The sequence below is a fragment of the Thamnophis elegans genome, chromosome 5 (genome assembly GCF_009769535.1).
Source record: "Thamnophis elegans isolate rThaEle1 chromosome 5, rThaEle1.pri, whole genome shotgun sequence".
In the NCBI taxonomy this organism is placed as follows: Eukaryota; Metazoa; Chordata; class Lepidosauria; order Squamata; family Colubridae; genus Thamnophis; species Thamnophis elegans.
This window is the reverse complement of record NC_045545.1, coordinates 41,332,660-41,404,748: the sequence shown is the minus strand read 5'-3', so window position 1 is coordinate 41,404,748 and position 72,089 is coordinate 41,332,660. Positions and strand designations below refer to the sequence as shown.

The window sequence follows — 72,089 nt, the reverse complement described above, 5'->3', positions numbered from 1 at the left end:
CTGTAAACTGCTTAGAGGGCTGTAAAGCGGTAAAGAAATCTAAGTGCTATTGCTATTAGAGTAGTACTTCTCAACTTTAAGATTATCAACAACTCCCAGAATCCTCCAGCCTGCCAAAGGATTTCAAAAATATCAATTTATATTCCAAAACTAAAAAATATGCTAAAGAATACTCAAATTACCTAACAATCCCACGTGTAAAGTAAGGCTCAAGTTTGTATTTTGGCTTCAGTAGCATTTAGAACTGCCAGATAGCTACAGCTCTTAAAAATGTGGATGAACTGGGCCAAGTAGCTTTTTATTGAAAAATGTGTATGATCAGGAAGGTTAGAATAGCTATATTGTTCAGAATAGTCCAAGGGTTTACATAAATTTCAATGTTTGCTGCTGAATTAGTTTTAAGATAACAAGGCTTGAGGGATTTCATCAGTTTAACTCAAAAATATTTTTGTAATCTTTAACTCAAAAAGACAATTTTTTGTAATCTTTCACTGTTAATAAAAAATATTTAGGCGTTTTACTTCCACCCATCAAAGTGGTATCAGCATATAATTGCTGATGTTTTTCCCACAATAATTCTCATCTTTTTCATATAAATTAAATTAGGTAATTCTCTATCAATGTTGAAGGCACAGTAATAACTCCTTGCTACCAGGCCCTAAACTTAGTTTTGCTAATTCAGTCAACAGTGTTTGTATTCTTGCATGGATAAATTGGTGCCCATACATGATAACCATCCTCTTTTGTTAGGTATTTATTAAGGGTGCCCAAAATATTGTTTAGAAACATGTTTAGTTCAAAACTTTACTGATCATCCCTTTCCAAATACATTTGAGTTTAAGCTAGGAACCAGCTGTTTCAAACTTGGAAGATTTCCAAGACACTCATAATAATTCATTTATATTCAAAACAACAGTTTCAGCACCAGAACTATTTGAAGCGAAATGTTTTACGTACCAATACATACTAAGGTACATACTAAGGTAAACAGATACTATAATCTTTCAGTGGATTTGTACCTTAAGATCTGAGAAGCCCAATTTTCTAGAATCCATCCTTTTTTGAAAAGAACATTTAATGAGTTTAGTATTAGTGTAGGAGTATTTTTATTGTTGAACAGAGAACCATCACAGCTATGTTTTAAATTCCACAGGAATATACATTCAAGACTGATTTTTCATCTCTGTTTATCAGAGAAAAGTGCAAAATAACATTCAAGAATGTTTCTCATAGAATAAAGTTTAGCTACATTCTATGAAGAGAAAAATTTCTCAAATTACAATGAAAAGTTTACTTTCCATAGCAGTCCTAGCCAGAAAAAATGTTCTTAAGTGTAAAACATCTGCACTATAGGTGTACTTTTCTGAAGTAGCTCAGTTCCAAAACTGATGTACTAGATCTAATAGGTGCATGTCCTTTATGTACATATAGTGTAATTACCAAAATATTTTGCAATGATTTATAACCGCTGGACCACTGAAGTCTAACCCAAACATGTAAGAGCATAAATATGCTTAATCCCTGCATTACACCATTATATTCTAGCTGAACTTTTCTTTGCTTGATAAAGTAAATGTAAAGCCAGGAAACTCTCAATCAGAAATCCATTACATCAGTATACTTTACAATTTTATAGTCTGAAATTGAGTTTCATGTCAGTTCAAGGTAGAAGGTTCAAATAGATAACATGCCTCAATATATCTATTTGACAGTATTAATAAAATGCCATCATTATCTTAGTAAATCTTCTAAATTCTTATATTCTCATCAAATGCTACTTTCTTATGTATCTCAACTCTACCTCAGTCTTACTTTACTTTGGTAGAAGCAAGAAGCTAAAAATGTATCATGTATTAGTTAAAAATGTTTACCAATACGGCTAGTGATGAAAAATATTTCATGTATTTTTTAACTCCAGGCAAGAATGAACAAATTGCATCTGCATGCAAATTAGACACAGAAAAGCATATTGTGTGCACTCATTTAGAGGTTTACAAATCTATGGGGAGGGGCAATGATGGGTCCAGTGTAAAACAAACTATCTGCAGGTATTTCTCTTCAAAAGCTTGTCATCTGGTCATGATACAATATAGAAGAGGTTTCTTGAAGGAAGTTTATCTTTCTCTTAATTCTTGCTAGCTAGGCACTTTGTTAAAATTACATTTCAGTTTTTATACCGTTACTAGTAAGATTGTATTGTCTCACATTTAATACCTAAAGGAGTTTTAAAGCCATTAATTTTGCTCTATCTACAATCCAAGAAGCTATGTTTCTGTTTGGAACAGGATTCAATATGTTCATATTATTGAATGGCTTTTCTGCTTTGACATTTTATGAATCACTTTTATTGAGTGCATAATAGTAATCTTTCAAAAGGGACTATGGGTAAATTTTCTGACCCCACCTGGATTTTCCTTTATGATTTCTTAAACTGAGTTTTTGTCCTAATCTTGATACTTTGTATCTATGAAATTTCAAAACTACAATTTTAAAATAAACAGAAGCTTCACATTCTAGACTAGACAATTTTAAAAACATACTTACCTTACACCTTTTCCATATACTTTTCATTTCCCATCTATTTATTCTGGTTTGAGACTTTTTGGAAGATTTATTCCATTTTAATCTTGAAAAATGTACTGTACCAAAACAATAACTACCACGCTGATTGCATATAAAACAGATCACCAAATTTTGAAGGCAGAACACTAACTTAATAAACTTTAAGATTTAATTTTATATATCTTAAAATGACAATGTTAATGTTTGAGTACAATCTTTATTGAATACAAAAAGTTGCCAAAGAGTGAAAAAATACATTATATACAAAACCCGCAATCCTTGGGAGACATGTTCAATATTAAAAGAACTATCATACAGTATTTTGAACAGTTTCAACTTGTGGTCTTCCCCCTGTCTAAAAAGAAAAAAAAGTTTAATATATTTCTTTTACAACGCTAATTAATTCATGCATCGTTAAAGTATTTGGTACAGTTTGTAAGACTAACATGGACAATTTGATAGAAGCTATTAATATCTAACAGTGATTAATAAGCCTGTTTTAGTATCTTGCTGTACAAAAAATATAGATGTTTGCATAATAGCACTTATATAAGCTCACTATCTAACCCCTGTATAAACTGCATGCAATTATCCAGAAATATTAATTGCTATACTTTTATTGGGAAGCACGAAGCCTGGCATGGAGAAGGAATCAAGTGCAGTTAGCTTGGATTCATTGCAGAACTGCAAAAGGGCTAGGACCCCTAAATTTCTTGAAGTTTTATGTAATTGTTTCCAAGGATAGGCTGCCAGACTGAGATTCCTTAAAGGCAGAACACAGTAGTTAGCCTAAACAGGGTGTTGGCAACATGTGGCTCTTTTGTCCCCCCTGTTGTGGCTCCCTGCTGGCTGGCTCCACCCACCCCTCGCCCTCTCCTCCCAGTCACTCCTCCCGTGGCCTGAGAAGGTAAAGGCGACAGTAGGGATGGATTTCAGAGCGGGAGGGAAGCACCCCTGTACTTGCCTCTCATCTCAAGGGCGCTTCTTGGTGCTGTGTGCACCTCGGCCGCTCAGGGAGACGCGTGACTTGATCTCCACCCCGAGACAGTGGCCCGGCCTGGCTGCGGCAAATTCTCCACATCGTAATGGGCAACAGGAGGAGGGGACGCCATCTCCCCCATTGTGAAGCACGCAAAATTTAAGTGTGCTATGCAAGGCACTGCGAGAGCAGCGAGCAGGCCACGGAGGTGGTGAGAGCAGTGGTATCAGTGGATGGTTGGCTGCAGCTGACATTGCTGCTCTTGTCACCTCCATGGCCTGCTCCCTGCTCTCGTAGCGCCTTCCACAGCACTTAAATTTAGTGCACTTCACAATGGGGGAGAAAGCGCCCCCTCCTCCTGTTGCCCATTATGACGGAGAATCGTCTGTCGCCAGGCCGGGCCAGTGTCTCAGGGCAGAGATCAAGTTGTGCGTCTGCCCCATAGATTTTGTTTAGATTTGATACATCAATATGTGTTTTAGCATGGATATATTTATATGTTTGGGAGAAAACCAGCTGGCAATGAAACATAGGCAAGGAAAAAATGCCTGGGAAAATTGTTTTTCATTATTTCAATTTATATGACTCCTGACTGAACAGCCCACCTCCTTTTCCATTTTCTCTGCAGCCTCATTTCCATTGGGAGCTGTATCACCACCACCATTCACAGCTGGTTCTGATTTAGATTTCTTAGCTTCATTGTCTCCCTGTTGAGTTTCTTCCTCTGGTTTCCTCTGAAGACAAAATTGTTTAGTATTCATCAAGTAGAACTCTAAATGTGAATCTTAAGAATATTTAGTATCATAATGTATATGCTATTAAATAGCAACTGCTAACTGCTTTAAATTAAGCAAGATTATAAACAACATGCAATATCTATTTGGTCTTCAACTGTTTAAAAATAAAAAAGATTAATTATCTTCAAGTTACTTAGTCTGTGTATTACTCTAAAGATTAAATTTAGGACTAGAATTCTAACATTAGACCAGCAGTTCAAAAAAAGGAGATAACTATTATTTAATGAGAATAATCAAATAATTAATTTTAAAGACAATATTGATACATTGCCAAGCAACTTGTGGAGTAATCCTAACATGCAATAGAAGAAAATATATATAGCTCAGGTTTAACTGTAGTGTCCTTGTTAATGTACAAGAAATAAAATAAAACATCTTCAAGCAAACAACCAAGTTTAAAGACTCAACAATACAAAGATAGCTAAACAGATTATTTCAGATTGAATAATGCTAGTGAATAGTTCTCCATTTCCATTTAAAATAAGGGAATCCAATTCAGCCTGGATGTTTGGCTGTGAAGTTCAGTTTCTACAGATATGTCAATATTTGTATTCTGAAGGACTACCATGAATGCTTCTACAGGACCTTAACACAGCGAAGTTGAAGCGCCTGCAGAACCCACAATCAAACTTTGAAATTCAACCAGGATTAATAAGGTGGGTGCTGTGCACCACAATACCATCAAAGCTATCAAGAAAGCTACATGGTTCCCAGACTTACTGGCTGCCAGTGGAAAAGATTTTATATAGGATATATAAAAATTGTAGAAATAATGTGATTTAACTTTTTCACTGCAGGATTAACTACAAGCCAGTAAGAATTGTGTTTATTTAATAGAATACACACCTTTTTCCTAACAAGATGGGAGATGTCTGTAGCTCCATCAGTCTTGTGTCCAACTGGAATCTATTACAGAAACAGTAGAGGTTTCTATGAAATATTAATTATAATGGCATAAAGCTACTTGTTATTGCTAGTGTCACTTACTGTTGAAGTAGCACTACTTTCAGACCCTTGTGAAAAGCTGGAAGATCCGCCAACCTGGAAAGAAATAAACCCTTTTAAGATACTATTAGAAAGGCTCTAGCTATTGAAAGTCCAGAAAATAAACAGATCAGGGCAAAAAGGCATTTTCTGAAATCAACTTCTTGACTTATTGAACACTTATTGAAATATTGCCAAGGTCATTTAAAAGCTTAATCTTTAAATTCTCAGATTTAGCAAACTAAACTTGTATTCAGTGACAATTATAAAAAGGATCTAGAGAAACAGTTATCTCCTATTGCATTCAAATGTCAAAATCAATGGTATGTCACTGTAATATTAAAGATGCTCTGCTAAATTTTAGGTTTCAGGCTTACTAACCACTTTTCATTGTAAAGTACATGCTGCAGGCACAGATTTATTTGCCCTGATACAAACATTTTGAAATCTGTTTATTTCAACAGAATCAATGGTGGAACTCACTAGAGTTGCTTTCAGAGCCAGTTCAGTCACTCTTGCACTGTTTTGAGACTCTTTTGAATCCTCTATTTTTTCTTTGATTTCAGGAAGCAGGCCCTTGAGTTCCTCTATTTCTTTTTCATCCTCAGCTGGCCCCTCTCCCTTTGCTTTTAGTCGCTCAGTCAGCATAACTGAAAAAGATGTCAACATAGAAGCCATTAGTATTTTTTGTAGAAACATTTAACATTTAATTTGGCCATATCATCACTTGGTACAGAATAAAAAAACACAACTCTCTCCCCACAAACAAAATCAGAGAGCAGTAACTATTCAATTTTCTGTGAACAACCCACTGACTCTTTTAAAATATTTTTTAAATGAAAACTCAAATTTTAAACCAAAGGCAGGAATAAAATTTAGGTCTTTTAGCAGATTTTTTAAATCATTTGTAAAAAGAAGCAAACCTCAACTATTTCAATTATCACAACAAAACCAGAAAGAGCTTGCTTCACCTTTCATAGATCACTTTTGTTAAGCTGAGATTAATACCTTATATTTATTGTAGGTAGTCCTCTATATAATTGGTCACTTAGTTATGACAGACCCCCTCCACCCACCAGGACTTACAACTCAGTTTCAAAGACCCTATCTCTATGGTCACATGACCACATTTTGGTCAGCAACAAGCCTGCATTTATAGCTGTTTGCAGCACTCCGTCACCAAGTAACCACAATTTATTATTGCTTTCCAAGAAGCTTATGCTTACTTCCAGTTTCTGGCAAAAGCTGGCCTATGGTGAAGGATATGTTCCAACCATCACACTTTTTGACAGTAATTGCCAGCCTCAATTGCTGTTTTAAATCAAGGACTACATGTAATTTGTCTGGGCAATTCATAAGAAGGTAAAACCTAATCTAATGGAACAACCCACTAAGGCAGGAGTCCGCAATCCCTTGATTGATACCAGTTCATGGCCTGTTAGGAACAGGGTCGCACAGCTGGAGGTGAGCGGTGGACAAGTGAACCCTATTGTAAATTGCACATGCATAGGATCTAGTTGCACACACACACACACACACACACACCAAGTTAAAAAAATGTTTTCCTTGAAACTGGTTCCTGGTGCAAAAAGGTTGGGTGCCACTGCACTATTGAACTGCTACAAACAAAATTCAAGCCCAGACTCACTATCTGTACCAGAATGGTAATAAAACGAAGGCAATAAAATAAAGGCATTATGAAAGCAGGGGGAGGAAGAGCAAGATCTTGAATCTTAGGTGGCAAAGTGTTCCTATTTATGTATACATTAAAGTTACACCAAGGAGATACTTTATTAGCCTCAATTCATAAAGGGTGGGGATGCTCAGCAACCCTTTTCAGGATGAGCACACACAATGGATTAAGTCTTAATGTAAGAAATAATCATCACAGCAACCAAAACCCAAAACAGATATTGTTAAAGATGCAAGTTGTACATTGCATTTTGGACTGAATGTAGTTTGAGTCTTTGGGGCTTTGGACAAAACCCCAAATATAAACTAAATACATAGCAATAGCAGCATAAGTTGTTATTGGCTTGCAGCTAGCCCACCAACTGAAGCTGGGCAAAACTTGTCTCCTGGCCACAGGTTCCACCTGCTTTTCACTTAGAGACTAGGAAGTCTCGTAAGACATGGACTTTGTTCCCTCAGGGAAAGAGTGGCCCTACCCCAGACCAAACTCTTACTGATATTTAAACTTGTTGTGGTCTATCCAGTTCCTTACAGATAACTCTTCAACAAGTCAACAACTCAACAGTGGCTATATGCAACTATGTAACATCATACTGATACTTCATCCCAGATTAATGGCTTTCTTCCAAAATTTCACCAGCCATTGAATAGTAGAGGATGACAGCAAGTCCAGTGTCACCCAAACTGAAATAACTGTTCCCCTCCCCAGACAGATATGAGCCACTCAAAAAGGAGCACAATACTTTCACAGTGCTTCACAATTTCCTACCCTTCAAGTTCCTACTCATATCATACACCAGAACAAGATGCTTGTGTCTTCCACATAGGTGGATTGAAACTGATCTAGACAATTCCTTCCTTCCAGAATCTTCTTGTAGCTGAACCCACATCTCTAAATCTTCCTCCCGCCCCCAAAACAAGAAATTATGGAAGTTGTCCAAGAAAGCTAATGGCAAATTGCAACCAATGTTAATTTGAAACTTGTAACAAACGGGGAACAGTAATGGAGGAACATAATTAGAAGTATGTAGAACTTCTGCTTTGATTTACCCAGTCTTTTGTCAATTACTTCCATTGATTTACTGAACTGCAGCACTGCTTCCTCATACTGATTGTTGTAGTGATACGCCAACCCAAGGTGGTAGTGAGTCTCTGCAAGTAAACGGTCATAGGCTTCTAAATACTTCTGCTGAAGAGCCAAGCAGGAATGAAACTCCTCTATAGCTTGCATGTAGTTTTCTGCAGAAAACACCAGAAAATGATAAACATTCTCCCAAAAGCATACAAACTCAATTCCAAATGCAATATAGAAAAATATTCACATTTGCTTAGGAAAATAATTACCGTATTTTTCAGAGTAAAAGACACACCAGAGTATAAGATGCACCAAGATTTTGAAGAGGCAAATTTAAAAAAAAAGTTTTTGCACTCTGCAGACCTCCCAAAAATGGCTGGTTCTTTGTGAAAACGGGCCCATTTTTGTTTAAAAAAGAGGCATGAATAGCCTTTAGGCTTGTAGAGTGCTCCTGGGGGAGGGAGGAAACAAGCAAAAAAACTGCCACTTTTTTTTTCAAAAATATGACATGACATATGACACTTATAGAGTGCTCCTGGGGGGGGGCAAAATTGAGCAAAAATCAGTCCGTTTTTCACTCATTTCTGCCCTCCACAACCCCCAGGAACACTCTGAAAGCCTCCTGAAAGCTACGCACAGCCATTTTGGTGAAGGTGGCAGGTTTCTGGAGGCAAAAAATGCTGGATTCAATGTATAAACGCACCCAGATTTTTACCCTCTTTTTTGAGGGAAAAAGGTGTATCTTATACTCCAAAAAATATGCTATAACATATATTGAAGACAAGTTGACTCAGTTCAAGAATACAATTATAGTTTTGCAAACCAGGAAAATAATAACAAAGCAATATGCATTCTCCATGTTATCCTTTTGTCCCTTCTTCAGCCATCATACAGGTAGTCCTCAACTTAAAACCATTTATTTAGTGATGATTCAAAGTTACAACAGCGCTGAAAAAATACATCTTACAATTGATCCTCATACTTACAATCACTGCTGTGTCCCCATGATCACAGGATCAAAATTTGGGCAATTGGAAACCGTCATGTATTTATGAAAATTGCAGTGTCCCATCGCCATTTGCTATCTTCCCACCTGGCTTCCAACAAGCAAGTCAAAGGAGGAAACTGGATGCACGTAACTATATGAGTCACCTAACAACTACGGCAAAAAAAGGTCATAAAATCAGATTGGTCATGTGACAGCTCATTTTATGACTGTCACAACTTGTGTATGCAGTGGGGAGACTCCATAATGGTTGTAAGTTGAAGACTACCTGTATCAGTTTAATTAGGAATTAAGTGCTAGAACAATGAAAAAATGCCAGCTATTAAAATGTAATTTGGGAATCAAAGAGCTCTATATTAATTGCAATAAAAAATGAAACAATACAACTGTCAATTCAGAATATACATAAAACAAACTTGTCAAAACACAGTATATGACATACTTCATTTATGCTATTTAAATTTTGTATAATTTTAATGTAAAATATGACTAAAAAGTTGATAAGACAATGCATAACAGACATGCTCTCATGTACAGTCACAACATGCAAAACCCATTAAAAATAGCATGTCTGGACAACTTTAAGTCAATTACCAGATTCAATGCTAACTTCTCCTAGTTTTAGATGAGCCTGAGCAGCATGGAGCTGTGCTTCTTTAGTGTCCTGCCTAGATCAAAAAAGCAAATCAGAAAATACACTGTAAAAACATTCATCAGTAGTATGGTTAAGGGTATTATTTTATTAGAACTCCTAAGACATACCTTTTATATATTACTTTTGCCAATTCCAACATATCCCAAGCCAGCTCTAAGTTTCCAACTTCATCTTCTTCACTCTCCTGAAGCAATATGATGCATTAGTCAGACAGTACCAATTTCCTGTGCCTTAATTGCAATCAAAAATATTGACTCTGGCAATACACACTCATTAAGAGACAATTTCACAGTTTTAGAACAATTATCTTTTTTTACAGAACCAGAAAATACTTAAGATTTACCTCAGAGAAGCACCTATCTTTTTATCTAAAGACAGTCCTCTATATATGACCACAATTGAGCAGGTTTATGTTGCTGAGAAATTTGATAAGTGGGTTTTGCTCCTTTTACGATTTTTTGCCACCTTTGTTAAGTTAATTACTGCAATTGTTAAAATAACATGGTTGTTAAGTGAATTTGGCTTTCCCACTGACTTTGCTTCTCAGGTTGCAAAAGGTGATCACATGTTCTCAGGATACTGCAAACTGTACGTTCTCAGGATACTGCAAACTGTACTATACCTATAACTAATAGGACATACATTTTCTCCTGCATAATACTAATAGCTTTTAACAGATCTGAATACTGATTTATACTTCACCTTTTCTTCAGCTGTAGAATAATTTTCTTTCTCCTCTTCAGTTTTATCTTCCTCTGACCCTTCTGTCTCTGTAAGAGGAGTTTCCTGTTTATATACACTACTGGCATGCTATTTACTTGGCTCTTTATTTTATTCTTGCAGCATCATGATTTAACAGTCTTCCTAAACTCATCTGCATGCTATTCAGTTTTATAATTGTAAAGACATTCATGAAACATTCATGCTTATTTTTAAAAATATCTGCAGATTAAAGATTTAATTTGAAGAATACTTCCATTCTTTTAACTTAAGTTAACTCATTTCTATCTATATAAGATTTTCCAATGCATAAACTCAAAACAAAATTAACTTTTAGACTAGTTCAGTGCATTGGTCAGTTTCTCTAGTGAGAATTATTTACAATGGATCCCATTTCAAAGGGATTAAGGTGGGATAGTTCAGTTACTCAGCAATTTTTGAGAAAATATGCTGTTTACAGAGCAAGTAAATAGTATGTTTCTGCATCTTACTGTTTCTTTCATTTTAATGTATAATACAATCTACTTTATAAAAAACATTTAGTAGGTGAAATCTGAAGTTTCTGCAAGAAACTTCTGAAATATGTTTACTGACATGTCCCTTTTTTATACAATTATATTTTGCAAATAGCTGCAATTATTAAGACATTTAACTGCTTAAAAACTGAACAGATAAATTTCCAAAAATCATGTTATGACAGAAAACAAAGCATGAGAATTATGAATTTGCTAGTTGCACTATTATATTTCTAGATATGGTAGCAGGTTGTTATTTTTTTTAGCATAAATCTATAACCTCGACGTCTTAAGGTAATGATACTCTGGTCAATCCTACTGCTTTGATATATGACAGGAGGAAAGCTATGCTTTGAGTTAGTCTTGCAATGTCAGAGCATGCAGTGAACATCCATTCAGCATTCTCTAGTGGCACTGCTTTTCAGATTTACTGCTTAGACTAACAATAGCCCCAAATCAGCCAATAGTTTTGCTATGTCCATCAGTTAATCAGTTTGGAAAAAAAAAAGAGGGAGGGGAGTAATTATACTATTTTGTGCTCTTTTATATTTCTCCCTAGCTATACCCTTTCCTCTCACTTGAGGCAAAGAGAATTCTGAATGGATTAGTTTAACTTGGGTTAGCATTCTAACAAAAAAGCACCCACAAGTATTTTCTATCCCTGTTACCTTCTCCCTCTCCCATCTCGTGATCCTTTTCTTCTTCCTTTTCTACCTTAGCAGCAGCTTCAGCTTTTTCTTCAATTTCTATTTCACATGACTGTTCAACAACCCCTGGAGAAGTAATTTCATTTGTAGATGTAGGTAACACTTCCCCTGAAGCCACAGGTTCATTCAATTTTTCTTTCTCTTTCAAATCCACGTTTTCTTGTCCAGCAACCAAGTCCGTTTCTTGAATAATAGCCACAGTTGTCTGTTCTGCCTTTTCTGCCTTCCATTCTACTTTATCAACAGCAGACACCAATTCTTTTTCTTCTAATGTCTCTTGTGAAGTTTTTGCTGATGTCTCTACTATTGAATTTTCTAGATTTGCATTTGTGTGCTTTTCAGCAGTCAAAACTACAAGCTTTTCTGCCTTCTGATCCATCTTTTCTAAAGCTAGCTTTTCTTCTGCAGTCACTTCCTTCTGTACAGGGTCTCCACTAGCTGCTTCTGCAGCTTCTTCTATTAGTTTTTCTTCCCTTGGAGCCTTATCTACAACCAATACTTTCTTAAGTACAATGTCTTCATGGGTTTCTTCCGCTGCTAGTTTTTCTCCTCCAGTTGTCTCTTCTGGCTTTTCTTCTGCAGCAGCACTAACTTCTAATGAATCTTCCATGGTTTGTTCACTGACCTGTTTTTCTTGCATATCTTCTACTTGCTTGCTTGATTTTTCTTTTTCTCCAAGATTGTCAGCTATATTCACAGCTGCCTTTTCTTCTCTAACTTCCTCCACTTCTGCATCTTTATTTTTCACTTGCACTCTAGTTTCTACCAGAGATTCTTCTGAAGTTTTTCCGGATTCGTTTTCCCCCATGGCATTATATACCTGATCTCTTAAATCCTCCCTTGCTTCTTCTACATGAAGAAGGAAGATGAAGCACAAAGAAATCTTCGAATTTAGTGATAAGCATTAATGATCTTCACATTCCATCCTATTTCCCACTAACACCTTGCTGCCAAAATACCAAATACTTATTTTTAATTTAAGAACAAGCACCTCTTGTAATATTTATGATTTGCAAGCAGTTGAGCTTAAGCAATGAGTTGTGTACTAGCAAGAGTTAACAGCCAAGCAAGAGATGCCAAGCTTCTTTTAATTGAGACACCAAACATTGCAGAGGAAGCCACTATAAATTGAGGGGCTTAAACAACTTTGACAGGCAACTATTCACTCTCTGAAGTGAATTTCCATTTATGGCTACAACAGAATTTATATATCAAAGCTTATATAATAAGACTGCACCATACATGAGTTGGTTGCAAGCCAAATCTGGTTTAGTCTCAAAATTTTCCTTTAAGGTATACTTCCAATCGTTTCTAAAACAAGTATATAAATCATGGTTTTCATAAAGAAAAAAACAGTAGCTACCCTCTCCCATGAAGAGCAAGTGGCAGTATTTTAATTTAACAGAAGCACTGATTTTGCAATTTTTTCTAAGTATTGGAATTTTTACTTAAGTGATCTTACTAAATCACTGTAACTTTAAATTTGTGTTATTTAAGGCAAACAATCTCAATTCATGCCTCATATTCATTCAGAATACATACAGCTTGGCATCTCTCTAATGCATTAAGACAGCTCTACATACCATCTATATTATCAGCGCTTTCTACCGTTGAGGCTTCCGTTTTTTCTTCTTCCTCTTCCACTTGCACTCCTTCCAAAGCATTTCCCAGCACCCCATTTTCCATTCTAGGACAAAAATGTTAATTGATGATGTGATTTACAGGCTATGTGTGAGACTATGACTATATGCTAGTGTCATTAACCAGTGTTTAATGGAAACTTTAATATTTTACACAGGTAGTTCAGTGCCATGCTATAGCATAACACATAAATGGGCCCACTTTTTCATATTGTATACTTTTACTCTGGAAAGTAAATATATGGCTCATTAAAAAGAACAGCTAGGAATGGAGGTAGCCAAGATTAATCAACCCAAACAAATAAACTAAACCATACTCTTTCCAATTGTTAATAAAAGTATATTGTTCACAAATATTTACAAAGTTCTACACTGGATTTAGGAAAAACTATTAGGTTGCGATACATCTTCAATAATAAAGTATCTATTCTAGTGTCTTAAGACTTTTTGGAAGATATGTGTAATTTAGTTTCAGAACATAGATATTCATCTTTAGTATGAATATACACATACACACACTTATGAAAATATGATTCTGGGGTCTTTCTTGGAAAATAAAGTCGCATAGAAAGAGCCTCGCACGTAGAAGAACTAGAGCACATGTGAACAGTAGCAATAAGTAGAATTGTATGAATTACTGACTGGTTAAAGTTTAAATTAATATATTGAGGTTCAATTAGCAAGTGATATGACATATCAACTTACCTTGCCAACTCCAGAAGTGATTTTCCATAAAAAAAGAAAGCCTCAGCACACTCATTTGCTGTTTCCCCATACTTCTTGCCCCTAAAGAAAAATTAGACAAACTCATTTTTTTGATAATTACTTTAACTTAAATTGTATTAAGGGATAATACAATATTTCAAATTAACTAATTAATATATAATCTCAAACTATAGGAAACTGATTTACAACAGTTCATTCAGTGACTGTTCAAACAGTGACCTAAAAAGAGTCACGTTTTTCACTTGATAGATGCAGCATACCCATGGTCATGTGATCAAAATCCAGACGTTTGACAACTGGCATGTATTTATAATAGCTGCAGTGTCTCAGGGTCATGTGATCATCTTTTGACCAGCCAAGTCAATGGGGAAGCCAGTTTCATTTAACAATAATATTACTAACTTAACAACTGCCATGATTCACGTAACTGTGGGAAGAAAAGTCTTAAAATAAGCAAAACTCACTCAACAAATATCTTACTTAGCAACATAAATTTTGGACTCAATTGTGGTCTTAAGCTAAGAAGGAGCTGTTCTGAATATTAAATCATAGTGCCATGTAGGTAAAAAAAAATAAGCTAGATAGCGGAAACCTGAGTAAATTAGGTTTGTGCTAGATACAAGGATTTGTTCCTTGACTGTGTAACACATTAGTCTTGACTATATAAATCTTTTTTTATACCTGGACTGAATTGGAATGTGAAAACCATAAATCTGTAGCTCAACAGACAAAATCCATTCTGTTTATTTGCCATGTTAGCTTCTTAATGAATCTTAAAACTAAGTAGAACATATCAAAGTGAGTGAAAACAAAGACTAAAATCTTCAATTAAAAATATATCTAGGAAATTATAGCTGAGTAAACATCTTTTACCCTACCATTATATATAATCTCAAATCTTCAACATGCTACTCCCGTTTAAAAGATTTTAAACTCTCTAAATACTTACAAAAGGCTAGCAGCTTCCTGAAAAGCATTAACAGCAGATGGAATATCTCCCATTACCAGATTCTTTTGTCCCAAGCCGAGTAGTCTCTTGGCTTCCCCGTCCACATCAATACTGCAAGTATGAAAATATACATTGTCTTCCCATAATAGTTTTTTCCACAGCTTTTCACATAACAATGATCAATACAACAAAATATACAAACTAGAATATAGTTAATCTTAAAAAGTTTATTATATAAAGCACAAAGCAGAATAAAAAGATTAGGTAAAGAGATATTATTCAAGAGCCATATAAGTATTTTGCCAATCCCTAGGATTCCAAGGCCTCCTTGAAGAACCAGATCTTGAGAAACCTCCAGAAAGCTGAACGGAAGGATGCTCATTAAAGGGAGGGGCACAGCACAAGAGGCCTACCACCAAGGACATGCCAAGTAAAATTTTCTAGCTGATGGGACCCCCCAACATAGGGGAAAGGTCCTTCAAATAACCCAGTCCCATGAAATTAACACCTTGGATTGGAACCAGAAATGGATTGGTAATCAATACAGCTAGCAGAGCAGAGGCATGTTCCTCTCTATTACTAATTTATACCACTTTTTATACTTACTATGCTTGGCCCAATAATACTCTATATATTTTCATACTAACCCTATCCCTGACCTTTATACCTTGTTAAAGGTTTTCACACAAAAAATTACCATATAACACCAACTACAAAATCAATAGCACCACAAATGCACAAAATACAATGTCACCTTTATCATCTTAAGTGATGAAGAGCTCAATTAGTTCATTATTTTGGCTCTCACATGGTTTTTATCCAATTATTTTCTTACCTTTCTGTTTTGTCAGTAGAAGTAGAGGGAGCAGAAGCCTCTTCTGTCATCCTGAAACTGAAATTTTAAATTAGGTAAACTAGGAACAGTTTTCAAAGTTTAGACAGAAGGCATTTGGAACAAAAACACTAAGCATTTGTTACATTTTCAAGTATTTAGACTAACACTTAAATTATTATGTGTGCTGTAAAAAACTTGCTACTTTAGATAGGTTGACTATTTTTCTTAAGTTCTCATGCAGTGGCAAATCAGTAGCTTTTTCATTGTCCAGAGAGCAATAAATGAACAGTATTTATTAAAATTGAAAACTCAATTTAGAAGCTTTAAAAAGAGTTTTTATATATTTTAATAGGAAGCATTTGTGACCTGATATATTCCAGTGACAAAAAAACCCAGCATGGACAACTACAACTTGCTACTTCTCATAGCTTTAAATCGAAACCAAAGAAAAAATATCATATGGCCCTCTGAAATATCTACACAAGCATGTGAATAATTATTGGAGAAACTTAAAAAAATATTTTGCACAATTGCCTTTGAAGCTTTAGTCTCTCAAATATATTTCCTTTTCCTGTCCTAAAAAAACCTACAGGTGATTAAGCTTCACCAACTGACAACAATCATCCAATAAATACACTCCAGACCCTTTTATACGCCCAAATGTGTGAGGAGGTATCAGACTGGCACCAATACCCATAACTCAGGTTTCCCAAACGTGTTTTAAAGCCATCTCTTCTGCAAGAGAAAGCGTCTCACTTCCCACGGAAGCGTCCACCTGAAGAGACAATGGCCCACCTTCTCGCCTCTCCTGTCAGCGCTTTCGGCGCCAAATCTCAACGGCCGCTTTCTATGGGCCAAGACGGCTGGCCACGTGATTCACTTCCTTCCACCACCACCACCACCCCCTCCCCTGCTTTGGCGCGCACCAGATTGATAGCTATTAAAAATGGCGGCATAAACTCCAGCCAGGTCACGTGGTGTCTCGTTTTTTTTTTTAAAGAACCGTCGCCTCCATCACGCCGAGGACGGCACGTACGAACCCACTCAGAAAAAAAAGGGGGGGGGGGTAATCGGTGAGGTTTCAAACAAATGAAGAAAAATTATAGGGGAAAAAAAACCAAATTAAAAACCATACAGCTGTGTACGAACATCGCACATTACTACCAGGAAAATAAACGCTCAAAGCCTCCGAAAAAGCTCCTTGGTATCGCGGCCGCTATCGCCCCCTCATTACACGAACCCACGAGTTCAACTCCCCCTTTCCTGCTTATCCAGCTCCGGAAGAAAGAAATCCTGCCTCAAGCCCCTTGTACCTTAAAAGGCGATGGTAACCAAGGACCCGCCACAGAAAATCAAAAGCGAAGAAATAACCAGCAGACAAACGCAGCTTACCGCCCCTTCCGACGCTTATATAGTAGCCCTCGAAGACACGCCCCAGTGGCGCGAAGCACGCTCTCACGGGAAAGGAACTACGTTTCCCATAATGCATTGCGGCTGCTTGCACAGGGCCTTTCGATGAGTCGGAAGGCGTCTTCAAAATAAAGGAATAGCAGTCTCTCGACGAGTGACTTCAATAGCTACCGTTCTAATAGAACTCTGTGGTTGCCTCGGCAATGCAATTGGCATTTTAGGAAAGGTAGTCCAAAAGTCGGAGTAAATAAAGCTCGCCGTCTCAGTGTGCTGGAAAATATAATCTCATAACAGAGTAGTTGTGAGTTGCACGCATTAGAACCCATTTGGAGGCATTCAAAATAATCTAGTGCGATATATTTGTCTCAAAATGTCTTGTTTCCCGGGCTTTTGCCCCGCCTTACGTTATTGTTTTGACTTGGATCAACTACTAGTTTATCCCGAAATAATCCCGAAAAAGCGTAATACGCATAAATGTTCCCAGTTGGTATGTCATTAGTGTGAAGTGGGGCTTACTTGATCCTCCTATCACAAGGGTGACCAGAAGGAGAGGACAAATCTTTAATCTTTTATGTAACTAAGTGCACTGCATACCGTTCTAGTCACTATTAAAACTTTCTGAAGAGAAGCATTGCATTTTGGGGAGGAGTAACTGGAGGTTGTTTCCACATTAATCATTCATTTAAAGGATCGTTGTTCAGGGAATTAATCTGATTGCTATGGTCTGCATAATACTTGAACCATAAATTAAACACCTTTTCAGCTTTTAGGTAGAACACAAATTAGCCCAGGGTAAAGGTAAAGGTTCCCCTCATACATATATGCTAGTCGTTCCCGACTCTAGGGGGCGGTACTCATCTCCTTTTCAAAGCCAAAGAACCAGCATTGTCCAAAGACGTCTCCATGGTCATGTGGCCGCCATGACTAAATGCTGAAGGCGCATGGAACACTGTTACCTTCCCACCAAAGGTGGTTCCTATTTTTCTACTTGCATTTTACATGATTTAGAACTGCTAGGTTGCCAAAAGCTGGGACAAGTAACAGGAGCTCACTCCGTTACACGGCACTAGGGGTTCGAACTGCGAACTGCTGACCTTTCTGATCGACAAGCTCAGCATCTTAGCTACTGAGCCACTGTGTCCCTTCTAGCCACCCATGCAGTACTGTATAATTAAGGTGACCAGATTTTAACATTGGTAAAGAGGGACACCATTGACCGGGGGGGGGGGGGGGGTTGATTAAAAAAAATATTTTTTCACTTAACAAATGTGGCAAGAAAAATTGTAAAATGGGGCAAAACTCAATAAATTTCTCACTTAACAACATAAATTTTGGGCTCAATTGTGGTCGTGCATTGAGGACTACCTGCACTTATCTTCAGTGTTACTTCATTCTGCTGTAGCATTAAATTTCATATAGAACAAGCTTGTTCTTTCAGAATTGTGGAATTGTTATATAACTGTCTACCTTTAGAAAAGTTTCTCTTGAGTTAAATTCAGCTCCTATAATTTTATTGATGTGTCGTAATTTTCTTAGCAGTAGTATGGAAATTGTCAGTTGCTTTGGGACAATTTTTAATATCCCACTATCCCCCACCTCCTCTTTCTCCCTCTTTCTCCTTTTTGTCCTTTCTCCTCCTTCCCCCCCAAAAGAGAAAGAGATGGAGAAAGAGGAGGTGGGTGTAGTGGAAAGAAGAGACAACGAAGCCAAGCGATGCAATATAGGAAAAGTTTATTGAATGCGCAGGTTCAAACATGCCAAACAAGCATAAAAAGTTTGAACCCCAAAAGGTTGTCAAAGACATACATTTATAGTGCAAATTACGTCAACATTTGTAGAGGCAGTATCTAAGCATATAAGGTAATGAGAGGAACCAAAAATGTCTATGCCAGATGGTCATCAGTTACTATTCCAAGAATATACATGGTCAGCGCCTTATAGATCATGTGTGACATATAGAGAAACAACACAGGACATATTTTTGCAAGATAACAGGAACCTCCCTGTCTGGGTCGGCTTGTTCCCAGATGCATGAAAATACTTATTGCCAATTCAGCAACTGTCAGCAATTGCTGACAGTTGCTGTAGATGTATGTCGGACAGATGTATGTCCGTATGTGGGATATTTGATGCGAAAGGGAATGTGTGCTAGAGCCCAGCAAAAGGGGGGTGAACCACCTCTAATTCTTGATTGTGGAGCACCCCATTATTGGGGCTGGACTCGTATTACCTCCCCTTCACAGTTAAAATCTGGATGGCAGGGAGCATGCATGGTCCAAATGCGCCCAATTGAGTTTGGAGTGACTATAAGAAAAAAACCTAAAAGAGTTAGAAATAAAAGGACCTTAGCTACAACAACCAAAGTTGGGTTGGAAGATTGTTTGCCTTGTATTACAAAAGCTAAAATGGGAATTCGGACTATTAATACGTTGGTGTATCATACACAGTCACCCCAGGGATGTAAGCCTACTAAAATAAATTGCCTTCATAACAAAACTATGTACAGTTTGTGTACTCTACAAGGAAAAACTGTATGTTATAATCCCAACACTCCAGTTCGCCTCAATGTGACCCTATGGACAGGCCTGCCCAAGGTGGGTAATAGGAATGATCCCACTGGAGAGGGCAGGCTGTACTTCCTTAATTACACTGTACAGTTGCAACAGGGAAAACAACCCCTGATTTTGATGTTCGATGCATGCACTGCCACTAAGAGGGGCAATGGAGTGTCTTGTGGAGATCAGACTTGGGTTGATGCTTATAAAGCTAATCATAAATACTTGTGTGAAACTACGCTTAGTTGGGACTATGGTAATCCTAATGTATGGGCACCTTGTGCAGGCACCACACAGTGTTCTGGATGGAAATGTGTTTGTGATTATACAGGAGGTGGTTATAAGGGATGTCCCTATATAACTTCCTTCCGTAGAGGTATTGGGAATATGATACAATTGGAAATATCCCGTAACACTCCATCCATAGTGACATATGGCTTTGGAATTGACGGACAAGGGATAGATCCACGAACATACCTAACTGTAAAGGTTGAGAGGATTAAAGATGGAGAAGTAAAATCCCTCGGATGGTCAGTGTACGATACCCTACGAAAATTAGAGGACCCATTACCAATAAGTACCAAGGCAAACAATTTGTTTATAGAGATGGCTGAACAGGTAGCTAAGACCTTGACTGTTAAAAATTGCTTTGTTTGTGGGGGAACTAATATGGGAGAGCAGTGGCCATGGGAAGCCATGGAGGCTGATCCAGCAGTATATAACAATCTCTCTTATGCTGGCAATATTACAACAAGAAAAGACTTTACTGGAATTGTGTGGACTTTGTCCACTAACCTGGTAGGGAGAAATTGTTTTGTTAGGAATGGATCTATTCATGTTGGAGATTTGATTTGTCTGGGATCATGGAATCCTGACTATAGTATCTGGTCCTCACCAGCTAATAGTACGCAACCCCCACGTTTTGATATGACCCATTTGAGCTACTTAAATTCTCCTTCTATAGATGATATGTGGAAAGCACCTGAAACTATGTACTGGATTTGTGGCAAGTTAGCTTATGAAACTTTGCCTAGGAATTGGTCTGGTTCGTGTATTTTAGGATGGATTAAACCCTCATTCTTTTTATTGCCCATGAAAGCCCGCCAAGTGTTAGGGGTCCCATTGTATGAGAAGGTTGGTCTCCAGACTAGAAGGAAACGGAAACTTGATACGGTCTTTTCCAATGTCCTTTGTAAGGATTGGGCAGCTTTTGAAGACAGTGATGTTTGGAGTTCGGAGAGAATTGTGTGTACATATGGCAGGGCTACGTGGGCAGAAGATGGGTCTTATGGGTATCGTACGCCCATTTATATGCTAAATAGAATTATTCGCCTTCAAGCAGTATTAGATTTAGCTGGCCAACGTATTGATAAGGCCCTTAATGTATTATCCGCTGCTACAGATAAGATAAGAACTGCAGTATATCAGAACCGCTTAGCTTTAGATTATTTGTTAGCTAAAGAAGGAGGTGTATGTGGTAAGTTTAATCTCTCTAATTGTTGCTTGCAGATAGATGAAACTGGAACTGTTGTTAAACAATTAACTGCAGAAATGCGTCAATTAACTAATAATCCTGACCAGGTGTGGCGTGGGTTCAATGTTAAGGATCTCTTTGGTTCCTGGTTTCCCAAATTGCCCGGCTTACAAGCTATTGTTGCTCTAATAGGTTTGATTGCTGCAGGATGTGTATTAATCCCTTGTATTTTACCCATTTTCGTGCGAACTATTTCTAATAGTGTATCATTACTAGTAGAGCGAAAAGCTACGGCACAGGTAATGGCGCTATGGGAATATGAAAAAATGCGTCCAGTGGAAGAACCGCCTAATGAACCTGAGTATGTGACTCTTCTGGAAGTATCAGATGAGTCACAAAGGGGGGACTAAGGTGGGCTAAAAGACCTAATTATGGCTAACAGTTCTATAGTTCATGTTTAATATTAAATACTCTGATCAAAGTTAAGTTTTGCACCATTGGATTAGAAAAACCTCGAGACTGACAGGTAATCCTGGCAACCTTGTCAAACATATCTGGGGTCTTACAAGGGTGTGGTAGGACTCCATTCCAACAACTCGGGGTAAACACAATGGGGGTTGTCCCCTCCCACTCCCTAGATCCGACATCATAAGACCTTACAATATGGGGTTTATCTTCTGGATTACTCCACAATCCCAAGTTACCTACATAAACAAAATTACATTTGATCCTTGCACTGTATAAGCATATCCCTAACATAACTGTAAAACAGGCGGGCTGTATACCTCCGTTCATCCTGGTCACACACGTCCCGACCTTTCAGATCCTGTAATGCAAGCAGAACTGTAGGGGTTAATTTAAGAGTATAGGAGGGGAGACCAGATGTGTGGCGAATCAAATAGGGCTCCAACACCTCTTCTATAAGAACTATATCACACTTAATAACACAGTAACTGTGGTGAACACAATCAATACAATGTGCACAACAACAACATCCACATCTACAAGTACAAAACCAACACATATGATTAGTAATAAAAATAATAAGAGCCAATAAGACAGTAAAAGTTTATTATACTGGTCCAATATTCTTCACCCGTGCGTAAAAAGTCAGCTTCCGGGAGTGACTTAGCAAGGGTTCTCCACCGCTGACCTCTGGAAAACCCGCCGAAGCCCTAAGAGAGGAAGCTGTGCCGGCTCTCCGTCCTCCCTTCCAGGTGCAGGATCGGCTTGAATCTCTCCTAAATTGTCTGTCCGCAACTGACCATCAGCGAATGGGACGCCAGCAAATGGCCACCAGTCAACCGCTCTCACAGTTCCGTCAATCGACTGCTGGATCGTCGGGTTGGTGTACTTCAAAATACAAATAACGCACACAATGCAGGCAAGAATCACAATACCTATAGCAATACAGCAAAGGATATAATTGGACTTCACCGACGAATCAGTTTCAGCTTCAATGGTTGGTTGCTGGGATGTATGGTCCATTGTTTGTCAGCGGCCCTCTTTACACGAGTCCAATGTATCCAGGTTTTAGATTCCGCAATCTTAACAGCAAGTGGAGATGTCATAATTATCACAAATGGTCCCTTCCACCTCCCTTCCAATTGTTCCTTTTTCCAATGCTTCACCCAGACCCGGTCTCCTGGCTTAAAAGTATGGCACTTGGTTACCAATCTGGGAGGGGTCTGTTCTAACACATAATTTCTCAACTTCTCAACCTGCTTATTTAACTCTTGCACCATTTCCATGGCCCATACTCCCCCCTTATGTCCCAAATCGGGCCATCCAGCCAAATTACGTCGTAATAACGTCGGAGGCCGACCAAACATCAACTCATACGGCGAGAGTTTATGTTGCCGCCTGGGGGCACTCCGAACTGCATACAATGCAAGGGGTAGAGCATCGGGCCACTTCAAATGTGTTTCAGCGCAAATCTTAGTAATTTTCTCTTTTAAAGTCCGATTCATCCTTTCCACCGGAGAACCAGATTGCGGGTGGAAAGAAGAATGGAATCTCCACTTTACCCCTATAGCTTGTGCAATGGCTTGATTAATGTGGTGGACAAACTCCGGGCCATTGTCCGATGAAATAAAGGAGGGGTTACCAAATCGGGGAATGATCTCTTTAAGTAAAAACTTTGCTACTTCCTGCGCCTTTTTCGTCCTAGTAGGAAAATCCTCCGGCCACCCCATATATAAATCCACAATAACTAACATAGCCCTGTAAAACCCACTCCGAGGCATATCAGTAAAGTCAATCATAACTGTGTCCATAGGGTAGTAAGCAATGGGTATAGTTCCCGGTGGGAGGGAAGGACCTTGCCTAGGGTTAACCTTAGCACAGGTTTCACATGAAGACGCCACTTTTACTGCTATCCCTGCTAACCCATCTATATAATAATCCCTCATAAGAGCGGATTCCAAAGCCGTCTTCCCCATATGAGTGGTTTCGTGAGTGGAACGAACCAATTGCCATGCCACCGACGAAGGCACATATATTCTTCCATCCGGAAGAACATACCAGCCCTTATCGATGACTGCCATCAAATCATTAACCGCCTTATCACATTCAGACAAGGAATAAGAGGGTTGGATATCTACTGGTATAACCCCTAAATCTAAAGAAACATTGATAAACAAATCTGGCAAGGGCTCATTACGCAATGCTGCAGCTCGTGCTTCAGCATCCGCTGCCCTGTTCCCTAGAACGATTCTATCATCACCTCGTTGATGACCTCTACAATGCATAACAGCCACCTTTTTCGGTTTTTGGACGGCATCTATTAATCTTTGAATCAAATAACTATGCTGTATATATTTGCCTGCTGAATCCCTAAAGCCCCTTTCCTTGTAGACAGCACCATGAGCATGCAAGGTTAAAAAAGCATATTTACTATCAGTCCACACATTCAAACTTTCACCTTCGGCCCGTTCCAATGCCCGAATAAGAGCCCACAATTCTGCCACTTGTGCACTTTTTCCTGCTCCCAACGGCCCACTTTCTCATCATCAACAATGGCATAGCCTGCAACCCTCATCCCCTGGTGGATATAACTAGATCCATCGGTATACCAATTATAATCCACCCGGGGTAAATGTATGTCAGTCAAATCGGGGCGTGTGGAATAAACAGTTTCTAACACCTGTACACAATCATGCTCCACCTCTGTCTCTGTAGGCAAAAGAGTGGCCGGACTTAAAGAGGTAGAAACCACTAAATGAACATGAGGATTCTCAATCATCATAGCTTGGTATTTGATAATTCGTTGACTACTAATCCATAAATGACCTTTCTGATCGAGAATTGCTTGAACAGAGTGTGGGGTGTGGACATTGATAGGACAGGAAAAAGTGAGTTTATTGCAATCCTGTAGCAATTCTGCAATGGCTGCCAAAGCTTTCAAACAATGCGGCCATCCTTGCGCCACAGCATCTAATTGTTTTGACAGATAGGCAACTGGTTGTTGCCATTGACCAAGTTGCTGAGTCAACACACCTAAAGCAATATTCTTCCGTGTATCCACATACAAATTAAAGGGCTTACTTAAATTGGGCAGGGCCAGAGCCGGAGCTCTTGTTAATGCCTTTTTAATTTCGACAAAAGCATGATCCTGCTCCTTTGTCCAAAGGAAGGGATCCGTATTACTTCCTCTAGTAGATGAATAAAGCGGAGCCGCCATTAGCGCAAAATTTGGAATCCAAATTCTACAAAAGCCTGCCAAACCTAAAAAGCCCCTCAATTGCCTCCTATTAGTTGGCTTTGCAAGGTCAAGAACCGCCTGCTTTCTCTCCGGGCCTAACGCTCTTTGCCCCTGCGTTATATCATAGCCTAAATAACGGACTTGCTGCTGAACTAACTGAGCCTTGTTCTTGGACACTCGATACCCACAGTCTAGCAACAGACACAACATACGTCTCGTATTTTCCCAACAAGCATCCTGTGACTGTCCAGTGACCAAAACATCATCCACATATTGCAAAACTGAATCTCCCTGTTGAAGGGGGACAAAATATTGCAAATCTTTGGCCAACGCAGTCCCAAAGAGAGTTGGGGAATTTTTAAATCCCTGTGGTAACCTGGTCCATGCATATTGTCTCCTTGTCCCAGTATAAGGATTTTCCCATTCAAAAGCAAACAATGGCTGACTAACTGGATGGATAGGTATAGTAAAGAAGGCATCCTTTAAATCAATCACCGAAAACCATGTAGCAGTAGGCGGGATGAGACTAAGAAGAGTATATGGATTAGACACGGACAGGTGAATTGTGACAGTCCTGTCATTCACCACACGCAAATCTTGCACTGGTCTAAAAGACCCGTCTGGTTTAAGGATAGGCAAGATTGGAGTATTCCATGGGGATTGAATAGGAACCAAAACTCCAGCTTCTAAGTGTTTTAAGATACATTCATAAATGGATAGGATGGCTTCCCTCCAATAAGGTCGTTGCCTAATGTGGACAGGAGTTGCTAGGGGCTTCAATTCTACAATAATGGGAGGATGATGTGCTGCAAACCCCGGAGGGTTATCTTCAGCCCATAAACCTGGTACATCAAATTGCTTCCACACGTCCAAACATTCTCCCTCAGATGTCCTAACCACCATCAACCTCCACATTTCATCAGGCCGGTGACTAACAGTGAGATATTGCTTTCCTTCATCAAAGGAAATAGTAGCTCCTAACTTACTTAACAAATCTCTTCCTAACAATGGGACAGGACATTCGGGTATGTACAGGAACTCATGTTGAATTTCGGAGCCTTTAAAAGTACAGGTGACTGGTTTCAAGACTTGACGTCCTACAACTTGTCCAGACACTCCCTGTACTTGAATTTGGTAAGGACCAGGGGTAGTAATTAAATTATTTATTACTGATCGTCCGGCCCCTGTGTCCACTAAAAAGGTAGTCTGATGACCCCCAATATCCATAGTAACCATTGGCTCAGGGGGGGGTCTGCTCCAAGCCAGGTCCCCGTCAATCAGACCAACCAGTTCCTGCCAACCCAATGCCCTCTACTCCTGCACCTACTTGAGCATTAAAACCTCTTCCTCCTTGACCCTGAGCCGGTTGCGACCCCCATCCACGACCTGGATGTCTGGGTGGCCCTCCTCAGCTCATCATCCCACGTCCAGACATCCCACGATCTATCATGCCACGACCTGTCGGGCGTCGCTCGGGCGGGCCCCTAAACACTCCACGGCCTCTAAGAGTCAACCTTTTTGGACATTCTCTCTGCCAATGACCTTCGGACCCACAATGAGCACATTGATTTGGACCCAAACCTGTCCTTCCTCCCTGTAATGCCAATGCCAACAGCTCTGTTTTCTTATGCATACGATCATCTTTATCCTTTTTCTCGACCTTATCCCTATTAACATACACTTTCCTAGCCACCTCTACCAATTCAGTCGTATTCTTTCCTAGTGCTCCCTCTAACCTCTGCAGTTTCTTACGAATATCCAATGCACTTTGTGCAATAAATCTCTCGTTCAACATCCTCACATTCTCTGGAGCCCTCGGGTCCATTTGAGTGTATAACTCATAAGCGTCAATCAACCTCTGAAGGAATGCCTCTGGACTCTCATCAGCTTCCTGCATAACCAATGAAGGTTTAGACAAATTCACAGGGGGGTTTCCTGCCTTCTTGAGAGCTGCCACTATCAAGGTTTGATACGTTTGTATCTTTGCCATATCACCCGCTACCTTAGGATCCCATCCAGGATCCCGTTCCGGTGCCTCTTCCAAAGGTTTTTGAGCCCTGTCTATGTCTGTATGATAACGTTCTCTAAAAACTTCCCGCATTCCCGCCTTACATTTTTCTCTCTCTTCCGCTGTTAGTAAAGTAGTCAACAACTGTTGTATATCTCGCCAATTGGGGTTATGGCTATGCATAATAGTTTGAAAAAGATCCGTCATTTCCGTGGGCTTAATGGACAACGGACCAAAATGCTGCCGCCAATTCAATAAATCCGTAGTTGAAAAGGGAATATATTGAAAGCAAGGGCGATATTCAAGATCTCCCTGGGCATTGACGCCCAGCTGTTGTTCTGATACTCGTAACGGAAAAAGTCCTTCTTTCTCTTCTAATAATGTACTTTCCTCTCTCTCGGCTTTTGCCCTTTCCGCCCCCAATCGTCTAGTAACTGCCCCTTCTCTTCTAAGTCCCGTAGCTCCTAAACCACCAGACGCAATCCCTTCTTCCCTATCTTTGGGCTCCTTCCTTACCATCTCTCCTACTGCCTGATAACCTCCTGCCCCTACAGCACTCTCCATATCCCTATCTCCACCGTCCGCAATAGCAGCAACCATCGCCTGGGGCTCAGGAATACCTACAGCCCCCTGCAATGGTGGAGGTGCAGACGCATAGGGAGGGGGAGGCCTTAAAAGTTCCTCCTCGTCTTGGACAAACATCTTTTTCTTGTCCGAAGACTCTTTTATCCCCGAAGCTGCTACATTTTTAACACGCCTCGACGCTAACCTCAACTTCCCTTTTTCCTTCGGTCTAGCCACACACAGGCGAACCATTTCAGCTTGACACTGTAATAATTCATCAGCTTGCCCCGCTACAGCATCTCCCCACTGATCTATATATGGAAACTGATTGGGATAGCGTTCTTCGTTTGCAGCAATTAACGAAGTCAAATCATCTATAATTTGGTTTTGGAAAGTTCCTCCCATTGGCCATCCCACCCCCATATGCGGCCACTGGTTTTGACACAAATAAATAAGTCTATCCTTGGTCAATTTAGGATAAGGGACTCTATATTCAGTATGATTAAAATAAGAATCAAATCCTTTTACCATGCAATCCAGCGGAGTGCTGGGAATGCTACTTCCTCCACCCATCCTATCACACTGTCTCCGGCCGTTAGCACTGGGGGTTCCAACAGTCACTAAACGGAACCGCGAAGACTTAACCACCCACACAACCTAACTGGACTTCGTTAGGACAGCCGTCCCGAGTCCGAGGAAGTGATCAGGTTCCTCCTTCTATCTTCAAATGAGATAGGTACAACACAATTAACAATATACTCGCCTGAGACGTCTTCTCCCCAAGGATCCTGGCCAGGAAACACCACAGCTCCTTTCCTATTACCGCAGGGTTCTTGGACTCACAATGTGTGTCTCCCTTGGTGTAGTCGGGCTGCTGTTACTGCTTCCCGGGGTAAAAGAAGACCCGTGGCGCCTGGAAGCCAAGGAGCAGCCGCCCCACACCCCAACGGGGCAAAGCGGTCCTCACCAAAATATTGCCTTAGCTTCTCTGTCCCATCTGGGGTGCCAGAAAATGTAGTGGAAAGAAGAGACAACGAAGCCAAGCGATGCAATATAGGAAAAGTTTATTGAATGCGCAGGTTCAAACATGCCAAACAAGCATAAAAAGTTTGAACCCCGAAAGGTTCTCAAAGACATACATTTATAGTGCAAATTACGTCAACATTTGTAGAGGCAGTATCTAAGCATATAAGGTAATGAGAGGAACCAAAAATGTCTATGCCAGATGGTCATCAGTTACTATTCCAAGAATATACATGGTCAGCGCCTTATAGATCATGTGTGACATATAGAGAAACAACACAGGACATATTTTTGCAAGATAACAGGAACCTCCCTGTCTGGGTCGGCTTGTTCCCAGATGCATGAAAATACTTATTGCCAATTCAGCAACTGTCAGCAATTGCTTTCTGCCAATGGTGCAAAACTTAACTTTGATCAGAGTATTTAATATTAAACATGAACTATAGAACTGTTAGCCATAATTAGGTCTTTTAGCCCACCTTATGGGGGGTGGGATCCTTGCTGCTTTCTGAGCTGCACTGAGGTGCCACGAAAAGAAAGCATTCACACATACACACCCCACACCCCAAAAAGGATCATCAAGGAGTTGTGGAAATGATGTTGAGTGAACTGCACCTCAGCTGTCAAAATCAAAAATGAACCTGCAGAGTCTTCGAGCAGAGCTTTGTCAAACTTGATCATCGGAAGCCGCAACTAACTAACTACATATTAACAATCCACTTGGAGATCTCAGGAGGAGAAACTCTTTCGGAGCGCCTAGCTTCAGCCAAAAACCCCAGATTGGGAGCAGCAAGAGCTGGGAAGTCACACTTCGCACGGCAATCCCGACAGGTTTCCTGCTGGGCAAAAGGGTGATTTTTTGCCTTCTTGATGCTAACTGGCAAGTCAACCTCTCCTCCCGGATTTCTCTCTCCCGCCCGCTCCTGCTTCGCAGCATCCTCACTTCCCTTGGCCGCCACCATCCTCCCGCAGCACGCCCTTCCTGCCGCCGCCGCCGCCCTTGGACTGAGGCTCAAAAAGCAGCAAAGCCCAGGCGAAGCAATGCTTCGGGCCCGGCCCACACAGCCAAGCAAAGGCGGTGGGATCTTAAGGTTCCCCCCTTTCTCCGGCCAAGGACTTTGGAGAATGGCAGGTCCCCGAACATGTCAAAGACGCCGGCCACACCACGTAAGTTCCCGCCCCCGCCCTCGCCTGTTCTTTTTGGAGGCCTGGCATCTTGGGCAAGTCCGGGGACCTTGCAAAGGCCTTGCGAGGTCCCCAAACATGTCAAAGACGCTGGCCGCACCGCATAAGTTCCCGCCCTCGCACCCGCACCCGTTCTTTTTGGAGGCCTCGCATATACATGTAAAACCATGTGCAATTTAGTAAGGCTTACTCCTTAATATATTAGTTCAGGACTTACAGCTTAATGACGTCGGTTTTTCCATATTGTATCTTTTCAATTTACTTCTGCATAGCGATGTTGTGAGCTATAGTGCAGAATCCCGATGCTATCGCGAGTAGGATAAGTCTTCCCTTGAATATCTAGGCTTTCTGCTTTCCGAAAGCGTCGAACTGAGTGATTAAATATTTGTCTTAACGGATTGGGATGAGTGACATTCTCGTTCCTACAGAGACGGCTATTCTTTAGACAAAGCTACAGCGCTTTTTGTCCTCCTTCGGAAGCCGTCTCTTGTGATGTTTGCGAACCAATCAAGAGTGTGGCTTTGAAAACCTGTGGCATGATCGTGCTGCGCGGGAGCAAGTGTCTCTCCCCAAATATGGATGACGTAGTATCCTAGAAAATCAGTAAGACCCGCTCGCGGCCCGTATCTGCCACGGCCTTGCAGCCTCTTTACATTGGTAAAGATAAAAGATAAAGATAATTTAAAAAAAAAAATCGGGACTTTTTAAGAACATCGTGGGACGTGGGACAAATTGTGCAAAATTGTGACTGTCCCGCCAAAATTGGGACGTCTGGTCACCTGATGTATAATGTAAAAAATGCAATCCATGAACAAATCTCATAAATAAGCAGAAACACTGTATGCATGATTTGTAAAGTATCTTTTAGACTTATATACTGCTTTGTTGTGCTTTACAGCCTTCTCTACATAGTTTATGGAGTTAGCATATTGCCCCCACAATCTGGGTCCTCATTTTACTGACCTCGGAAGGATGGAAGGCTGAGACAACCTTGAGCCAGTGAGGATAAAACCCCTGGCAGTCAGCAGAATTAACCTGCAATACTGCATCCTAACCACTGAACCATCATGCCTCTTATAAATAATAAATATGGGATACAAATAAATAAGTACATGATATGATCATTAAAACTGCTAGGTGGATTTGCACATGTTAAGTCAATAAAGTTTTTTTATTCAGTTGGCTTAGCCGATTGTAGCTCATTTAAAAAGTATGATCAAATTACAACCTAGTGCAGCATGTAAATTCAGCCTTTACCATTGCATCCGACCTATGTAGAGTAATTGGAATATAGTTATATCATGAAAGTAAACAAGATGACAAGCAGCAAGATGGATGGAGTTAGTTATATTGCTGATGGGTACACTATTGAAAGACTGGAATGATCGGTTACATAGATAGATGGACAAAGTCTATCAATGTGTTCACTAAGAGTCAACAATGACTTGTGATGGTACATAATCAAAACCATATCAATTTCCCAATACTAGCTTGAGAGTACTTTCCTAAACGAGTAGATGAAGTATTAGGACATAGATCCATTTTTCACCTCCCCCACCTCCAGAAGATACAGAGAGAGGGAAGGAGGGAGAGAAGGAGGGGAGAAGGGGGGAGACTTGTTGATTGTAAGCTTCTTGGGGCTGAGAAGAATTGCTACAAAACTAGACTCCTAAACAACTGAAAAAATGTTCTAGTAAAAAGAAAAGTCAACCAAAAGAGCAACATGCAAACAAAAGCAAATAGGAGCAAAGCAAAGTTGAATGTGTGCATTGTTTAATGGACTGTTAAATTGGCCACTCCCGCCTAGTCACATGACCTAGCCATGACCACTCAGTCATATGACCACCTAGCCACATCTATCAGCCATGGGCTTGACCCAAGTAATCCGGGGCCCAACTCACTCGGCGGGCCACATGCTCGACCTCGTATTTCTCTCGGAGCAGTGGTGTTGTGACCTTGGTCTGAGGGGTAGTGAGATCTTACCCCTGTCATGGTCGGACCACTACCTACTGAGGCTTGACTTTCGGAGACCAAACCCCCACTGTAGGGAGGAGGAACCGATCAGGTGGTTCCACCCCAGGCGACTTATGGACCCGTCGGGCTTTCAGACGGAGCTTGGGGTTATTCCTGATACTCTCACCCGCAGTCCGGCGGAGACTCTGGTTGCTGCCTGGAATTCAGCAGCGACCGAGGCTCTTAACTGGATTGCGCCTTTACGGCCGATCCGAGGCAGTGGATCCAGGAGGGCCCCTTGGTTTACTGAGGAACTCCAGGAGATGAAGCGCCGAAAGAGACGCCTAGAGCATCGATGGAGATCCAGTAAGTCCGAGTCAGACCGAGCACTTTTAACATCCAACATCAGAGTTTACATCCGGGCAATTAGGACGACAAAAAGAACATACATTGCCTCTCTGATTGCTTCCGCTGAGTCGCGCCCAGCCGCCTTGTTCAGGATAACCCTTCCCTCCTAAATAGGAGGGATACAAGCGATCCTTTGCAAGGCAAAGCTGAGGACTACATCCAATTCCTCGCGGATAAAGTTGCTCGGCTTCGGGCGGACCTGGACTCCAATTCTGCAGAACCAGCTGAGGCATCAAGGGATAATCTGGTAGGACATCACTGGATTGATTTTCAGGCTGTTACCCCTGAGGACGTGGACAAGGCCATGAGAGCTGTAAGTGCCTCCACATGTGTACTGGACCCGTGCCCCTCCTGGCTGGTTGTTAACAGCAGGGAGGTGACACGGGGCTGGATCCAAGCGGTTGTTGCCGCCTCCCTTTGGGAGGGGGTCTTTCCCCCCGCATTAAAGGCGGCAGTGGTGAGACCCCTCCTGAAGAAGCCATCTTTGGATCCAGCCGTCCTAAACAACTATCGTCCAGTCTCCAACCTCCCCTTTGTGGGGAAGGTTGTTGAGAAGGTGGTGGCCTTTCAGCTCCAGCGGTCCTTGGAGGAAACCAATTATCTAGATCCCTTCCAGTCGGGTTTCAGGCCTGGCTACAGCACGGAAACCGCTTTGGTCTCATTGATCGATGATCTCTGGAGAGCCAGGGATGGAGGTCATGCCTCCATCCTGGTACTCCTTGACCTCTCTGCAGCTTTCGATACCATCAACCATGGTATCCTTCTGCGACGACTGCGGGAGGTGGGGGTGGGAGGCACTGTCTTACGGTGGTTCTCCTCTTACCTCTCGGACAGGTCGCAGCCGGTGTTGGTCGGAGGACAGAGATCGACCCCTAGGCCCCTAACGTATGGGGTGCCGCAGGGTTCGGTCCTGTCCCCCCTCCTCTTTAATATCTACATGAAACCGCTGGGTGAGATCATTTGACGGCACGGGATAAAATACCACCAGTATGCGGATGATACACAGCTGTATCTGTCCGCCCCGTGCCAACTCAATGAAGCGATTGACGTGATGTGCCAGGGCCTCAAGGCTGTTAGGGACTGGATGGGGGTTAACAAGCTTGTACTCAATCCAGATAAGACCGAGTGGCTGCTGTGCTTCCCTCCTACTAATTGGCCAAGTGTTCCACCTCTCAGGCTGGGGGGGGTCAAACAGTACGCCCCTCAGACAGGGTCCGCAACTTGGGAGTCCTCCTGGACCCACAGCTGACTTTTGAACACCATTTGTCAGCTGTGACCAGGGGGGCATTTGCCCAGGTTCGCCTGGTGCACCAGTTGCGTCCCTACCTGAACCGGGAGGCTCTCACAACAGTCACTCGTGCCCTTGTGACCTCCAGACTGGATTACTGCAACGTGCTCTACATGGGGCAGCCCTTGAAGAGTATTCGGCGACTTCAGCTTGTCCAGAATGCAGCCGCGCGAGCGATCGTAGGTGCGCCTCGGTTCACCCACGTAACACCTATCCTCCGCGAGCTGCACTGGCTGCCTGTTGATCTCCGGGTACGCTTCAAGGTGCTAGTCATCACCTACAAAGCCCTTCATGGTATTGGACCTGGCTACTTGAGAGATCAAGTAGCCCCTCCCGAATGATGAATGCATGTTGCCTATTGTTTTTATTACATGTGTCTATGTTATTGTTTGCATTTCCCCCTCCCTGATTTTATGTGAGCCGCCCTGAGTCCCCTCAGGGAAAAGGGCGGCCTACAAATGTCAATAAAATCAACAAAATCAACAAATCAACCTACTGCCAATTACCTCCACTAGACCAATTAGATCCCACAGACTAGGCCTCCTCTGAATTCCATCAGACGGCCAGTGTCGACTGGCGACTACCCGGAGGAGAGCCTTCTCTGTGGCTGCTCCGACCCTCTGGAACGAACTCCCCGTGGAGATTCGTACCCTCACCACCCTCCAGGCCTTCCGCATAGCCCTTAAAACCTGGCTGTTCCGACAGGCCTGGGGCTAAAGACTCGCTGCCCCACTTCGAATGGTATGATTGTTGTGCTTTTAACTATGTATGGTTTTTTATGTTTTTGTTACTCTGTTTGTATTTCCCCTCCCTCTTGAGTTGTGAGCTGCCCTGAGTCCCTCCAGGGAAAAGGGCGGCATACAAATAAATTAAACCTAAACCTAAACCTATCCAGCCGATCCAGCCCCCCAACAGTCTGAGGAACTGTGAATTGGCCCTATTTAAAAAGTTTGAGGACCTCTGTATTAGGAATTCACACATGGTTACTTCTACATTTCAGGTTGCTATTAGCTAAAATTGTCATCTTGGTTTGGTTTGGTTTAGGTTTATTAGATTTATATGCCGCCCTTCTCCCAAGGACTCAGGGCAGAGTACAACACTAAAAGAAACACATAATACAAAAGTTTTTAAAAAATTAAATAAAATATCCCAAACAAACCCAATTAGAATTAACAATAACATTAAAAAAAAATTGAATTAAAATTAACAATGATCAATAATTTATTTTGTTTTGTTCAGGCCAGGCTGGCTTGCTGGAAAAGCCAACTTTTTAGGGCGCGTCGGAAGGACCGGAGGTCGGGGATTATACGAAGCTCCGTGGGCAGCTCATTCCAGAGGGAAGGCGCTCCCACAGAGAAGGCTCTCCCCCTGGGGGGCGCTAGTCGACACTGTCTGGCCGACAGCACCCTGAAGAGGCCCACTCTGTGGGATCACACTGGATGGTGGAAGGCTACCGGTGGCAGTGGTGGTCTCACAGGTATCCTGGGCCTAAGCCATGGAGTGCTTTAAAGGTCATAATTAGTACCTTGAATCGCACCCGGAAGAAAAACGGCAACCAGTGCAGGCTGCCTAAAAGGGGTGTAACATGTGAAGCATGATAACCCACGCAGCTGTATTCTGGACCAGTTGAAGCTTCCGGCTGCTCTTCAAGGGCAGCCCCATGTAGAGAGCGTTACAGTAGTCCAGGCGAGAAAGAACGAGGGCATGGAGTGACTGTGCACAGAGCATCCCGATCCAGGAAGGGACGCAACTGATGTACCAGGCGAACCTGGTAAAAGGCCCCCCTGGTCACGGCCGTCAGATGTTCTTCTAAACTAAGCCGCGTATCCAGGAGGGCACCCAGATTGCAGGCCTCTCTGAGGGGGCTAGAATTTCTCCTCCTATCATCAAAGATGGAACAAGATGCACAAATCGGGATGACGGAAACCACAGCCACTCCGTCTTGGAGGGATTGAGCTTGAGCCTGTTTCTCCCCATCCAGATCCGCACAGCCTCCAGGCATTGGGACATCACGTCGAGGGCATCGTTAAAAGTCCTCTTATAATCTCTGTACAGTATTACAGTAAGATTTAGTTGATGTAGAAAGATCGTAATAACTAAAGTGTTCAGTCTGGTATGCAACCTTTCATAAAGGCATTACATTGAAAAATATAACTTCAGAACTGTTTTTTTTTTTATATTGGCATGAGACATTTAAGAAAAAAATTGAACAGAATTCTATGCATCTGTACAAAAACATTGATCAAGTTCTTATTAATGGCTAGATTGGCTAATGGATCAATCTAGCCAATCATATTTTAGCATATGGTGTTAACCTGGCCACTACACTTAGTCAGTATCAAATATAGAACATTTGGTCAAGATAGACCATGATTCTATTAACTATGGTTAAACCTATTTTGCAAGAAACTCCATGTATGCATTAATGAGACAGCACTTTGGTTAATAGAACCATACTTTATATATAGAAAAGAACATCCCACATCTATAGTACTACACTGCTTTTAAAATCCTTGGATAGCCGCCTATATGCCTATCAAATCTTAAAATGTATCTATGACATAACCTAATTACAAGATTGTTTATAGTGAAAATGTAAACAGCCTGGAGCTTTATACTAGAAATTTTCTTTTTTTTCCCTTTTTTTTTGCTACAACAGTGGGGGGAATGTTATTACCAAACCCTGAAGCAGATTAAAGCACAAGCTCTAGCTCTAATTTTTGTATTCCTAAATTCTAATTACCGGAATATAACCTTTCACAGTGATACTTTGCAAGGATAAAAGCTACAGAACAAAAATGTTTTTTTAAAAACACCCTGAAATGTCAACTTACTTGCTTGATAGTATTGTTTTGGGAAAGTGATAATCTGTTATTGTTTCAAGTTTGGATATAAAACAGACTACTTTGATGAGTGATCTGCACTAGGAATTCTACTTTTCATAGAATCTTTGGTAACAAATGTCATTGGTCATGACAGGGACCAGGCTTAAAGGCATTATTTTAGAGTTATTTCAATGTTCCCTGAGAGATTGCACCAGAAGATAGTGATAGAGGAATTACTATTCTATATCTTGACTATTAAATTACTGTTCTATGCTGCATCCTATGTTGTTCCCTATGAAGTTAAATCTCAAATCTATATAGAATCACAATGAGATACTGTCAATGTGCTGACAACACTTAACTCTATAGTTCCCCTCCCAGAAAGCCATTAGTATTCTTGAACATCACCTAAATTCTATAATGGATGGGAGCTGGGAAGCAAGTTAACATTCAATTCAAAGGAGGCAGGGTCATTCTGGGCAGCCTGTTTTACTTTACTTATTGATTTTTATCCCATCTTTATTACAAGGAACTCAAGTGATGAACATACATAATACTCCTTTTCCTCTTATTTTCCTACAACAATAATCCTGTGAAGTGGTTTGGCTGAGAGAAAGTGACTGGCTCAAAGTTACCCAGCTAACTTTCATGCCTGAGGTAGGACTAAAACGTATAGTCTTCTGGTTTTTAGGCCAACACCTTAATCATTACACCAAACTTTTAGATGGGATTTCACTTCTTGTGAAAGAGTAGGTCTTAAGCCACTTTTTTGAATTTCAGTTATCATAAATTCCAGGGTGACAGGTGTGGTAAAGTACAAAAATAATTCAAATAGTAGAATGCATCCAGGATTAGAACTTTACTGTTATTTCACTTTTCAGTGTTCTGTGACATGTTCACCATGGCAGCTACTTTGTGACATGTAAAATCAAACATGCCCACATATCCAGAGAGTTATAGATCTCTAGTTTGGAAGATGATCCTATTATGCGATAGAAGTAATTTAGCTAAATATAAACTGAGGTGACAAATTATTTTAATTCAGCGCTAGAGGTAGCAGCAATGTCATGCATCCTGTACTCTTCTGGTCTGTGCTACCAAACGCATATTGGGATAAAGTCAGGAAACCTGTGATCACAATCTTTATATACCGTATTTTTGGCGTATAAGACGCATCTTTTTCCCTCAAAAAAGCTGAAAATCTGGGTGCGTCTTATACACTGAATACAGCATTTTTTGCCTCCCGAAATCTCGTCCCTGTCACCAAAATGGCCATGCATAGCTTTTAAAAGGCTTATAGTGTGCTCCTGGGGGCTGAGGAGAGTAGAAATGAGTGAAAAATTGCCTGTTTTTTGCTCAATTTTGTCTCCCCGGCCCCAGCCCCGAAGAGCACTCTATAAGCCTCCCAAAGGCTATTCATGCCCTTTTTTGTAAAAAAACAAAACAAAAACCTGGGCCCGTTTTTTTGAGAGGTCTGCAGAGTGCAAAATCTTTTTTTGTTTAATTTGCCTCTTCAAAATCTTGGTGTGTCTTATACTCCAGTGCGTCTTATACTCCAGTGCGTCTTATACTCCGAAAATACGGTAACTATTAGAAATTATGGCAGGAGATCCAAAATTTAAATTTAGGTATGTGTGAAGCATATACTTCTTGCATTTATTACTCTTTGCACCCTATTAGATTTCAAGAAGTATTTTGGTCCAGGAGTTTTAAAAAAGACATAGAAACATGTTAATTAAGATCTTATAAAAAATTCAGGTTGTACAATTTATATTGTTAAACAGTTATTTATCTAAAACCATTGTTAAATCTTCAGAATTGAATGCAATCCCACAGATATAAAACTTTATTTAGGTGTTTTTTTTAAAAAAAATCTAGTAATTGATGACAGCAGCAATCCTGAATGGAAATACATTTTTTATCTTGGTAGCTTTATGAATTAATATGGTTCATTGAAGGGATATAGGGGGTGTCCAGCATCCCTTGCTATCATTTTGTCCCCCACCTGCAAAAAAAAAAAAGAAAACTTTTAATTAAAAGGAAGCACGATTGTTTCTCTTATTTCAAAGTGAATATAGCACTGTCTGAAATTTGATTTTATTTAATAACAAAATCATTTTTACTTCTCTGACAAAATTGATACTTTAAATATTTACATTTGCTGTATCAGATTTATCAATGGATAGTTTTGAAAAGAACACTTTAAAAGAAATGTGTTTGAAAATATCTACCCCAATGGTAACTCTTAAGAAATGGGAAGGAGACATTGCACTTTTGCAGATGACCTTAACTAACATTTAAGATTTTGAATAGTCTTTTAGCCAAATGGACACCACGGTGATCCTTTGCCATAACCAAACAACCATGCAAATTTGATCTCCATGGGAGATTTTCTGTACATCAATTTGCCTTTCATAACTCTCAGAATCTGAATATTGGCAAGATAGAGAAGGATGATGTGTCCTGGTGCAAGATTCTTCTCATGAGAGATCGACCGTTGTCTTACCTGAACGGTCCTTCTATGTGTGCTGCGAGGGGAATCCAAGCATGGGTTAACTTTGTCTATTAGCCTAGAGACTGAGTTATGCAAATTTGTGACCACGCCTCCTCTGACTGGTTGGGTCAGTTTTGTACGAAGTCAGCCGTTTAATGATGTATAACAATAACAATGAGGGCCGTAGCCCAACAAGTATACAAACATGTCAGAACACAAGTCACAAACTAGTCAAAACAGTTATAGTCAAGTCATAGATTAGTAAAAGTCAGTCAAGTCAAAAGTCACGACAGCCCTGGCCAGCCGAAACTGCGAGCGGGTTTGGATTCCCCTCGCAGCACACATAGAAGGACCGTTCAGGTAAGACCACGGTCGTTCTCCTGTGTGCTGCTTGGGGAATCCAAGCATGGGACATGCCAAAGCAATTAAGATCCAGGGCGGGAGCTAGGCTGGCCAGGGTCCCCCGCAGGGGAAAGCACCTGTTGCAGCACACGCCGCCCAAAGGAGGCCTCACGTCAACTTTGTAATGTCTGATGAACAGCGAAGGCGTAGACCAGGTAGCCGCTCTACATATTTCTTCCACTGAAGCTTGCGTGGCCCAGGCCACGGTGGTAGCCGCACTCCTGGTAGAATGAGGAGTGATGCGCCTGGGAACCTGCCGAGATTGACTGTCATAAGCAAGAGCCATGCACGCCTTCAACCAGCGACCTATCGTATGGGAAGAAACTTTCTGCCCCATGGATGATGGCTGAAAGGACACAAAAAGCGCTTCCGATCGCCTGAAGGACGCCATGCGTTTCATGTAGCGACGAAGAACTCTGCGCACATCCAGGTGATGCCATTGGTGCTCCTGCGGATGAGAAGGGTTGGGGCAAAAGTCTGGGAGGACGAGCTCCTGAGCCCTGTGAAATAACGTGTTGATTTTCGGTAGAAAGGCTGGGTCCAAGCAGAGAACGACTCTGTTGGGGTAGAAGATACAGAGGTCCGCCCGAACTGACAGCGCCGCCAATTCGGAAACCCACATGGCTGATGTAATAGCCACCAAGAACACTGTCTTAAGAGTCAATAGACGAAGACTGATGGAAGTAATAGGTTCGAATGGAGAGTCCATAAGTGCCCTGAGCACTAAAGTCAAATCCCATGTAGGGTAGCGGTGTACGGTCGGAGGCCTGATGTTGGCCGCCCCCTTCAGGAAAGCCTTGACTTGCGAATGCTGAGACAAGGAACCTCCCTGACCGCCCCCAATCACCGTGGCAAGGGCCGTGACCTGCCTGCGAAGCGTATTGGGCGCCAAACCCTTGTTAAGTCCAGATTGCATAAAGTCCAAAACTCGGGGCACCGAATCCTGAAGGGGATCTGCCCCAGTCCGGCGGCACCATCTGCAGAAAGCCTGCCAGGTAGCCTCGTAAATCCGAGTGGTGGAGGGGCGACGGGCCGCTTGAATCGTGGCAATGACCTCGTTGGAATAATGAAGCTCGGTCAGAAGAGCCCGCTCATGTGCCACACGGCTAACTGCAACACCTGGGGGTTCGGATGTATGAGAGCCCCCTGGTTGAGCTGGATCTGCTCGTCCGGGATTCTCCACGGGCGGGAAATCGACAGGTGCACCAGGTCGGCATACCAGGGACGTCGGGACCACATCGGAGCCACTAAGAGAACTTCCGCCTGCTCCGTCAATATCTTCTGGATGACTGCCGGTATCACTGGCAGCGGCGGGAAGGCCGGCCGGCCACGGGCTGCACAGGGCATCCACCCTCTCCGCCCCGGGGGTCACATATCTGGAGTAAAAGCGAGGCAGTTGTGCGTTGTGAGGTTGTGCGAACAAGTCCACCACTGGATTGCCGAACCAGCGAGAGAGCTCATAGAAGAGGTCGGGGTGGAGTTGCCACTCCGCATGATCCACTGTGGCCCTGCTCAACCAATCTGCCTGGACGTTGGAGTCGCCAGAAATATGTTCCGCCCGGATCGACAACAGTCTGGACTCCGCCCAATGATGCAACTTCTCCGCCTCCAACATTAGGGCCCTGGAATGCGTGCCCCCTTGGCGGTTGACATGCGCTTTGGAGGCCACATTGTCCGTTAGAATCAGCACGTGATTGTGACTCACAATGTCCTGGAACTCCTGCAGGGACAGATGGATGGCTCTAGCCAATTGATGCTGTTGTTCAGCTCCCAACTCGACCAACGGCCCTGTGCCACCCGGTTCAAGGCATGGCCGCCCCATCCGAAAAGACTGGCATCTGTCGTAACTTGGATACGATCCGGCTCCTTGAATGGGCACCCCTTGAGAAGCTTGGATGATGCCCACCAATGAAGGGATCTGAGAGGTTTGGATGGCAGTCGAACTTTGAGTTGTGAATGACTGGTGTGAGACCTCTGATATGGGAGCAGGAACCATTGCAGTGGCCGTGCGTGAAATCTGGCCCAGGGAACGATGTCGATGCAGGAAATCATCTTCCCTAACAGCTGGGAGAGCAGGGCCAGGGGCACAAGCCGCTGAGCTGACACCTGGGTCGCTAGTCGTTGAATGCTCTGACGTCTTTCCAGGGATAGGAAGACTTCGCACGTGGCAGAGTTGATTACGGTCCCTAAGTGAAGCAGTGATGTAGTTGGCTGCAGGTGACTTTGGGGAAGGTTGAGGATGAAACCATGCCTCCGCAGGGTGTCTATTGTCACTTGAAGATCCCAGAGGGCCTGTTCCCGAGACGGCGACAGGACCAAGATGTCGTCTAAGTAACAATTCACTCTCACTGGAACCGAGTGAAGCGAAGCCGCCACCACCGCTAGGAGCTTGGTAAAGGTTCGCGGGGCCGAGGAGAGACCGAAGGGTAAAGCCCTGTACTGGAAATGCCGGTCTGCGAACTGAAAACGCAGAAATCTGCGATGTGCCGGGTGTATGGGCACATGGAGGTACGCTTCCTTGATGTCGACTGTTGTCATCAAGTCGCCCTGGCGGATGGATGCCAAGATGCTCTTTAAGGACTGCATTTTGAACCTTTGGTACTTGATGTACCAATTGAGTCTTTTCAGATCTAGAATGGCCCGCCATCCCCCTGAGTTCTTGGGTACCAGAAACAATATTGAGTAAAACCCCAGGCCTTCCTGCCCTTTGGGAACCTGTTCTATGGCGTTGATGGATATGAGATGATGTATTTCGGCCTCCATGAGACGCCGCTTCACGGAGCATCTGGGAACTGGACACCTGATGAACCGCCTCGGGGGGATGGAGAGAAATTCCAGGGTGAGACCCAGCCTCACCACCTGAAGGGCCCAGGCGTCGGACGTGGTCTCCGCCCACTGATGAGCGAAGGCCAGTAGACGGCTGCCCACTGGTACCTCCCCTTGGGAGTCATTGGTACCTCTGAAAGGACCGGTTACCAGACCCACGAAAGGACCCCCTATTGTGGGATTGCGTCTGATGCTGTTGACGTCCCCTATCCCTGGCCCCCGCACGGTCCTGGCCATGATCCTGTGGCTGGTGAAATGGCCTGTTGTAGTGGGGAACAAAGGGAGCCGCTGAATATCCTGAGTAACCACCTCAAAAGGACTGGCGTCTGTTATATGGCTGCTGTCTCCTGTTATTGCGACCCCAGTGGAAGGGAGCACCTTGCATTTGTCCCTGGTCTCTATGAGTATGGGATCAAGCACGGAACCAAACAATGCCCCACCCTTGAAGGGCGTGGATGCCAGGCGCCATTTGGACTTAACATCTGCCTGCCAATGGCGAAGCCACAATAGGTGCCTCGACGCCACATTGAAGACTACAGCTCGGGAAGCGAACTTGGCTGCATTAAGAGTGGCATCCGCCGAGAATTCCAGGGCAGCCATAACCTTAGTGACATCTTGGTGAAGACGCACTTCATCAGGGGCTAGCCTCTCCTGCAATTGTTTGAGCCAAAGGACAGAGGTTCTATTAAAGAACGACGCTGCAGTCGCAGCGCGCAAGGCCCAGGCCGCAGCCTGGTGAGTCTTACGAATGACAGTCTCGTCCTTGCGATCCTCTGCCTTCAGACCTTCAGATATTTCAGAGGGGATGAGAGCCGGGGAGGCCAGGGCCGCTACTGGTGGATCCACAGTCGGAAATTGCAAAATACCTTCCAAATCAGGAGTGGAAGTGTATAGTTTCCTGTCCCCATTGCTAGGTAACCGCAGTCGGTTGGTCCCATTGTTTTTGAATAAGATCCATAAAAAGTTTTGGGGAAGGAATAACCTCCTGCAGTGAGACCGGCTCAGCGAAAAGGCGCTCAGTGGTATCCAGGCCTACTGCAGAACTATCCTTAGAAGCCACCTCTCCCATGTGGGTAGTGGCCTTAGCTTTATATAATAAGGACTTGAATAACGTGGGCCTAAACAAGCTAGAGGAATTAGGCTGATCAAAAATCAAGCCCTCATCATCAGAAAAATCTCTATTGATCAACTCCCCTTCCTCCACTAATGCTGAATCCTCGCTGTAAGTAGAAGGAAGAAGCGAAGAAGGCCCAGCTGGAAGATCGGGGAGATCTACCTGAGGAGCTTGGAGACTAGGCCCACTAGGGGCACTGGCAACCACAGGGACCTGGGTTCTACGGATCAATTCAGCATCCACCCCCCCGGGAAATAGCTGCAGAAATCATCTGGTAAAGATCTGGAGAAAGGCCTTGATCATAGCCTTCCATAGGCCTTAGGCCTGCAGCAGTAGGGGTAAATGTGGCAGAAGGCCAGCATGTGGCAGCAAGTAGGCCGAGGCAGCCTGGGCCTCAGCAACAACGGGAGGGAGTTGGATCCCCAACCCCCCACCCCAGCTTCCGAAATAACAGGCAAGGGGTGATCCGGAGACCAGGCCTGATGACCTGCTGACTGTGGCATAGGGGCTGGCAAAATCCGCTGAGGCACTAGCGTGGGAGAAGAGACTCTACCCTCCCCAGAAGCCTTAGATGCGTTCTTTGATTTATCCTTTTTCTTATGACCCTTATCCGGGGGCCCTGAGGTCTCCCTGGGCCTCTGACTAGTTGCTCTAGATGTGGCCCTGCCAGGCCTTGAGCTAACCCCCGTTTGAGCAGAATGCTGGGCATCAGTAGAAGGCTCTACAATACCTCCTGAGGTGGATTGATCGGCCATTGTAACTTAGAAGTGAAAAGACTCGATTAGAACCAAAAGGCACCTTTTACTATGCAAGAACTGCAGGCCTCGTGGTCAACAAAGGAAGCAGCAGCGCGATCCTCTCACCACGGCGAACAGGCTCGAAGTGAGGGAAATGGGAGGGGCGATGACTCAGCAGCCTTCCCGGTGCGAAGGAGTATACAGCCCCAATCTCAATTGCCTAGGGCGCATGCGACAGAAACGGCCCCAAAATGGCGACCGCAATTCGAGCGCCAAATTCAAACTTGCCCTGTAAATTACAAACCGCTCTGAAACTCAGCAGCGTGGAAAATGCTAGCGGTGCGGCGAAACGCTCCCGACGCACTCAGCCATCAAGAAGCCAGATAGGCCGCGCCGCGAATGGCGGGCGAACCGACCTGATCCCGGATGAACCGCGCCGCGAACGGCGGGGATCTCAGGCAGCCGATGCAGCTGAAGGACTCCAGGTGCGGCTACAGCAACATCGGCGAAAGCCTCGTTGCGAGCCCCTTTCGGTAAGCCCAAAGGGCAATTACGGGCGTGAAAAACCTGGCGCCAAGCCCCAATCTGAATGCCTCCAAACGGCAGCTCCCAAGCCCCAAGGCAGCGGCTGCAAGATCAGTAAATACCTGCCACACAGGAAAAGGGGTGGAAGGACTGGGCGGACAGTGAACTGTCGCCTCTCCTTCACTATGCCATTCTCCCAAACATCCACTCGAAGAATCCAAGTAACAGCAAAATTTGTCTCAGAAGTCTGGAGAAAATTGGTATATGTCTCGTCTGGCTGGACTGAGTTAAAAAACTGACCCAACCAGTCACAGGAGGCATGGTCACCAATTTGCATAACTCAGTCTCTAGGCTAATGGACAAAGTTAACCCATGCTTGGATTCCCCAAGCAGCACACAGGAGAAGGAAGGCAGGCTGATCTCATTCTACCTCAGTAAGCCTCTGTTGCAAATATCTCACCAGTACTCACATTCATAAGTGTTCTATACAGATGAGTGAATGCAGGTAGTTCTCGACTTACCACAGTTCATTTAGTGATCGTTCAAAGTTACAACAGCACTGAAAATAAGTGACTTATGACCATTTTTCACATGTGTGACCTTTGCAGCATCTCCATGGTTACATGGTTTATATTCAGATGCTTGACAACTGACTCACATTTATGACGGTTGCAGTGTTGTGGCATGATGGGATTGATCACCTTTTGCAACTTTCTGATGAGTAAAGTCAATGGGGAAACCAGATTCACTTAACAACCATGTTACTAATTTAACAACAGTGATTCAGTGAACAAATGTGGCAAGAAAAGTCGTAAAATGGGAGGAAACTCACAACAAATTTCTTGGTTAGCAACATAAATTTTGAGCTCAATTGTGGTCGTAGGTTGAGGGCTACCTATGTATGCATTGGCCTTATTCATTATCCAAATTAGGCAAAGGCAAGTGCCTTAGAGTTTCCTAAATAAAAATGATAAATAATATAAATAAATATGACTAAAATGATTCCTAAGCACGCAATCAGAAGTGAAATTGCTTAGTGTTTTAGGTTGGTGATGGTCTTAGATGAAGTATTCTGTCAGTGCTTCAGAGATTTAATGGTCAAGATTCCATGTTTTTATATCAGGTCCTTAATCCACATGCTTACAGGGATAAGAACAAGAGCCGTCTTCCTTTTTTCTAGAGGGTAGAAAGGCATGGGTAACTAGTGCACTTTTCATGGACTGATTCAAAATATGTTTCTTCCATGAAATAAACATTATTTGAAAAATAAAAATGCAGCTTTTGAACTATGGGTGATTCTTAATAATGCTCATTATCCTAAGGATAAATTCTCATTACTTTTTAAAATATTGATACATATTGCTCTCTTAGGCCATTTATAAGAATCCATGAACTGATTAACATCACCAAGAATTTCCAAGAACAGATTGCTTCATCAAGTAACTTATAAAGAAAACCAGGAGGAAGATTTAAATAAACTATTGCAGTATGCAACTGAGATGACAGATGAGGTGATGAACATCATTTTGTGTAATGCAGCTGAAAGTTACTGAATGGCAAAGTAATACTATATAACAGTGTTTTTCAACCACTGTGCCGCGGCACACTAGTGTGCCGTGACATAGTGTAAGGTGTGCCGTGGGAAAAACACCCGGTTGTGGCGCCCGGCAGAAGCCTCGCTCTCCTGCGGCCGGCGGCCGTTTCAGTCGCTTCCCTTGTCCGTCTCGATTGCTGGAAGCAGTAACAAACGGCGCGTCCGCTCCGCAGCGCCCTGACAGCCACCCCAGCCGGCGGCTACCGGGCCTCACTGGAGTCAATTGCAAAACCGCGTTCAGCGCGTTGAGGACCTGAGGCATCTTGGGAAATGCAGTTCCCTATCGGAAAGAATGGAGTAGCTGCGAATTTGTAACAACATAATATAACTTGGTGCTTCGCAGGTTACAAAAATCTCGTTTGATTTGCACAGTTTTTAAAAAGTTAGATAAAGAAATTATGCTGTGAAAGCGACTGGAAAGCCCCCCCCTTCCTGTGTGCGAGAAAGGGAAGAAAGGAGGGAGGGGGGGAGGAAAAGAAGAAGGGAGGGGAGAAGAAGATGGAAGGAGAAAAGATGGATGGAAGGAGAAAGAATGGAAGGAGAAGGAGGAAGATGGAAGAAGAAAGGAAGAAAAAGAAGAAGGGAGGGAGAAAAGAGGGAAGGAGGTAGGAAGAAAAGGGGAAGAGAGGGAAAGAGCAGAAAGACAAAGAGGATGAAGTTGATAGGCAAGAGGAAGGGGGAAGGAAGGAAAAAAGAAAAAGAGGGAGAGAGGAAAGAAGAAAAGATGGAACTAGAAAGGAAAGAAGGGAGGGAGGGAGGAAAGGGGAAGACAGAGAAAGAGCAGAAAGACAGAGAAGGTGAAGGTAGATAGGCAGAAGGAAGGAAGAAGGAAGAAATAGGAAAGGAGGGAAGGAGGAAGGAACAGAAGCGAAGAGGAAGAGAGAAATGGAAAGAGCAGAAAGACAGAGAAGGTAGATAGGCAAAAGAAATGAAGATGAAAGAATGGAAGGAGGAAGGAAGAGAAAAAAGGAGGAAGGGAGTGAGTGAGGAAAGAAGAGATGATGGAAGGAGAAAGGAAGGAAGAGAGGGAAAGAGCAGAAGACGGATAAGGTGAAGGTAGATAAGCAAGAGGAATGAAGGAAGAAGTGAGGAGTCTCGAGGAGGGGGAAAACATTTAGCGACCAAAGTTACAATGGCATTGAAAAAAGTGACTGATGACCATTTTTCACACTTAGCGACCGTTGCTACCATTTTTCACACTTAGCGACCGTTGCAGCACCCAAGGTGTTCCCCGTTCTGGCAAACAAAGCTATTTTGACATTGCTCCCATTTTCCACTACATATTTATTTGATTCCTATTCAAGAGAATTACTTTATATATAGTCAATATAGGCACAGAGTTAAATTTTTTTAACATTTTCTAATGGTGGTGTGCCTCGTGATTTTTTTCATGAAAAAAGTGTGCCTTTGCACAAAAAAGGTTGAAAAACACTGCTATATAACAATACAAGAAAAAAATTAAGACATAAGCACATTCAGCCATTTACATGTTTTTTTTTAAATCAACAAGCCTAGCAGCCATGCTTGATCTTCAACCATTTGCTGGTAGAGTGTGTCTCAACCTTAGCAACTTTAAGATATGTGGACTTGAATTCCTAGAATTCCCCACTCAGCATTGGAGACTAGCATTTGTACAGCCTGCAGCCATCAAGGTGTCTGGGGAATTCTGGGAATTGAAGTCAGTCCACATATGTGAAAATTGTCAAGGTTCGGAAACACTGTGTCAGGCCTGGAAACCATATTTTCTACTGTGGGAAAATTGGAGGGGGGTTATATGGAATTTGGGAGACATATATAGTCTAAATAACATTCCTTTCTCAGAGAGTCAAGAACATTTTGCCCTGCACCTTGAGTGGAGTGACTTGGAGGGATCTCCAGTTGGGATGGTGCCTGATTAGACCATGTGATGGACATGTGGGTGCTGGGCAGGGACTTGAACTTTCACTTGGGTGGGGAAAACCTGGAAACTTTCAGATTCGGGTTTTCCCAGATGATGACCTCTCTAATAAAATGGAACTTTGAGGAAACTCTAGCCTTGGAGTCTTCTTTCCTTAGGGGTTCTACTTGAAATCCTGACACACTGTAGATGTGAACAGTCATCATAATCATCATCATCTATATTACCATTATCATTTTATCTACAGAATATTACATATCTATATCATTATCTATATTATTTACAGTATATTAATATAACCAGAGCAACAAAGGTAAGGGTTATATCTAAATGGATACTACTCTCAAATATATATTCTGAAGTTTTCTTAATATTGTTTGATAGTTTTATTTTAAAACTTGGTTTCATTCCTTTAATCCTACTTCTATCATATGGTCTTAGGTTTATCAAATTGTGAGGGTTTTCAAAAGGAACCTTGTAACTGGCAACAGGTGATTGTATAATTTTGTTCTATACCTCACAAGCCGCTAGAGGGCACACAGATTTTTACTTTGGAGAATTAAACGTGGAAACATTGTTACTGCATGTTATGGAGTTATTTGTACTTTAATCCATTTCTTAACTGCAACTTTTAATTTAAATTTAAACATGTATTTGTTGACAGAAAAGGATAGAGAAGTTGTTGAGGGGATAAATACACTCAGTGGGTGTTTTACAAATTTCAGTTTCATTTTATTTAATTATATATTTATTTATTTTGTATGAACAGAAACAACATTTACCGTGAGCATTGGTACAATATATCGCCAGTTTTTATTCAGGCTCTCAATAGAGTTCATCTCTTCAATGGTCAGGCTGAAGTCAAATACCTAAAACATATAAATACATTTACTGTTAATTCAGGCTATGATTTTCACTGTTGCTATTTTGTGAGTGGTCTTAATTGCTTAAAAAATCTGCTTGTAGAACACATGTAAATGCAAACAGGTGCAGAACATATCTAAATAATGAGAGCTATCTACTAAGAGATGTGCAATGCTTCAGTGCCAAAGCAAAAAGATGCTTTGAAGTGGGAATGGGTGTGCACACTGCACCTCCTTAAAGATGTAGCTTCTTTAAGGTGATGCAGATAGGTGTGGTATGAATGCACCCACCCACTCTGAAGCAAATTTTTGGCTGCACATCTAAAGCATTGCACATCCTAACCACCTAAAGAAAACATAGTTTTTTGTCAGCAAGCATGCCTGGCATACAGAAATAATCTTTTTCAGTGTTTCTTACACTTCGTAAAAGATCTAAGTGTGAAAAAGAAATCCTCATCTGTAAAGTTTCATTATTTTTAAATACCTTTATGATGACTTCTATTGTATAAGAAAAACTGCTTATAGAACTGTAGAGAAATAAGACATACACTTCAGAAACTTGGCAAAACTATTAATACAGGACATCTTGCAAGGAAACTGAACTGGAGACAACCTTAAAAAACTCACACTAAAAATTTCTACTAGGTGGTGCTATATACTGTACATTTGGAGTGTAGTTTACGGACAAGTTACAATTTTATCCTCAATGAGATATACAGCGGAAAACAAGTGTCAAAAAAGCAGCAATCTCTGAACTCAGAGAAGCAAATTCCTCAGTAGGTGTTCATATTAATAAAGTTTGTTTATTCCTTGCAAAACGTTCGTCACAAAAAGCAACGTCAGAACATTATATAATTTGGTGAAAACTGGTGATAGTGGACATAGATAGTAACTATTGTAATGAGCTGAGAAATTTGTGACCTTTCAAATATTGCTGTATTATAATCTCAACATCTCACACTATCGTCTATAGTGGCTGAATTCAGTGGAAATTGGAGCTCACTAACATCAGATTCATGATTCATACTATAGGAGCTTTAATTATTACAATATTTATTAATATAGCAACAAGGCTGAAGAGTTGCACGGAAGGTATTCTGTTGTATGCTTATAGCTGAATGAGTCACAATATATTCAGGCATACTGCTATAGAAGCTTTTGTAAAGATCCAAGTAAATACCATGGAGTCTGAAATTTTCTCAACATGCCTAATATGCCATAATTGTTCTGGCAAACTGGGTCACAACACAACAATGAAAGGATATAATTCATGACCGTAGAAGTTTGACTTCCACTTGGGATTTCATCATCATGAATTTTTGCAAAATCAAAGTAGCAGGTGAGCCATGTTCTACAGAATGGGCTTTCTGAGTTAGGCTACTGTTGCCCAACTTACAGCTACGTTCCTTGGTTGACAAAATGCCAAAGTGATTATTACTGATTTATTTCCCTGGATTAATGGTTCAGCTCATTTTTCCCATAACCTATAAAATTTAACTGACTAGAAAACCAGGGCCTTGAAGCTCTTAGGGACTGGATGAGGGCTAACAAGCTTGTGCTCAACCCAGATAAGACCGAGTGGCTGTTGTGTTTCCCTCCCACTAATTCGGCAAGTATTCCACCCCTCAGGCTGGGGGGTCAAATATTACGCCCCTCAGACAGGGTCCGCAACTTGGGAGTCCTCCTGGACCCACAGCTGACTTTTGAACACCATCTGTCAGCTGTGACCAGGGGGGCATTTGCCCAGGTTCGCCTGGTGCACCAGTTGCGCCCCTACCTAAACCGGGAGGCTCTCACAACAGTCACTCGTGCCCTTGTGACCTCTAGGCTGGAGTACTGCAATGTGCTCTACATGGGGCTGCCCTTGAAGAGTATTCGGCGACTTCAGCTAGTCCAGAATGCGGCCGCACGAGCGATTGTGGGTGCACCTCGCTTCACCCACATAACACCTATCCTCCGCGAGCTGCACTGGCTACCGGTCGATCTCCGGGTACGCTTCAAGGTGCTACTTGTCACCTACAAAGCCCTTCATGGTAGTGGATCTGGGTACTTGAGAGACCGCCTACTGCCAATTACCTCCACCCGACCAATTAGATCCCATAGATTAGGCCTCCTCCGAGTCCCATCTGCCGGTCAATGTCGACTGGCAACTACGCGGAGGAGAGCCTTCTCGGTGGCAGCTCCGACCCTATGGAACGATCTCCCCGTGGAGATTCGTACCCTCACCACCCTCCAGACCTTCCGCACAGCCCTTAAAATCTGGCTATCCCATCAGGCCTGGGATTAAAGACTGTAACCCACCCGAATGGTATGAATGTTGTGGTTTTAATGATGTACTGTCTTATGTGTTAATTGTTTGTTTCCCTCCCTTTTCGAGTTGTAAGCCGCCCTGAGTCCCCCCAGGGAAAAGGGCGGCATAAAAATAAATTACTCAATTACTCAAAAAAATGCAGGAGCAATTTTCTTTGGTGGGTTAAAAAAAGGACGTTTTATAGAAAAAAAAGGAAACAAACTCAGCAATAATTCTTTGGGAAGAAAAGCATTGGTGTTAATTCTGCTTCCCATCATTGTAAAAAGAGTAACTTTTCAATCATCTACACATGTAATACCGCTTCAAGTAATATGTAGAAATAACATAAAAGGATAAACAAACAAAAAATTTCAAATTAGGGTATTCAAAATTAATCTCTCTGAGCACTTCAAGAGTATGCAAATAAGATAGCATTATTTTTAACACTTTCTGGATAGCCATACATCTGTTATTTAATGATTTCTAAATAAGAGGGCTGATAGAGAAGGGATTTATGTTTATCTGAATTTTTTCTAAAGCTTTTGAAAAATATCAAACAACTTCAAAAGGAAATTGCATAACATTTGAAGTGCAGTTTATAATATGATACTACAGAGAAATGCTGGATTCTACTGGACCTATCAAGATCAAAAGGGAAAAGGTTTTCTTTAAAGTGTGGGAGACAGAAGCTTGCAAGTGAACATCAGTTAAATATATTGAATGCACAAACTAGAAACACCAGATACAGTATATTAAACCACGATAGTGTAGCAGGTAAAAAATATAATCTCATAAACAAGCTGTCAGGCCTGCAGTCATATTCCTTGGCCTGCCACACACTCTATTATTTTACTATGCTGTTTCATTAATGGGGTAATTGGGAGGGGGAATAGTAGGAGTAGAATTGTAGAATGTGTTGTTGTCAAAATAAAACATTCCTTTCTAGAAGCCTAAGGTCATTCTTTGTCTTCGCACCTCTGCACCTGACCAGAACTAGATGGGTGGAAATGCCAGCGTGGCAGTGGAAGATTGGACCATGTGAACGACTTGTGGGTGTGGGGGCAATCGTGAACTTTCACTAGGTGGAAACTCAGGAAGCTTTCAGATTCGGGTTTTCCACAGATGCACCAACATGTCTCGCTTAATAAATTGGAACTTTGAGGAAAGATCTGCCTTGAACTCTGATTTAATTTTGGATGATATTTGGAACGTTGACACAAGCCTAGAATCTGTGGTAGTAAAATTCAATAGTAAATTAGTTGATCAGCTGGAGCTTCAAACAAATCAGAATGTGCATGTCTGCCTTCATTGACACTAGTAAAATGATACCAGGACACATCAGTTGAGAATTATATTCTTCTTATAGAGGTAGTCCTCAGTTACTTACTGCATTGGGACCAGCAACTCTATCACTAAGTGACACAGTAACAAAATAAAACATCAGTGACACCTACAATATCAATTCTGGCTGCAGTTCATTATGCAAATCACTTATTAAACATAAGGTATGGGACTAAGACTTGAGAGTTCCTACTGGCTTTTCCAATGACTTTGCTTATAGGAAGCCCAGCCGGAAAGTTGCCAAATAGAGATCACATAACCATGGGATGCTGTGACTGTCATACGTGTGCACCAGTTGCCAAGCACTTAAACCATGATTATGTAATTGTAGGGACATTGAAATGGCTAATGCGAGGACCAGCTGTAAATCTTTATTTTCAGTGCCATTGTAACCTCACTTGGCTGCTGAATAAGCAATCAGTAAGCAAGGACTGCCTGTACAATGTATTTCCAAGGAAAAAAACACAGCTAAAGCTTCAGTACTGCTGACCAAAGCTGCCTACAGTAATGGCTTCGCCTGGCAAGTCAGTCAGAAGTCCCACTTACCTGAAGATTTTGGAGTATGCGTGCAGGGGTAACACTCTTGGGAATAACAACTACTTTCCGCTGAACTTGCCATCTGTCACAGAATTAAACAAGCTGTGATTTTCTCATTTAGGATAAACAAAATCCAAAGTATCTATTATGACAGGAAAATAATATTTTCTCTACAAGGCTACAAAACTTTGGACTCAAAGTTAAAAGTAAAGCCATTGTAACATAGAATATAGAATACTAATCAGGATTCTTTGAATGGAACTTCAAAGTGTGTTCCTAGAATCCAAAGTTCTTTTTAAAAAACTAAGCTGCTACCTTGCTTTTGATAATTTGATTAAAATGTTTGTAAAGCACCTTCTATTGCAATCTCCATTTTAAATTACAATGTTGTTTCAATGGAAGAATAAAAACATTAATACTGCATAATAAAAATAATACTGCATATTACAAAATATAATAATATTTAGTAACATGGCAAAAATTAGCATTATTTTTCCTCTTTCTTATTTATTTATATCCCTCCTTTATTATTTTTATAAATAACTTCAGGATGGCAAACACGTCTAACGCTGCTTCCTCCTATTTTTCCCACAACAACAACAATCCTGGGAGGATTGTCTTAACTCTGTTTCGGAGGCCCGAGATTTCTATTGTAGGACTTTGAAGGCGGGACTTCCTGACTCACTTGGAAAAGAGGAGAGACAAGCGGAAGGAGAAGGCAAGCGGCAGGCCGCGTGGCTGCAAGATGGAGGGGGTAGCCTTTCCTCCCTCGGAGAAGCAGAAAAGCGGAGAGCGAGGATTTAGACATTTTAAAATATTTGCCAAAGTTGTGGACCGAATGGGGGTTTGCGACCTCTCTCCGGTAGAAAAAGCGGATTAATTCTTATTAGAAGGGAAAGTTGGGTGAAATTACTTTGAGCTAGATCTTAAACTAATGTCTGCATAAATTTGATAGTGGTAAATATCAGACAAGCAAGGGATGAGGGTAAAATATATGCGGAATGATTTACGTTGTTTAAATCCTATTAGAAGAGAAAGCCGGTTGGGATTATCTTAAGATAGATGTAAAATGAATGCGGAATGAATTATGTTGTTTAAATTTTGTTAGAAGGGACTACCTTAAAACAGAAGGTTAACTGACTTTTGTTGAAAGTATTATTTGAATATGTGGAATGATCCATGCTATTTAATTCTTATTAGAAGGGAAAGTTGGGTGAAATTACTTTGAGCTAGATCTTAAACTAATGTCTGCATAAATCTGATAGTGGTAAATATCAGACAAGCAAGGGATGAGGGTAAAATGCATGTGGAATGATTTACGTTGTTTAAATCCTATTAGAAGAGAAAGTCGGTTGGGATTATCTTAAGATAGAATGTAAACTGATTTTTGTGTAAAGTAATACTTGATCCACGCTGCTTAAACTTTACTAAGAAGGGAAAGCTTGGTTAGATTATTTTGAATTATTGTTTGAAAATGAGGTTAAGAAAGATTATTTACGCTGTTTAAATTTTATTAGAAGGGAAAGTTTGATTATTCTTCTGTAAAGTAATATTTGAATATGTGGCATGAACCACGTTGCTTAAATTTTATCGGAAGGGATTATTTTTGGTTAGATTGTATATTGATGCCTACACAAATCTGTATAAATGTTTATCTGAATATAAGGTTTAGGAAGAGGAACGGGAGAGTCTACAGAAGGTTGGGGTAAATAACAAAGAAGTAAGAGACGAGAATAAAATATAGATAGAATGACTTATACTATTTAAGCATAGATAAAGATGGGGGGCTGAGCTCAACACAAAGAGTGGTTTCTTTTTTTTCTTTTCTCTTTTCTTTTCTTTCTTTTTTCTTGTTTTTCTTTCCTTTAATATATTATTTTTATTTTTAATCCATACGTACACAAGATACTTTAGACAGAAGGTAGTGCCAGGTGTGGGCCCTGGGAAGTCGGGAGGATTAGGGATGGGGATTTGTGGGGGGTGGGTGGGTGGGTGTTAATATAGTCTCAATAAGAACAAGAATGTACTTATATACGGTTGTTTTTTTGTTGTTGTTGTTGTTGTTGTTTTCTTTTTTTCTTTTCTCTCTCTTTTCTTTCTTTATATTTTTTTTTTCTTTCTCCTTGGTTTATTTTACTTTTTATCAGATTAAACAACACTCGAATAAAGGCATACACCAAGGAGGGAGGTAGAGGGAAAGAAGAGGGAGGAGTAAGGAAGGAGTAAGGGGAATGCAAGGAGGGCGTGTGGGGAGTAAGGGGAGAAGGAAGGTTTGAGGGGAAAGGGAAGTAGGAGGGGAGTGTTAGAGGGAGAAAGGAAAGTTGGAGGGGGTAGATGGGGTGTATGGAGGATGGAAGTGTTAGGTGGGGTTGTGAATGATGAGTAGTGTTTTCTTTTTATTTTGTTTTATTTCATTTTTTTTCTTTTCTTATAGCAAATACCCTGTATATAAGTGATTGCAAAATGGATGTGAAAATGAATAAAATATATTTAAAAAAAAAAAAACAATCCTGGGAGGTGAGTTGGATTTAGAGTGTGTGTGTGGTGTCCAAGGTCATCTACCTGGCTTTTCATGTCTAAGGTGAGATTAGAATTCACAGTCTCCTGGTTTCTAGGCTACCTTTAAGCTTAACCTTTAAACCAACTTCATTTCTCACTTAGGGAAGTTTTGATTCTAAAAAACTTTGCATTATAAAGGTCTCAGGTTCAATCCCTGACATCTCTTTATTTGTGCTTGTTTGAAAACTGGAATGCCTCTGCAACTCTTCAGAATGGCCTAGAGGTAGGCAGACCCATGGCCTGACTTGGTATTGGAATTATATTTCTACACTGTCCTTTCATCAAGAAGATACTAAATTCACTTAATCACCACAATCACTGCAATATTTCAGCACTTACATAACCAAAAGTCAAGTGTTTATAAAATCAGTAGTAGTTGAAATCCTTTTGCCATCACATCATCACATTGTAACACCAATTTGTACAGTACAGTGTTTAGCTAAATGTATTAATAAGGAATATAAAGAGTTTTAGGCTCTAACTCTGTGATGGCGAACCTGTGGCAAGCATGCCAGAGGTGGCACGCAGAGCCCCAGGTCAGATCTCCATGGCGTTTCTTTCATCAGCTTCTGTTTCCTGCAAACAATGAAACAGAAGCTCACAAAAGAAAAAGATCTTACCTCTTGCCACGCTGCTGGTGTTTGGATGCCTACCTCCCACTAGCCAGCTGGTCTTCAGGTCTCTGCTGCGCATGTTGGCGCATGCACGTGTTGTCACATGAACACACACCTTTCAGTTTGAGCATGCATGCATGTGCAGTTTGGGCACACGGTGTCTAAAAAGTTAGCCATCTCTGGTCGACCTCTCTGCTCTTTCAAATCTTTAATGTTGATCTCTCAAAAGGCTAATTTATTAATACCTGAGAAGAATCTGAGCAGGAGATTTGTTGTATTTTTCTGCCAGTTTCTTTATTCCAGGTTCTTCCAGCAATACTGGCTCATCTGGGTGCTTCCACATCCGGTCAGGTGAACCAAGAGGACTGTAAGCAGTTACCACCAGCCCTCGCTGATGGCAATGAGCTATTAGTTCTCTCTGGGCTAGGTAAGGATGACATTCCACCTATCAAAAGCAATGTACAACAGTGAGCAGGCTGGTGGCAAAAAAACTAGTTTCACTTTGCTGAAAGAGTAGATTTTAGAGTAACAAGTTCCAATCATTGAAAATTTAGGGGGAATTAAGTCCACCATGATCTAAGGGTTGGTGGCAAACATGCAGCTAACACACTGTATTGAACTAGAGTCTATACTCTATATTTTTGTCTAGCTTAGATGACTATATAAACAGAAACAAGATCATTAAAGCGTTTCCAACCTATATCTTCTTTTGAAGAAAATTCTCCTAATTTTAATGTTAGAAAATGTAATTGCAAAGTGTACAGAAGGCTGAGATAGAAATAGTGTGTGGCTTGTAAGTTGGCTACATTAGCTAGAAGCAAAATAACTTCACCAACTCCATTATCTTCACTTTGCTGATTACATTTCCCCCCTCCAGTACCATATCCTGGTCCATAAGAGTAAAGCTTCAGAATAATACAAGCTATGAAACAAAAGGGATCACAGGAAAAAAAACATGAAGATCACTCTTCCTATACCTTCATTCACTGCAGTTGGACATCTCTGACCGTATTAATACCCAGTCAGCTTGGCCAATGGCCAAGGAACAAAGGAGCACCATTCGGCAAGATCTTAAAGTTCACAAATCCCCTATTCCTGTTTTACTGGATTTTAAATTGCTTCTGTAAAACTAAATGGTTCCATTGTTAACAAAAACACACCTTTGGCTCTCCAGCGACTCATATGGAAACAAAGGAGCTAATATGAGCGATGGGATTCTTTCTTCTACATATGCTATTGTCTCTGCCTCTACATTTTTAACACAAAGGTACATACTCAAATTACTTTGCAGGAGAGGGAAAAGGTGTCCCTTCGCCATATCTTGGAAATGATACAATAACATTAAAAACAAGGAACACTTTTTAATGCTTTCTCCCTCTTTCAGACTGGTTTTAACTTAAAACCATAGTGAGAAGGATATATGATGAAGGAGGGAGAAAGAAAAAAAACCTGGCAAGCAGGAATTGGGAAACTAGCAAAGCAGGATAAGGAATAGGGTGGGGACGGAAGAAGTAGGGTAAATGCTAGCTGCCTTGGTCACTAATCCTGCAAGCTACGGGCAGGAGTGAGGCCTTGACCAAGTGAGAATCACAGAGCGGGTACACAATGTAGCTGTGAATGAAAGAACACTAATAAGTAACATTAGATATGTCTGGTTGCTGCCAACAACAGGAACAGATAGAGAAAATGATGCACTGTGTAAATGATGCTAATTTAGCTAATTTGCCAGTCCATTTTCCTGGAGGGAAATTAAGGCTGAGGTCTTCCCAACCTGTTAATTTCCTGTAATATAGAGCTGGCTCTGGAGTGGTCCAATCTTCTTGATAGGATACAAGAGAATAGAAACTCGCAGGAAGGAAAACACTGAGATAGAGCATGGCAGAAGACTATGCTTTACTGTGAATTGAAGATGATGTGAGAAAGCGCAGAACGTGAAAGGAGAAGGGATTGCTAACAACAATGGAGAAAGGAGAACGGGGACTAGAGAATTGGAGATAGTGGCCTGAAATTTTTGATGGATTATGGAATGTTGCAAAAAGGACAGAGACAGAGTGATGTTAACTGGCAGATTTATGTTGGTGGAAAAGATGGATAAGGTTCGCTTGATGAAAGAAAGGCCAGTGCTAAATAGCAACTTTCTGCATCATCAAGGCTCCACGGAAAAAGAAGTGGTTTCTTCACTGCCATTTCTGGAGGAACTAAAATAGCTGAGAGATTGTATGCTGAAAGAATAGAAAACTTCACTGCATGTATGGGAAATCTGGACTGGCACTGGGACATGGCAAGAGAAGATGGAATGGAGAACCAGCTTCCAAAGGAGGAAAAGGAAGCTTACAGCACGAGGGAGCACTCTTTTTCCTAAAGAACAGCCAGGAAAAGTAGAGTGAAAAAAAACTTAAGGGTGGAATTGGAATGAAAGGTTACATTGATTTCAATGGGGGAAGGGGATGAGTGGGAGAAGGAGTAGTGGGAGAAGGGGAGGGATAGCTGGAGGGTGCCCATGGCCCATTCTGCTAAGGTAGCTATATTCTAGATGGCAGAATGATTCTTCAGAAATACAAACAGGGTGGTAACTGTATTGAAAGGCTGAGGATGCCCTGTAATGGGAGGAGAGACAGGAGGGGACAGAATGGGAAAGGATCAAAATACTGATGGGCAAAGGGGGCATAGGGCACAGTGAAGACAGGCTGTTACAGAGAAAAGTAAATTGGATATTTGATACCAATCCCCATTTCTGTCCCCCAGCCCCAATTAAGAGCCTGGATTCTGAACTGGAAGAACTTGGCCTCCAGTTGATTCTTTTCAATGCCAGTTTTATTTGGAGTAATAGCATGTCCCTGCATGGCCTTGGGATGGAGGAGGCAGCAGACCTGTATGGACATGTACCTTTAAAACTGGATTAGGTGAGAAGAAAGGATTGCTTCTGTCTAAGATCTGCCTGGTCAGGTTTCAGGAGCTATGCCAACTTTGATACCAAGGCTGGGAAGAGGAGAGGCAATAACATTCAATGAGAGTGTGATGTAAACAGATGCACTTTTATACTAATCACTACATCTAAAGTCCTGTATATGAAACTGGGTATCAAGGACAAGCAGGGGAACCGTTAATGTAGTATCATCTCTTCTGGCCAACACACTCCCTTCCAGAAACACTTAAGACTGCCCACCTGATGGTGGACTCTCTCAGACATTTCAACCTATTGGAAGTATGTTATAGGACAACTTAGAAGTTTAGGGCTGCATGTTTGTTTTGTTTATGTTTTATGACCACCATGAAACCATGGTTTGCCCCAAGTTACCACAATCCCTACTCAGACTGGAGCCACACATTAGATTGGCTTTTTACCTCAGATCAACTCGAAGACATTAATACCAATCTTTTATAATGGTCAGATCACTTTCTGATATCCTTGATATTCAATGGCCACTAACTACTCTCTAGGGAGGAAAGAAGCATTAAAGGATTTGCCTGAGATCACTTATGAGTCTGCTTGGATTCATGGGACAACATGGGGAGTTTCTCATCAGTCTACTCAGGAGTGTTTAATTGAGATTCTTATTTGAATTCAGAAGCGCAGAACTGAGGAAAATACTTGACAGAATGCCTGAACATCCTCTCCCTGTGCATTGATTGGGGGGGGGGGGGAGAGTCCTCTTTGGTTTAGAGAGATGCTTCAGAAGGTAGTACGGGAGATACCTGCAGCAATGGCAGTGAAAAATAAAAAGGCAGGTGACTGAACATAAGATGCAGAAAGGGTGATAAAGCTTCAATATTTGTCCAGTTAGTCTATTGGCAGAATGCCATCCAGCATTCTGTGATGCTGGATGGCATTCTCCATTTAATGTGAGCTCAATCATTGTTGGATCCTCCAGTAGGCCACTATGACCACTTTACTAGATATTTTGCAGACAAAATCATTCTTATCTGTTCAGATTAAATAGCAATAGCACTTATACACTCCTTCATACAGCCCTCTCTAAGCGGTTTACAGAGTCAGCTTATTGCCCGCAACAATCTGGGTCCTCATTTTACCAACCTTGGAAGGATGGAAGGCTGGTAAAATTTGATCTATCAAACTGCTGGCAGCCTGTGATCAGCAGAACTAGCCTGCACTATTGCATTCTAACCACTGCGTCACCGCAGCTCTTTATGAATGCTTATAAAGTCTTGTAACATCTTGCAAGGTCATCTGGGACTTTTTCAAGCCTATAAACAGCTGAGGACAGGAACACAGGCCTCTCTTGGATGAACTTCATCACCTGTATTTAGATCTACACTCCTCCTGGCTAGTACATGTGACCGGAGAGGGGACAACAGGTTGGCTATAGGAGTGGTGAATGAATCCTTGAGAGGGGTGGTGGTGCTGGCAGCTTTGAAAGAGGAAAGTGTGGTGCACCCCCTCCTTAAGAAGCTACTTCTTGACCCAAGTCTCTCAAAAAAACCCACAACTTGTTTCTTTCACACTGCATTTCCTTTAATCATAATCTTAAGAATCAATCACATTATCTTTTCCTTCTTCTATCTTACCTGTAGAAGTGCCGGCTTGACAGAAGCTATGCTGAGAACATCGTCAATCTGTCGACTATTGAAATTTGAAAGTCCAACAGCTTTCACCAAGCCTTTTTCCACCAATTTTTCCATAGCCTTCCATGTATCTTTGTAGTCAATATAATCATAACGCATTGTACCATCGGGATTCTTGGGGAAGAGATTATTTCCTCGCCTATTATAAAAAAAAATAGATGACAAATCTATTGGAAACACCATTAAGAACAAATACACTTTTAAAATAATTACTTAACTATTTATTAGTTACATTTTTATAGCATTATGATCAGTGGTGGGTTCCTACCTGTTCGGCCGAACCGGTAGTGGTTTGGCGGCCTTAGTCGCTGAAACCGGCAATGACCCAGGCCTGCCACACCCCCGAACCAGTTCTCCAGACGGCACCATAGGCGCTGCCATCTTGTTTTTTGCTTCTGCACAGAGCAATTTTTATTGTACTGTGTAGGTTTCAGAAATCCATCACAGCAGTGGTGTCCAAAATGTCTGTCTACCTTACACAGCATTTATTTGGCTTTTATACAGTTTTAACAAGCAAAGCAAAAGCAGGGGTAGCAACAGCATCTTATTGGTGCATTTTACTTGTCAATATCTAAGTCCATCCCAACCAGAGTTGAATCTCACATAAACTCCCTGGTATGGCCTATCTCTGCTAGGTGAGCTCATAGTTTAAAAAGTAAAAAGCCACTGAGATCATGGCAGTTTGCTGCGCATGTCCTCTATTCCTACAGTACTGCACATGCGCGCACACGGCGCAACCATGAGTGAACCAGCAGTAGTGACTGCTAGAACCCACCTGATTATGAACTATACAAATTAATAGTAACCCTCCAGAATGAATGCACAAAACAAAATACCTCCAGGAGTCATATTTAATTTTTCTTAGAGTACTTTCAGCATTATGCTGAACAAGTAACAGAACATCAACATTGTGATAGGAGTTGGATCATATGTAACTTTCACAATGTTCTTTCACCTCCAGCCACATTTTTTAAGAAGAAGTACATTTCAGCCTCTATCCCTCTCTGTTCTCCTACCCTGTGCCCCAGGTTTAAATAAATAACAAATTGAGGTTTAATCTCTTAATTTTCTCTTATTAAAACGCACTCGAAGGCATGTGGCCAGTGCATAAGGTAAAGGTCCAGGTAATCCAGATTTAGATCTTGCAGGGTCTTCCTTAAAGCTGGCTCCACATCTTCTGGGTGGTGTTTGGTGTTCCATAGCTTTGATGTAACAAACAGCTCTTCCCTTTTAACAGCCTTTAAAAAGAACAACAGTGAATCATTATTATTTCAAGTATTTCTGAATACAAGTGAAGACATGTCACCAAAGAAGAGCACCAACTTACATATTGCTCAATTCAATATCACTGTATTAATATTTAAAGTTCTATTTCTGGCTGAGGAGAAGAGAATGAATGGATGAATCTGTTCTGGCCTAGACTTTCCAAGAGCATGAAGCAAACTCCTGGCCCTGACAAAAACCCCTTTTATTAATTTACTGTGAATTCTGCTCATTCACATCCAACTAAGTCTTTCAAGGGGGGATTTACAGTCACAGACCTTATCTGGCTTGGAGAGCTAACAGGCCGATATCTGCAAAACTTGGCAAGCAGTCTCGGAGAGTCACAAACCAATTAAGGAAACTAATTGTCTCCTGCAAACTCCACTCCCCTTTGCTCCTCTTTTATTTCCTCTGGGAGGGGCTATTTACCATCCACCTGTGGCCTTACTCCCAAGTCGACCGGTTCTTTAGCTGTTCCCTTCATCTGGCAACTCTGCGCATGTGCACACTGGGAACAGGCTTCATCTGTTCCTCTGCCTCACTGATGTCTGACTCTGAAGCAGCTGATAACTGGCATACGGCTCTGGCCGCCTCTCTGCCTCCGACACAGACCCCTCATCAGAGACTTCCCCAGACTCCAGAACTGGCCATGTTCCTCCCCAACCTCCTCACTGTCTGATTCTGCTGCCAGCTCCACTGGCCGCTGGCGGGCCACAACAGAATCTGTATAGAATGGGAGACTCTTCACTCCAAAGTACAAATAAGTTCTAAAATTCTTATGAGATTATTTAGATCTCTTAAGGCATCGAAACAAAACCATTTCTATGAAAAGGTGCTGTGTTTCAAGGTTTTAACATACCATCATGCCGCATTTAACATAATAATGTTCACTTTATGCCAAACATAACAAGCAAACTTTCATTCTGTCTAAATTATGTTTTGTATATGTTCTCCTTCCTTCTAATTCATACATTCACTTCCAGAGTTTTTTGTAGGAGAAACATGATCATATTGACAATTAGATGCTATCCTGACAATACCTCTTCTTTTTTACATATTAAAAGTTCATCTTTTCATTTTAAGTCCTTTAAGTTCCTTATCTAGTCATAACCTACTTTAGTGTTCCTTCCTCCAAGTTGAATTCATCTTCTGATGATTTGAAGAGTATGTCCATGTTTTCAGGCTGCCAATACTCAAATGGTTTGCCCCTGCCTTCTAAGATGTTTTTTCTGGCTCAAGCTACAACCCAGCTTTTCCCCACACATCTCCCCTTCAAGCCGGAACCATGTTCAACACTGCTTAATTTCCAAGCTCAGAAAAGCTACCATCTGCTAAAACTCTTTATCGCTCCATCCTGATTTTAAATATTTTCTTCCTCACTCTGACTCATGCTTACTCAAAACAAGCACATATAAAACTGTTCCCATTGTGCAATGATTTTTATATTTCCATTATTAAGAACTAGTCATTGGGGCATGAGACACGTTTTACATCTAATCAAGCTTTTTTATGGCAGATGGCACAACATAACATTTTACAAGCTTTTATATGCACTAGAAATTAAACATTTAAAAAAATGAAACAAAATGAAAGGTAATAAGAAAAATACTCCTCTTATTTTGCAAGTGTTTGGCTATTTAATTTAAAAAATATTTTGATGAGAATTCACATGTTTAGGGAAATTGTGGACACTGCAGGACCATTGGGCATTATTTAATTTTGTGCACTGATTTTGTCAGAAACATGCAACATACCAATATGACAAATATATAAATACATTTTGCCACCTTCTCATTTGTATGCTACATGCATTTTATCTACGGAGATATCAAAATATAATACTTTGTAGAAAATTGTGGGTATCTTGTGGTTTGTTGGTACCATAAAAAAGAATACAGGTAGTCTTTGACTTATGACTGCAGTTGGGACCAGAATTTCAATTGCTAAACAATCCAGTTTGCATTACTTAGCAACAGCAATACCTGTACAGGTAGCCCCCGACTTACAACAATTCACTTAATGACAGTTCAAAGTTACAACAGCACTGAAAAAAGTGACATGACCATTTTTCACACTTATAACCATTTCAGCAACCCCATGGTCACGTGATTTACATTTGCATGCTTGACAGCTGACTCACATTTATGATGGTTTCAGTGTCCTGGGGTCAGATGATCCCTTTTTGCAACCTTCTGACAAGCAAAGTCAATGGGGAAAACCAGATTCACTTAACAACCGTGTTACCAATTTAACAACTGCAGTGATTCATTTAACAACTGTGTTAACAACAGTTAACAAAAGTCGTAAAATGGGGCAAAACTCACTTAACAAAGTTCTCACTCAGCAACATAAATTTTGGGCTCAATTGTGGTCGTACGTTGAGGACTACGTGTTGTCCCAGCTGCTGTTGTTAACTAAATTCCACAGGCATTAAGTGAGGCAACTTCCTGCTGGCTTCCCACAATCAGAGGAATTGATACAGGTTGAGGGATACCTGTATGCCGATTATATACATATCCAAAGCAGAAAACAGGACATACTTCTTCGGTTTATGATATATTTCTAATTTGTTCTAAATTCTAAGATTGTTTACTGATTAATAGATCTTTTTGTGTCATCTGCATTATGAATACAATCCTAGCTTTCACTTTCTGCTCACTATCTAATAAAACTTCATCTCCATAGACAACTAACTATAGCTTCTCTTATAAAGTGTTTCTTGTGAAAACCTCAGGAGGGGCAGAACATTCAATAAACAGAACCAGGAGGAATTTACAACACAGAATCACAGCAGACCATTTCTTTTGATGGTCACATTACGGTACATAAAGAGATGTAATTACAATTGTTCAGTAAGTGGAAGTAATATGAAATAGACATGGCTTTGCATAGCTGGCATTTTCGCCTTTCCTTTTTAACAGGAAAGAGAATTTTTCAGAGAATTCTCAGAGAATTTCTTTATTTTACCTTGTCAGCCCCAACAGTCTCCTGGAGAGCTTCACCTATTTCTGCTTCATTGCTATAAGCTGTAGCACAGTCAATGTGGCGATAGCCCACACTAAGGGCATACTTTACAGCCTCTTTTACCTAGAACAGAAAAATGAAAAGAACAATGGATTAGAACAAGAGGAAGCATATTCCAAAGGCTACTCTAATTTAATAAGTAACGATAAGACAAATAAAAGAATTGTTTAAGATATGTTGTACGGGGTGGGGCCTACCCAGAAGACAGACAAAAAAATGACAGAAGGGGAAAAACCTGTAACTCTCACTGTATTCTCAGGAGAATTGGTGCATTCCTTGGAGATTACTATGTAAGCACAATAGTCAGAATTGCCACAGAAAGCAGCTTCTTAGAAATGCGTATTATTTCTGCTTTCTGTCAAAAAACAATGTCATTTATTTTAACAGGTTTTCTTCATCTACAATATTGCCGTGCATCTGATTATTTCACCATCTTTCTTGCTTTAATAAATAGCTACAAATTATAAGAATCAGAAAATGGCGCTAGGAAGTCTCTTGTTCAATCATGTAAAAAGAAAAAATCCCTGTTGAATTGAGTTTGGCTCCTGGGGGCTTCATGAATACAGGTTTTCTTGGTGACACTGGGAAAGTGGTTTTTAAAACTTTCCACGGCTGGAATTTCTACATGTTCTTCCATTCAAATATTACATTCCACTCCTTAGCTTTTTCAAGACCAGTCAAAGTGGGTTGCTACTTGCTGCAGATAGATTGAATAATTGCTTGATTCTGTAACTTTGATTCTGCAAATTTCCTTACCTCCAGCCATGCTCTGTAACCCTACTTTGGTTTCTTATTATATTTCAGTGCTCTCTGCTTCACACAGTAATATCTTGCCTTGATTTCTATTCACTGCACTATTGCTAGAAAGCTGAATTTAGCAGATATGTTTCTGAACACAAGCGGAGTTCTGAAATAATATTAAATATTTAAATAACAATAATTAAAAAAAGATTTATTACAAAGACAGAAAACTCTTACTTTCACCTTACCTATATCTTAAAGACAGAAAAATAGGAAATTCCCATTCTCCTTTAAACAGAGACTTACTTAACTACGGTAACTAGAGCTCATATGAAAAACAGATATAAGGTTTTATGTGTGGAAACCTGTCTGTCATTTAGCTATTCAGACTAGTTTATAAATGCAGAGTTGATGCATTCTCAAGCAACTCTGGCTTTAAATTTCTTCTAGCTACAAATTATGCTAAATTATTTTGGATTGGTCATATTTCACATTTAGTCATAATTTGGTACATTTGTTCCTTTGGCTGGATATCAATCTTGGACCATCACAAAAACAGTGATCCTAGAAAAACCAGTGTAAACTAAGTTCTAACGGTTGGCTAAAGGAAATTGGTTAACTTTCACCCTTTCAATTGGCTTTACAGTATTAAAAAAACAAAATATTGGGCAATATGAATAGATATGGAAGTTGTTTTTTTAAAAAATCTGAGGTGTAGTAATATGTATAGAGATGGAGCTACCGGTATTATTATTCTTTACCTAACTTCCCTCAACTTAATAGTGAACTACTTACTTGTCCAGCATCACTCTTCCAAGTACCTAATCCAACAAAAGGCATTCTTTGTCCAGTGTGAAGCAAAGCATAGTTGCATTCAAAAGACATCTTTATCTAAACAAAATGTAATGATAGTTTATATTCAAATTGTTTGACTGTACAAAACAGAAAACCTGTAGATTGAACTGCATTTGTAATGTTGATAATGCCATTCAATTTAAGGAAATAATAATTGGATGAAGTGATGTATTACATTTTAGTTAATATTCAGTGCATTCATTTTATACTCTATCAAGGGCAACAATTTTAAAAGAACAACAGAAAGCATAAAAATAAATAATATCTGAATAAAATGGAGTGAAACAACATACTGAAGTATTACAAAATAAAGGAATAGCCTACTAAAACAACCAATGTAATAGCTTCAGTGGCCTACCTGAACAAACATACCTTGTTCTCAGAGACAAGGCCAGGAGAACAGTAAATGCAAAAATGTCTTTTGTGTAACTCAGGGAACCTTTGGGACAGGTTATTTGTATTATGTAATTTCAATGTGAATTAATTTTTGTTTATATGCATGCAGACACTTTTTATTGTTTAGAACCACATTCTATTACTTTTTTAAGCCTACAAAGAGGAAAAAATATTTTCAACTTGAATAGGGCTATATTTTACATTTGGTTGCAAACACCTTTGTCTTGCCTTGCCATTTTCACAGCACAGTAGGAACCATTAAACATTGTTCACTGACTAACTAGTGAATGAGCATTGCAGTGCTTATTAAGTGAATGTGATTTGACAGATTGAGTTTTCAACTCACCAAATGCAAAAATTGTGTTGCTTTGTTTGGTTCTTGAGCTATGCACAAAAATGGCCAAATATAATGTGTTTGTTTTGAACAGGGATATTTTGTTCCAAATGAAGAATTTAAGATTTTTGTGTGTGCATGCTTCTAGATTCCAGGTAATTTGTAGACGGGTAGCCTATAGGTTAATTCTTCATGCAAGTTCCTACATAACTTTGTGAACTATTCTTGGCAAAATAAATGATTATGTTTAACAGTATGGTGCTGTAATACTTCTCCACAACCAGTTATTCTTCTAGGAACAAACTTTGAATATTCTAAGAGTGCAACATAAAGTTTGACTCTAGAAATTATTCTTGAAGTGATTTTATTGGAACCTGGAATAAAAGGATCTTATTTACCCCTGCTTTTATTTTCCTCATCCTTTCTTAAAATCATTTCCTTCTATCCACCTTTAAATTATATAAATTGCATGGGTAAAGTTCTATGAACTTTTTTTTTCTAAATTACCAAAAATATGGAAGTGCTACAGAAATAATTAATCAGCCTCCAAAACAGAACATCTTAGAACTATGATGGCGAACCTATCTCTAAGCCATCTCTGTGGGAACGCGCACCGTTGCCAGCTGCTCATCTGGTTTCCAGCACGCACATGCGCGCTGGCCAGCTGGTCTTTGCAGGTGCCGGAAAACAGCCTGAAAAACAGCCAAAAAACAGGCATGCACATGATGACCAGCTGATCTTCGGGTTTCCTGTGCTCCGGGGCGCGCACCTTCTTGTGCATGCACACATATTCCAGTTTGGGCACTTAGTGCCAAAAAGGTTCTCCATCAGTATTTCTCCAATTTAAATATGAGGGAACAACTATGAGTACTGTTAAAAGTCTCTTTGTGAGGAAGCAAACAATTACAAGCATCTTTTTTTCATCCCAGTCTAGTAAAGTACATATAAGAGCTAAATTCTGAGAGACTCCAAACACCTACTTCAAATAAATTCTATGAAACCATCTAACAGGGGAATGTGGATAAAAGCAACATTACCAAAATAAGGTTTTAATGCTGCTTGCCATTGGACGGAATGCCTAAGAAACCACATATATATTTTATACTAATAAAACACATAATCCACACATGTCAGATTATAATAAGAAAAAGCCATCTCAACTTTCTAAACTGCATCAGGTAACTGAACATTAAAAAAAAAAGATATTTTGGAGATTCTAACCTGTAGAGAAATATGGAAGAGTCCTGAAAAAGAATATGTGCCATTGATAAAACATAAGTTTAGCCTGGGAAAGTTTTATATCAGTGCATCGAGTGTTACTTCTCACTGACAATCCATTTTCCATTGTAACTTCTAATAGCACTAGGTGGCCGATCATAAATAAAGGACTACCTGTAAAACGTTGCAGTTGTCCAATAATCACATGGTGATTAGGGAACACATCATTGTGTACAAGGCATCCCAGGTCTAAAATTGGCACATCAGCTATAACAAAAGTGGCAACAGCTGGAGGAGCTAAGGAGGATTATAAGCACTCCTAAACCAGAGAACTATTCCTTTGAAGAGAGTCATTGCAGAAAGAGTCTTACTGTAGCCAACATTAGTAGAATACCCAACCTTATTGATGGCAAGCAACCTGGACAAGTGGATTTAATTTAATCTTGTTTTGCACTATCCAGAACTTGACAGCCTCCAGTTCAGCTGTCAAAATGTGATCCAGCATAGGCTGGTGTGGAAATGTAGAAATTGTCATCTTACTGATAGCACTGTACCCTGAAACAAACTTTCATATATGTTAAATACCATAGGGGGGGGAAAGTACATACCACAAAGGAGCGGTCATGGATTCAAGCAGTGTTCCCCTATGATAATTTAGTGGAACCCCCTGCTTAGGTAGGAGTGCAGTGATTATAACACAGTGCCCTGAAATCCCAAACTTCACAGAAAAACCAGTAGGGTACCATGATTAATGGTGCCAGGTGGCATTCAAAATGCTAGAACAAAAAGATACATTTCCTCAAGAGTTACTAAAGGCCATTGACCAGTCATATGATAGGATCTGATATCTGACAAGCATGGATCCAGATAATGTTTCATGTAGGACCCTCGAATATGGAACACTTCTGCTTTCAATACAATATTCCGTAAAAATAAATCACTCAGTCTGTCTATTTTCTATCTATCTATCTATCTATCTATCTATCTATCTATCTATCTATCTATCTATCTATCTATCTATCTATCTATCTATCTATCTATCTTATTATCCTGATGTCTGTTGAAAACTGAACTGTGCCAAGAGTTTAAAGTCCAAAGAATTTTTCTCCTTTTCTTGCTGACATTCTCATTTCTCAGGCAGTGGAAAACGGAAGATGGGTAACTATTCTTTTTTTTTTAACTCTGTACTGGCTTATGAAGAACATTTTGTTTCCAAGAGGAACATCCTGCAGTGATCTAAAAAGTTGTTTATAAGCTTAATCATAAGAGGAAATTATGTTTCAAGAGCTCCCAACAATGCAACATCCTCAGTTTTTGCTAAGATCAGCTATAAAAATTTTCCACGGAACTATTTATTTTCTTTGCCATCATTGTTCTTCTGTTTGGTTGTGTGCGTTTGTTGTTGGTTTTAAAATATTTTAATGATTTTAAGGTTCCCAGGGTCATTGGAAGTTGGGTGGTATTTAAATAATACTATATTCTCAATGAAATACTACCTATATACAACTAGAGTCCATTGGAGTTGGGTGGATAATACACATTAATAAAATTAGAATGGAATTTAAATAATCTCTCTATTTCTATCATTAAATTTGTAATAAAAACAATATATTTGATACAGCAAATAAGGAAAGTGAACAAACTGCAAACTGTACAAACATTCAAAGATGTGAAGAGCCCATTTCCTTTATTTATATTCTTTCAAACTACATATTAAACTATGTGTTTGCCATCTTCAAAGAGATACAGCTTACTGATGTATGCATTTTAGTCAGGATCCTTTTCATTTTTAGACAAAAGGAAGCAATACTGAAGAGGAAGCAAACAAAAGCTGAAGACATAACACACTATGTTTGATCACATATTCACCACAAAATATATTCTAATATCTTCAAGCAAGAACAATTGTTTCACAGCTACTATTAAAATTAGATTGTAGTCCAATTAGCTTCAGTATTAAGAAAAGAAACTACTGTACTTTTCCTTTGGAAGTGAAGGTTGGATTTTGAAGAAACAGAATAAGAAAAATAATGAATTTAGTTTTGGAGAAGACTGCTGATAATACTGTAGTCAGCAAACAAACAAACAAAATAAATAAATAAAAAACCAAACAAAAACCCCACTTGAGGCACAAATGGCCAAGTTCAAATTTTCCTGCTCTGGAAATATTATGCAAAGATTTAGATCTCTAGAGAATGCTGAGAATGCTGAGAAAGGTGAAAGAAAATAGAAGAGGATGACCCTGTAACAAGGTACATAGACACAATTAAAGCAGTGATATGTGTACCATTGGAAGACCAACTTAGGGACAGATTGTTATGGGAAAAGTCTATCTGTGTGATTGCTAAGAGCTAGTATGGTATCAACTTGATGGTGGAGATACTTCTGCAGTCTCAACTTCCACAACTGCAGTCTACAACACTTGCTCTCTCGCTCTCTCTGCGCCTGTGTGTATATGTAGGTTGCACATACTGAAATTCTATACAGCTGTTATAAAAACAGTTTCCTATGATACTTTTGTACAAGGAAATGCTCTGTAATACCTAACATACATCAGCATAGATGTATGCTGGGAGAACAATAAATCCTGATTGTGATCTGTATTAAATATATTCAAGGGTTTTTTTATGATCCTGGGAACAAAGTCATCAGCTTATCATAACTGCTCCTGGTCCAGTCAGAAGCAGAAATAGTCTCAGAAATAAATCCTATCACTTAAATGGTGTCCAAGAAAATATGGATAGGACTTATCCTTCCAAAGTGGGTAAAATGAGGACCCAGATTGTTGGGGGGAAATATGCTGACTCTGTAAACCGCTTAGAAAGGGCTGTAAAACACTGTGAAGCAGTATACAATTCTAAGTGCTTTTGCTATCTTACACACTTTACTTGGAAAAAGTAAACTTTCCACTAAGGCATATGACTAAACCTGCAGTTTGAAATTCATAAAGTCGCGCATTGTGATTAATTTCCTAATATTCTCTTACTATTCCCCGCTAAATTTAATTCTTTTCCCGTTATTTGAATTGGAGATTCTCCTCCATACCCGCTAGTTCAGCAACACGTTTCACCCCACCCCCTGACTCTGCACAAACCAGACTGACGTAAATCAAGACAAAGGAGATTAGCTTCGGGAAAGTCACAACAGCTCACTCACCGCTCACCACTTCTAGTCCTTCTCTGGAATGCAAAAGAAAATAAAATAAAAAAACACCCTCGCCTCTGACTTTAATGCTTCCGTTTCCGGGTTTGAAATTTAACCGAGCATTCCTCAGTCTTTCTGACTTTTCCAAGCCACGTGAGCTTGCGGGGTACCGTATTTCCCTTATTTCGCAAGTTACGGCAGCAGAAACCAATCTCATTAGACCCCGGCTGCTCCATTTATTGCAGAAAAAAATCTGCTTACTTGATCGGCTTTTGAGCATATATAAAATGGGCACGTTTGTTGTATAATAGTTTAAATGCAGTTCTGTCCACTACGATGCAAAAAAGATGCTAAGACTTCAAAAAGTGTGAAGAAAAGAGGCTAAATCGTATGAGCGGTTGAGAGAGCTGGGTATATCTAGATTCTAGAATCTAGCCTATCGAAGAGAAGAGGCAGTGCCGGATTTAGATGAAAAGAGGCCCTAGGTTATTCCACTTAT

At 40.9% G+C, this 72,089-nt stretch overlaps 2 protein-coding genes across 2 annotated transcripts; both read right to left on the bottom strand.

Moving 5' to 3' along the window:
- Positions 1–2,759: 2,759 nt before the first annotated feature.
- NASP (nuclear autoantigenic sperm protein) lies at positions 2,760–17,230 on the bottom strand. The gene is made up of 15 exons (XM_032218263.1): positions 17,156–17,230; positions 15,843–15,899; positions 15,008–15,118; positions 14,038–14,118; positions 13,276–13,379; positions 11,654–12,541; positions 10,453–10,520; positions 9,858–9,934; positions 9,690–9,763; positions 8,065–8,253; positions 5,806–5,972; positions 5,326–5,379; positions 5,185–5,244; positions 4,147–4,275; positions 2,760–2,917 (listed from the first exon to the last, which is right to left on the bottom strand). Exons 2-15 carry the CDS (start codon positions 15,890–15,892, stop codon positions 2,873–2,875), a joined length of 2,097 nt encoding a protein of 698 aa, XP_032074154.1. The 5' UTR covers positions 15,893–15,899; positions 17,156–17,230; the 3' UTR covers positions 2,760–2,872.
- A 20,831-nt stretch (positions 17,231–38,061) lies between these two features.
- Positions 38,062–71,710, bottom strand: AKR1A1 (aldo-keto reductase family 1 member A1). The gene is made up of 9 exons (XM_032218094.1): positions 71,603–71,710; positions 66,439–66,534; positions 64,846–64,965; positions 61,702–61,853; positions 60,559–60,754; positions 56,277–56,476; positions 52,868–52,940; positions 48,610–48,696; positions 38,062–38,243 (listed from the first exon to the last, which is right to left on the bottom strand). Exons 2-9 carry the CDS (start codon positions 66,526–66,528, stop codon positions 38,178–38,180), a joined length of 984 nt encoding a protein of 327 aa, XP_032073985.1. The 5' UTR covers positions 66,529–66,534; positions 71,603–71,710; the 3' UTR covers positions 38,062–38,177.
- Between the last annotated feature and the right edge of the window lie 379 nt (positions 71,711–72,089).

Coding starts and splice junctions, on each gene's coding strand:
- NASP (XM_032218263.1), bottom strand. CDS start 15,892: ATGACAGAAGAGGCTTCTGCTCCCTCTACTTCTACTGACAAAACAGAA. Junction 15,119..15,842: donor TCTACTGACAAAACAGAAAG/GTAAGAAAATAA, acceptor TCATACTTGCAG/TATTGATGTGGACGGGGAAG. Junction 8,254..9,689: donor AGAAGTTAGCATTGAATCTG/GTAATTGACTTA, acceptor TGTTTTCTGCAG/AAAACTACATGCAAGCTATA.
- AKR1A1 (XM_032218094.1), bottom strand. CDS start 66,528: ATGTCTTTTGAATGCAACTATGCTTTGCTTCACACTGGACAAAGAATG. Junction 56,477..60,558: donor TCAAGCCGGCACTTCTACAG/GTAAGATAGAAG, acceptor TGCTTTTGATAG/GTGGAATGTCATCCTTACCT. Junction 38,244..48,609: donor ATATTGTACCAATGCTCACG/GTAAATGTTGTT, acceptor TTTTTTTTGCAG/GTGGGGGACAAAATGATAGC.